Consider the following 70,314-nt stretch of genomic DNA (forward strand, 5'->3'; position numbering starts at 1 on the left):
GGAATGAGACCTCCCTGGTAGGGTGACCAGGAGCAGGAGGAGAAGGACAAATTGTCACAACCTGGGGCCAGTCGTTGGGATTTTGGGGCCAAGGGTTGAGCTTTGGCCGTCCCCATCTCTGTTGGGATGGGTGGGAGCAATGCGACACGCGATATGACTGATCAGCAAATCTCGAACTTTATTGGTAAGCACGCATCTTTATATCGGTGTTAATGGGGCTCATGCATATTGCAAAGGCGAGCTCACCATTGGTCAGTTACTCATCAGCCAACTGCGCCTCCTTCTGCATTTTTGCGGATATTTTGTTGAAACTTCTCTTCATATTCCTGCCAAAGATGCTCTCCCCTATCCTGCCGTTGCACCAAGGGAACAATGTCCTTGCCCGTCATTGGACACTGGCAGCTGGCTTCTGTACTTGTCCCCTTCAAGCTTAACCAGTGGCACTACGTCGACCTGACCTTTAACAGCCAACCAGCTGTCCTCAAAGCTCTCCACACTTCTCCCCTTTGTCCCGCAGGGCTCCGGGTGGCCGTGACCCTGCTGGAGTGCGGGAGGAACCTCCAGCCCCCCGGGGGGTCACTGCGCCTCCTCTGCCGAGGGTCTGGATCCAGTTTCAGCAGTTTTCCGAAGCAATGGATCCGCCAGAGACCTGGGCAGGAGCTGGAGTGGCTCGCGGGGATCAGCAGCCCTTCTGGTTCCAGCACCTACTACGCGCCATCAGTCAAGGGCCGGTTCATGATCTCCAGGGACAACGGGCAGAGCTCGGTGATGCTGACCATGAACAACCTCAAGGACGAGGATTCCGCCACGTATTTTTGTGCAAAAAGAGTGGTGCTGGTGGTGGTGCTGATGCTGCTTATATTGACCGTGCCAGTGGTGGCACTGCCCATGTCTGAACCCGTCCTGTCCCCAATCCGAGACCCTTGCCCCAAACCTCAGACCTTGACCCTTTGTCCAAATCTCCCTCATTTGCCCCAATGGTCAGCACTGACCCCAAAACCCTCCCCTGCTCCTTCCCCAGAACTCAACCATTGGCCCCAAACCTTCACCCCTGACCTCCAGTTCAGGCCTCGTCCAATCAGGGCCCGGGGAGCTGGGGGAGATTTGGGTGAAATGGGCCAAACTGGGAGAAATTGTGGAGTAGGGGCAGCAGGGGCAGAGTTTGGGGAGAAATGATCAAAATTTGAGAAGGTCTGGAACTTAGGGGAAGGATCCCTGGGGACTGGAGATATTTGTGACCAATAATGAGTGTGGGATCGCTGCCGGTGTCATCAATAAAAACATAATCAGTGCCCCAAAATTTATGACGTCTGGCACAGAAATAGGATCCAGAATCCTCGTCCTTGAGGTTGTTCATGGTCAGCGTCACCGAGCTCTGCCCGTTGTCCCTGGAGATCCTGAACCGGCCCTGCACCGATGGACTCTAGATGGTGTAGCCTCCATTGTAGGTGATGTGGGCGACCAACTGCAGCCCCTGCCTGGGTCTCTGGCGGATCCAGAACATGTCGTGATTGGCCAGAGTGAAACCAGAGCCGATGCAGAGCAATGTCAGGGACCCCCCGGGGGGCTGGAGGTCCCCAACGCACTCCAGCAGGGTCACGGCCACCTGGAGCCCTGCAGGACAAATGGGAGATGGGGATGAGGCCAAAGCTCAACCCTTGAACCAAATCCTGACTCTTGGCTCTAAATTGGGACCCTTGGAGTTCATCATCCTCCTCCCAGGTTGGTCCCGACCCTTTTCCAAACTGGCCACACCCACTTTGAGGCCTTCGACCAATCAGGTTTCTAGTCCCCATCTCCCCTTTTTCCCGCAGGGCTCCGGGCGGCCATGACCATGCTGGAGTGTGGGGGGGACCTCCAGGCTCACGGGGGGTCCCTGCAGCTCCTCTGCCGAGCGTCCGTTTTCGATTTTTGGAGTTTTGGAATGATCTGGATCTGCCAGAGACCCGGGCAGAGGCTGCAATGGGTTGCAGGGATCTACAGCACTGGTGGTTACACCGAGTACGCGCCGTCGGTCAAGGGCCGGTTCAGGATCTCCAGGGACAATGGGCAGAGATCGGTGACGCTGACCATGAACAACCTCAAGGACGAGGATTCCGGATCCTATTTCTGTGCCAAGGCTGCTGGTGCCAGTTGGGGTAATAATTTCACTGCTCTTGGCCTCAACCCCTTGACTGGGTCCCCTCCTGTCCCCAATTCCCAGACCCTTCCCCCAAATCTCAGTCCTTGACCCCATTCTTCACCCTTTGTGCCAGATCTCCCCCATTACCAACACCACCAACCATGAAGCAAAAACCCCCAAACTTGTTCTGCCCGTAATCCAACTAAGTTGGCAACAATACTCGCCCAATTCTTCCGGAAATCCCCACTTTGTGCCCCCAGCCACAGCCGCTGACATTAGTCGTGAACCTTTGTCCCCAAATTGGGACCCTGGGCCTCAAACCCTGACCTTCAGAGCAAAGTTTTGGGGCACAAACTGGAGATTTGGGGTCACAAGTTGTGGTTTGGGGTTAGCTGGTGAGAACTGGGGCCGAGGCAGAGTAAAGTTGGGTTGGTCAAGGGCTGGGTGTGGGCTGGGAGTCTGGGGAAAGGGTCTGGGCAACGGGGACAGGTGGGGACACAGAGATGGGGACACAACCAACATCATCACCCTAATTAGCAACAGCACCACCAGCACCAGTATCAGCAGATTTTCTGCAAAAATAGACGGCGGAATCCTCGTCCTTGAGGTTGTTCATCGTCAGCGTCACTAAGGGCTGCCTGTTGTCCCTGGAGATCCTGACCCGACCCTTGAAGGATGGACTGTAGTAGGTACTGCCACTGCTGCTGATCCCTGCGAGCCACTCCAGCCCCTGCCCGGGTCTCTGGCGAAACCAACTGAATCCAAAACTGCCGAAACTGAACCCGGACCCTCGGCAGAGGAGGCGCAGGGATCCCCCGGGGGGCTTGAGGTCCCCCCCGCACTCCAGCAGGGTCACGGCCGCCCCGAGCCCTGCGGGACAAAGGGGATATGGGGATGAGGCCAAAGCTCAACCCTTGATCCAAATCCTGACTCTTGGCCAAAAACTGGGGTCATTAGAGTTCAACATCCTCCTCCCAGGAGAATTCTACTCCTTTTTCTGGCTGGCCACACCCACTTGGGGGCCCTTGACCAATCAGGTTTCTCATTCCCATCTCCCCTTTGTCCCGCAGGGCTCCGGGCGGCCGCAACCCTGCTGGAGTGCAGGAGGGACCTCCAGCCCCCCGGGGGGTCCCTGACGTTGTTGTGCCGAGGGTCCGGGTTTGATGTCGGCAGTGTTGGGATGGGCTGGGTGTGCCAGAGACCCAGGCAGGGGCTGGAAACAGTCGCAGGCATTGACAGTGATGGATACACCTGGTACCCATCTGAGGTCAAGGGCCGGTTCACGATGTCCAGGGACAACAGACAGAGCTCGGTGACGCTGACCATGAACAACCTCAAGGACAAGGATTCCGCCACCTATTTCTGTGCCAAATGCGATTATAAAAATTGGGATGCTGCTGCTGATAGTTTTTGTCCTGTCCCCGTCCCCACGTCCTCCCCTTCCCCATTTCCCAGACCCTTCCCCAATCCCCAGCCCCTGACCGCATTCCAGTCCCCGTGTCCCAGCTCTGAGCTGGCTCTGCCCACATTCTCAGCTCTTGGCCACAAACCTCAGCTCTGGGCTCCACGTCTCAGCCTAGGTCTCCAAACCTGGGTGCAAATGGCCAAGATTTGGGGAAAATCGGCCAGATTTGGGTCAGTGGATGTCACCAATGGGGTCAAGGGTTGGAGGGAAGGAGCGGGGGAACGGGGTAGGGGGGCACAAAGGGATGGGGATGGGGTCCAACAGCAGCACCAGCAGCATAAGCACCCCAACCAGCAGAAGCACATTTGGCACAGGAATAGGATCCGGAATCCTCATCTTTGAGGTTGGTCATGGTCGGCGTCACCGAGCTCTGCCCGTTTTCGCTGGAGATCCTGAACCGACCCTTGAACGCAGACAGGTATCTGGTGTATCCATCGCTGTCAATGCCTGTGACAAATTCCAGCCCCTGCCCGGGTCTCTGGCGCACCCAGCCCATCCCAAATAGTCCAAAACTGAACCCGGCCCCTCGGCAGAGGAGGCGCAGGGACGCCACGGGGGGCTGGAGGTCCCCCCCGCCCTCCAGCAGGGTGACGGCCGCCCGGAGCCCATCCCCAAATCTTTACCAATTTCCCTCATAACTCCACTGGTTGGTCCCAAATCTCCATCAGATTTTTCTGGAATCCTGAGGTCCCTCCAACCCTACAAGTTAACTCAATATTCTCATTCATTAATTGCACACCTTGACTTGAGTGTTCCACATTGATTTCAAAACTAAACCAGCATTAACCATCCCCAACCCCGGCACATCCCAGCAAGGGCCTCGAGCTCCCTGCGGCTCCTGGCCCTGCTGCTCCTGCTACCCCTCCCAGGTGGTCCCGCCCCTTTTCCCCTTCTGAACCAATCAGGTTTCTGATCCCCATCTCCCCTTTGTCCCGCAGGGCTCCGGGCGGCCTTGACCCTGCTGGAGGGTGGGGGGGACCTCCAGCTCCCCGGGGGGTCCCTGCGCCTCCTCTGCCGAGGGTCCAGGTTTGATTTTGGGGATTTTGCCATGACCTGGGTTCGACAGAGACCCGGGCAGGGGCTGGAATTCGTTGCCTACATCAGCAACACTGGTGCTTACATTTACTACGCGCCATCGGACAAGGGCCGGTTCAGGATCTCCAGGGACAACGGGCAGAGCTCGGTGACGCTGACCATGAACAACCTCAAGGACGAGGATTCCGGATCCTATTTCTGTGCCAAATGTGCTTACAGTGGTTATAGTTATGGTGCTGCTGCTTTTATCGACAATTCTGGTAGTGGTCCCGCCCTCCACGATGGTCACCAGATGTCTCCACTCCCATTTATCCTTCCTCCAGAGCCCAGCCTTTCTCTTCAAATGCTCAATATTTTCCCCCAAAGTCCGCCCCTGCTACCCCAACTCTCGGCTTTCACCCAATTTTGCCCATTTCAATGAAATCTCTCCAAGTTCCCCTGGCCCTTGTGGGAGGAGGCCTGACCTGGAGCCCAGGCTTGAAAGTTTGGGGCCAATGGCTGAGTTCTGGGGCAGAAACTGGGGAGGGTTTGGGGTCAGTGCTGACCATTGGTGCAAATGGGGGAGATTTGAGACAAAGGATCAAGGGCTGGGTCAATAGGTGAGGTTTGGGGGAAGTGTCTAGGACTGGGGACAGGGGGGTTCAGACATGGGCGCTGCCACCAGCGACATGGTCAAAATAAGCAGCATCAGCACCACCCCCAGCACCACTGTCTTTGGCACAGAAATAGGATCCGGAATCCTCGTCCTTGAGGTTGTTCATGGTCAGCGTCACCGAGCTCTGCCCGTTATCCCTGGAGATCGTGAACCGGCCCTGCACCAATGGCACGTAGTAGGTGCTGGAACCAGAAGGGCTGCTGATCCCGGCGAGCCACTCCAGCCCCTGCCCGGGTCTCTGGCGGATCCATTGCATGGTGAAACTGCTGAAACTGAAACCAGACCCTCGGCAGAGGAGGCGCAGGGACCGCCCGGGGGGCTGGAGTTCCCCCCACACTCCAGCAGGGTCACGGCTGCCCGGAGCCCTGCGGGACAAAGGGGAGATGATGGAAATCAAAACTCTGATTGGTTAAGGGCTCCCAAGTGGGTGTGGCCTTCTCGACAATGGGGTAGGATCCTCCTGGGAGGATGATGAACGCTAAAGGTCCCAATTTGGGGTCAAGGGTCAGGATTTGGGTCAAGGGTTGAGCTTTGGCCTCATCCCCATCTCCCCTTTGTCCCGCAGGGCTCTGGGCGGCCGTGACCCTGCTGGAGTGCAGGGGGGACCTCCAGCCCCCCCGGGGGTCCCTGCGCCTCCTCTGCCGAGGGGCCGGGTTCAATTTTGGGAGTTTCACCATGTACTGGATCTGCCAGAGACCCGGGAAAGGGCTGGAGTGGCTCGCAGGAATATACAGTGATGGTTCGAGCACCTACTCCGCGCCGTCGGTCAAGGGCCGGTTCAGGATCTCCAGGGACAACAAGCAGAGCTCGGTGACGCTGACCATGAACAACCTCAACGACGAGGATTCCGGATCCTATTTCTGTGCCAAGGGTGCTGATAGTGGTTACCATAATCAGGCTGCTGCTTATCATTTGATCCTCTCCATGTCCCAATGTCCCCACCTGTCCCCGTTCCCCGGACCATTCCCCCAAATCCCAGCCTCTGACCCCATTCCTGTCCCCGTGTCCCAGCCCTGAACTGGTTCTGCCCCAAATCTCCCAAATTTTCCCCCAAATTCCCCACTCTTGGCCCCACCCCTTCGCCCTTGGTGCCAATTTTGGTGTCAAACCCTCAGGATTTCGTGCCCCCAGCGCGGGTTTGGGGCCAGGGCTGCAGATTTGGGGCTGCCCCAGAGGGATTTATCCCTGCCCGGGTGTCTCTGTCCCAATCCCCACTGGGACGGGGCTGTGGGGAACCCTCCGGAGCCATTTGGTTTCCCACCATCGCTCTCCTCACCGAGCTGTGGCCATGGGGAGGTGCCGGTGGCTCACGGCCCCGGCAGCACACACAGAACTCAATGGCGCAGCTCACCGTGAGAGGTTTGTGGCCAATCACACAAAGCAAAGGCAGATTGACACGGTGGGGCCGGATCTGGGACATCCTCGTCAGTTTTGCGGAATTTGGTTGGGACGTGGAGCCCAGACCAGAGGTTTGGGGCCAGGAGCTGAGATTGGGGCAGAGGCAGCTCAGAGCCGGGACGGGGGGACAGGAATGGCGTCAGGGGCTGGGGTTTCGGGAAGGGTCTGGGGAATGGGGAAGTGGGGGACACAGGGACGGGGATGGGGTCAATACCACAGGCATCATTAGCAGCAGCATTGTTATAATAAATGCTGGCACAGAAATAGGATCCGGAATCCTCGTCCTTGAGGTTGTTCATGGTCAGCGTCACCGATCTCTGCCCGTTGTCCCTGGAGATCGTGAACTGACCCCTGACTGATGGGATGTACCAGGAGCTGCCACCACTGCTGTAGATACTCGCAACCCACTCCAGCCCCTGCCCGGGTCTCTGGCGGATCCAGAACATGTTGTAACTCCCAAAACTGAACCCAGACCCTCGGCAGAGGAGGCGCAGGGACCCCCCGGGGGGCTGGAATTCCCCCCCGCACTCCAACAGGATCACAGCTGCTCCCCCATCTCCAAACCTCCGCCGGTTTTCACCAGACTCCCCTGGATTGCTCCCAAATCTACACCAGAGTTTTCCATAATCGAGGGTGCCTCAAACCCTACAATTAACCCCAGTCCACTCACTAATTACTTGGACAGCTCGTGAAACCTCTGCATTAATTGTCGAATTAACATCTTCGTAACAACCCACAAAACCCTCTGGGACCCCCAGCCCGGCATATCCTGGCCACGGCCTCGAGCTCCCTCCGGCTCCTGTCCCTGTTGGCCCTTCCAAGTGGGTCAAGGTCCCTTTATCCAGCTGGCCACACCATCTTCATGCCCACAGCCAATCAGGTTTCCCATCCCCATCTCCCCTTTGTCCCGCAGGGCTCCGAGCGGCCGTGACCCTGCTGGAGTGCGGGGGGAACTTCCAGGCCCCCGGGGGGTCCCTGCGCCTCCTCTGCCAAGGGTCCGGGTTTGATTTTGGGAATTTTGGGCTGGGATGGATGCGCCAGAGACGCAGGCAGGGGCTGGAATGGCTCGCAGGGATTGATAACGATGGAGACACCTACTACACGCCATCGGTCAAGGGCCGGTTCAGAATCTCCAGGGACAACAGGCAGAGCTCGGTGACGCTGACCATGAACAACCTCAAGGATGAGGATTCCGCCACCTATTTCTGTGCCAAATCTTCTGATGCTGGCGCTGCTCTTGGTGCTGTTATTGGTGTTAGTTTTGGTGTTTGGGGTTTCAGCCCCATGCCTGTCCCCAGCTGTCCCCAGACCCTTCCCGAAACACCCCTTAGCCACCCCTGACCCTTTGTCCCAGCCCCGCCCCCTTTGCCCCAACGCTGCCCATTGGTCCCAAACCCTCCCCTCGGTTTGCCCTCAAACTCAACTCTTGGCCCCAAATCTCCCCCTCGTGCCTTAAAAGTGCCAAATGGGTCGAGATTTGCCTTGAAATTGGGCAAATTTTGGCACCAACTCAGTTGGGTTTGGGGCAGAACCAGTCTGGGTTTTGCGTCTTTGGTCACCATGGGTGGAAATGGGGCAGATCTGGGACAAAGGGTCAGATGATGGGACTGGGGTGTGGGGGAAGGGTCTGGGGCTTTGATGACAGGTGAGGACACTGAGATGGCGATGGATGCACTAATGGGGAATTTACCAATAGCAGGAGGGCCCCAATTATCAGCATAAGCACGCTTGGCGCAGAAATAGGATCCGGAATCCTCGTCCTTGAGGTTGTTCATGGTCAGCATCACCGAGCTCTGCCCGTTGTCCCTGGAGATCGTGACCCGGCCCTTGACTGAATCCGCATAGCCGGTGCTGGAACCATCGTTCCTAATCCCCGCAACCCACTCCAGCCCCTGCCCGGGTCTCTGGCGGAACCAGTGCATGGCAAAACTGCCAAAACTGAACCCGGACCCTCAGCAGAGGAGGCGCAGGGACCCCCCGGGGGGCTGGAGGTGCCCCCCGCACTCCAGCAGGGTCACGGCCGCCTGGAGCCCTGCGGGACAGAGGGGAGATGGGGATGAGACCCCGGATCCGGGCGTGGGCTGGGCTGGGGATGACCAGATCCAAAAAGGGACCTGAACCCATCTGGGAGAGCCGGCAGTATCGGGAGGAGGGGAAAGTTCCACAATTTGGGGCCTACATCAGGACATGCATGCAAGAATCAACTTTTGGGTGGATTCGTTCCCTCATCCCCATCTTCCCTTTGTCCCGTAGGGTTCCGGGCGGCCGTGACCCTGCTGGAGTGCAGAGAGGAACTCCAGCCCCCCAGGGGGGTCCCTGACGTTGCTGTGCGGAGGGTCCGGGTTCGATGTCGGCAGCATCACCATGTTCTGGGTTCGCCAGAGACCCGGGCAAGCGCTGGAGTGGGTTGGGAGCATCAGAAAGGAGAGCTGGAGCTCCATGTACGCACCATAGTTCAAGGGCCGGTTCACAATCTCCAGGGACAACGGGCAGAGCTCGGTGACGCTGACCATGAACAACCTCAAGGACGAGGATTCTGGATCCTATTTCTGTGCCAAATCTGATGCTGCTGCTGGTGGTGGTTATAGTGTTGGTGCTATTGGCCAGCAATTGGGACGCGCCTCTCCCCGTTCCCCAGACCCTTCCCACCAAACCCTGACCCCACTCCTGCCCTTTGTCTCAAATTTGCCCTGCTCTGAACCCACATCTCAGCTCCTGGTCCCAAGTCTCAGCTCCTGGCCCCAAATCTCAGCTCCTGGCCCCAAATCAGGGCCAGTTTCACCCTGAGCTCCGCCTCGTCCCTCCAATCCTAACCATTGCCCCCAGACTTGTCCAGTTTCACCCCAAATCTCCCCTGCTGGCACTGAGTCAGAGCCACAGACCCAAATCTGCGCCGTTGGCCTCACATCAGGAATTTTGGGCAAAATTTGAATTCTTGATCCCTGATCTTAACTTTGAGCCCAAATCCAGGCATTTCGGGGACATTTGAGGAACGAGGGCACTGAGTGTGGCCCAGAGGGGACATTTGGGGCAGAGCCAGAGCAGGGCTGGGACAGAGGGTGAGGGATGGGGTCAGGGCCTGGGGATTGGGGGATGGGTCTAGGGAACTAGGAAAGGAGGGGACAGGACTGTGGCAGGGGGGGCCCAAACCAATGTAACCAGCGCCAACACCATATGCAGCATTAGCATAACCATAACTATCGTAATATTTCCCGCAGAAATAGGATCCGGAATCCTCGTCCTTGAGGTTGTTCATGGTCAGCGTCATCGAGCTCTGCCCGTTGTCCCTGGAGATCCTGAACCGGCCCTGCATCGATGACGCGTAGTCGGTGCTGCCACCACCATTACTGAAATCTGCAAAGTACTCCAGCCCCTGCCCGGGTCTCTGTCCATACCAGCCCATCACAAAACTGCCGAAACTGAACCCAGCCCCTTGGCAGAGGAGGCGCAGGGACCCCCCGGGGGCCTGGAGGTCCCCCCCACACTCCAGCAGGGTCACAGCAGCCCGGAGCCCTGCGGGACAAAGGGGAGATGGGGATCAGAAACCTGACTGGTTGAATGTCTCATACTGCATGTGACCAGCTGGAAAAAGGGACAGGACCCACCTGGGAGGAGGATGATGAACTCCAAGGTTCCCAGTTTGGGGTCTAGAGTCAGGATTTGGGTCAAGGATTGAGCTTTGGCCTCATCACCATCTCCCATTTGTCCCACAGGGCTCCGGGCGGCCGTGACCCTGCTGGAGTGCGGGGGGGACCTCCAGCCCCCCGGGGGATCCCTGCGCCTCCTCTGCCGAGGGTCCGGGTTCAGTTTTGGGAGTTTTGGAATGAACTGGATGCGCCAGAAACCCGGGTAGGGGCTGGAATACATCGCCAGTATCAGCAGCCGTGATTCCAGCACGCACTAAGCGCCGTCGGAGCAGGGTCGGTTCAGGATCTCCAGGGAAAACGGGCAGAGCTCGGTGACGCTGACCATGAACATCTTCAAGGACGAGGATTCCGGATCCTATTTCTGTGCCAAAAGTTGGGCTGGTTGTTGTGGTCCTGCTGCTGGTAAAGACATTGATTGGGATGATGTTGGTCATGGTTTTTTTTCTGAGTCCTTTTTTTTGAGCCTCCTAGTCCCCAAACCCAGACTCTTGCCTGGATTCTCAGCCCTTGACCCTTTGTCTCAAATCTCCCCCATTTGCCCCAATGGTCAGCACTGACCCCAAACCCTCCCCTGCTGCTGTCCCAAAACTCAACCATTGGCCCCAAACCTTCACCCCTGGGCTCCAGTTCAGCCCTCCTCCAATCAGGGCCCTGGAGCTGGGGGAGATTTGGGTGAAATGGGCAAAACTGGGAGAAAGTCGGAAACTGGGGCAGTAATGCCAGAGTTTGGGGGTAAATGGTGAACATCTGAGGAGAAGGTCTGGGATATTGGGAACGGATCTGCGGGGATTGGGGACATTTGGTGACCATCATGGCGGGTGGGATCATTGCTGGAACTGTCACTAAGAGGAGCACTATCATAAACGTAACTACTAACAGTAGAATGTTTGGCACAGAAATAGGATCCGGAATCCTCGTCCTTGAGGTTGTTCATGGTCAGCGTCACCGAGCTCTGCCCGTTGTCCCTGGAGATCCTGAACCGGCCCTTGACCGATGGCACATAGTATGTGCTGGAATCACGACTGCTGATACTGGCAATGTATTCCAGCCCCTGCCCGGGTCTCTGGCGCACCCAGTTCATTCCAAAACTCCCAAAACTGAAACCGGACCCTCGGCAGAGGAGGCGCAGGGACCCCCCGGGGGGCTGGAGTTCCCCCCCGCACTCCAGCAGGGTCACGGCCGCCCGGAGCCCTGCGGGACAAAGGGGAGATGGGGAGGAGGAGCTGGATTGGTTATGGAAAAAGTGGGCACCGCCATGCCAGAAAAAGGGTGTGGGATCCACCTGGGATGACTGCCGGGAGTTGCAGGAGGAGGATGATGAACTCCAAGGGTCCCAATTAGTGGCCAACATCAGGATCTGCATGGAAGAATTAATATTTGGGTTGATTTTTTTCCCCATCCCCATCTCCCCGTTGTCCCGCAGGGCTACAGGCGGCCGTGACCCTGCTGGAGTGCGGGGGGCACCTCCAGCCCCCCGGGGGGTCCCTGCGCCACCTCTGCCGTAGGTCCGGGTTCAATTTTTGCAGTTTTGGGATGGGCTGGCATCGCCAGAGGCCTGGACACGGGCTGGAAGCTGTCGCAAGTATCAGCAATGGTGGCAGCACCTACTACGCGCCTTTGGTGCAGGGCCGGTTCACAATCTCCAGGGACAACGGGCAGAGCTCGGTGACGCTGACCATGAACAACCTCAAGGACAATGATTCCGGATCCCTTTTCTGCGCCAAAAACGCCTATGATGGTTGGGTTTGGGAGGCTCATGCTGCTGGTTCGAATTTTGGTCCCGTCCCCATCATTGCATCCCCACCTTTCCCCGTTCCCCAGGTCCTTCCCTCCAACCCTTGCCCCAATTGTTGCCCCCCACAGACCCAAATCTGGCCTGTTTTTCCCCAATCTCGACCGTTTGCACCCATGTCTGGGGACCTTGGTTGAGACTTGGAGCCAAGAGCTGAGGATTGGTGACAAGAGCTGAGGTTTGGGGCAGAACCAGCTGAGTTTGGGGCCAATGGTAACAAGCTAACCCTGCTGAGATCTGGGGCACACAAGGCAGAGTTGAGGGGATTAACCTTGGAGAATTATTTCAAATTCTGACAGCCCGTTGGAAATGTGTGAGGTGAGACAATGATTGGGGAGATTGGGGAAAATGGTCAAGATTTGTGGCCAACACTAAAGATTTGGGGGTAGAATGTGGGGTTTCACAATGTTTGTGGGCACAGTATCGAGGAGGGGGCCACCACTGGCATCGTCATCATAACCAGCATCAATATTAGGACCACAGCCACTGCTGTAACATTTGGCAAAGAAATAGGATCCGGAATCCTCGTCCTTGAGGTTGTTCATGGTCAGCGTCACCGAGCTCTGCCCGTTGTCCCTGGAGATCGTGAACCGGCCCTTGACCGAATCCGCGTAGCCGGAGTTCGCACCATAGTTCCTGATCCACGCGAGCCATTCCAGCCACTGCCCGGGTCTCTGGCGCACCCAGTACATGTCGTAGCTCCCAAAACCGAACCCAGACGCTCGGCAGAGGAGGCGCAGGGACCCCCCGGGGGGCTAGAGGTCCCCCCCGCACTCCAGCAGGGTCACGGCTGCCCGGAGCCCTGCGGGACAAAGGGGAGATGGGCATGGAAAACCTGATTGGTCTAGGGCCTCAAAGCAGGTGTGGCCAGCTGGAAAAAGGGACTGGACTCACCGGGTGGCCCCGCCCCTTTTCCCCTTCTGAACCAATCAGGTTTCTCATCCCCATCTCCCCTTTGTCCCGCAGGGCCCCGAGCGGCCATGACCCTGCTGGGGTGCAGGGGGGACCTCCAGCCCCCCGGGGGGTCCCTGCGCCTCCTCTGCCGAGGGTCCGGGTTCAGTTTCGGCAGTTTTGGGATTCAGTTTCGGCAGTTTTGGGATTGGCTGGGTTCGACACAGACCCGGGTAGGCGCCTGAATTCATTGCTCGGATCAACGCTGATGGTGTCAACACCTTCTAAGTGCCATCGGTGCAGGGCCGGTCCACGATCTCCAGGGACAACGGGCAGAGCTCGGTGACGCTGACCATGAACAACCACAAGGACAAGGATTCCGGATCCTATTTCTGTGCCAAGCGTATTTCTGGTGGCAATGCTGATATTGCCAGTGCTTCTGGCCCTGTCCCCATCCCCGTGTCCTCAGCTGTCCCCAGACCTTTCCCCTCTGGTCACACATGGCCAGCGTCACCGAGCTCTGCCCGATGTCCCTGGCCGTGCTGACCCTGCCCTTGAAACATGGAACTTTCCAGGTGAGTCACCCCTTGCACCCATCTGCTTCTCTCAGCATGGAGCCCTTGGCTCGAGATCAATTTCAACAGTTTCATCTCCACAAAATTTCATGTGTTTTTAGGAAAAAAAAAAAGGGTTTTTTCTCCAGAACTCCCAGAGAGGATTCCAGCCCAGCCCCAAGGGGCAGCCCCAGACACCGCGGCCGCTGAGGGAGCTGTGAAGCCCCAGCTGGGAGCGAGCGAGGGAGGGAGGCAGGAGAAGACGCCGTGATTTTGGGGCTCCGCAGCCTCCCCCCACTTCCTCCCCGGCAGCTGCCGGGGCCCGGCTGGGGCAGGGAAAGGAAACAGAAAGTTCCTGGTTTTGGCCATTGTGAACATCTGTGTTTGGCAGAGGGCAGCTCAGCCTCTGGGCGCTGCGGCAGAGCGCCGGCTGCACAAAAAGCTTTGTGTGCAAATGGCCCTGGAGCGATCCCCGTTCCACACTGGGACGGAGGGGAACTGGGGGAGATTGGGGAGAAATGGGCAAATTTGGGGGGAAATTGGGAATTGGGGAAGTGATGGTGGGGTTTGGGGGAAAATATCTGAGATGTGAGAAAAAGAGCCAGGATTTTGGGGAAGGATCAGAGAATTCTGAGCTATTTAAGAAGAGAGAGGAGAGGGCTTGGGACCACAGCCACCATCAACACCATGAGCAGCACCACCACCACCACAACCACTGGTGTAACATTTGGCACAGAAATAAGCAGCGGAATCCTCGTCCTTGAGGTTGTTCATGGTCAGCGTCACCGAGCTCTGCCCGTTGTCCCTGGAGATTCTGAACCGGCCCTTGACTGACGGCGCGTAGGCGGTGCTGGAACCAGAAGGGCTGCTGATCCCCGCGACGAATTCCAGCCCCTGCCCGGGTCTCTGGCGGATCCAGTGCATATAAAAATCCCCAAAACTGAACCCGGACCCTCGGCAGAGGAGGCGCAGGGACCCCCCGGGGGGCTGGAGGTCCCCCCCGCACTCCAGCAGCGTCACGGCCGCCCAGAGCCCCGCGGGACAAAGGGGAGATGGGTATGAGAGACCTGATTGTGTCGTAGGATGGGGACCAGGACACCAACTGGTTCATCACATGTCTGGTTTAGTGAAGAAAGAATCAAACACTTATACAGCAAATAATAAGCTTATGAATATTCTGTAAGCCAAGCAATCTATTGGTTAAACTCTGCCATGAACTCTTCCTCATTCCTTAGGGGTTACATCTCTCTTTTCTTATGTCTCTTTCACTGTTTGTTATCCTACTACAGCTAGGCCCAAGGACACACTATCTCACAGGTGCAAGATTTGGAATTAGCCACGGCTTTGTACTTTTCCATTCTCTAGTCTGCTAAATTTCCCAACACCAAACCACAACTCCTGACCCCAAATCTCCCCTTTGTGCCGCATAACTTGGCTCTGAAGGTCGGGGTTTGAGGCCCAGGGTCCCGATTATGGGACAAAGGTTGAGGATTAGTGTCAGCAACTGTGGCTGGGAGCCCTAAGTGGGGATTTGGGGCAGAATTGGGTGAGTTTTGGGGCCAAAGCAGTTGGGTTTGGGGCACAATCACTTTGGGGGTTTTGGATCCATGGTTGGTGGTGTGGGAAATGGGGGAGATCTGGGACAAAGGGTCAGGAATGGGGTCACGGACTGAGATTTGGGGGAAGGGCCTGGGGATTGGGGACAGCAGGGGATCCAGTCAATGGCAAGAGGCCAAGAGCAGAGACATCATTACCCCACCTTGCACCAGCAGCTTTGGCACAGAAATAGGATCCGGAATCCTCTTCCTTGAGGTTGTTCATGGTCAGCGTCACCGAGCTCTGCCTGTTGTCCCTGTAGAAGGTGAACCGGCCCTTGATCGATGGCACGTACTCGGAGTAACCACCACTGCTGATTCCCGCGACCCACTCCAGCCCCTACCCGGGTCTCTGATGGATCCAGAACATTTCATAAACGCCAAAACTGAACCCAGACCCTCGGCAGAGAAGGCGCCGGGACCCCCCGGGGGACTAGAGGTCCCCCCCACACTCCAGTAGGGTCACGGCCTCTTCCCCATCCCCAAACCTTCACTGGTTTTTCCCCAAATTTCCTTTTGTCGGGCCCCAAATATCTAACAGAAATTTCCTGTATGGAAAAGTTCCCTAAACCCTGCAATTAGACCAAATCCATCCATTAATTAATTGGACAACTCTGCCGGACCTTTGCATCGCCCCATCCCCATCCCCCTTTTGTTCCGCAGGGCTCCGGGCGGCTGTGACCCTGCTGGAGTGCGAGGGGGACCTCCAGCCCCCCGGGGGGTCCCTTCGCCTCCTCTGCCGAGGGTCCGGATTCAGTTTTGGGAATTTTGACATGCACTGGATCTGCCAGAGCCCCGGGCAGGGGCTGGAGTTGCTCGCAGGCATCTACAGCAGTGGTTCCAGCACCGCCTACGCGCCGTCGGTCAAGGGCCGGTTCACGATCTCCAGGGACAATGGGCAGAGCTCGGTGACGTTGACCATTAACAACCTCAAGGACGAGGATTCCGCCACCTATTTCTGTGCCAAAGGTGTTCGTGCTGCTGCTGGTTCTAATACTGCGTATGCTATTGACTCCTTCCCCATGGCTGGGCCCCCTCCTGTCCCCGTTCCCCAGACCCTTCACCCAAACCCAAGCCCCTGACCCCTTTTCCTCACCCTTTGTCCCAGCCCTGCTCTGGCTCTGCCCAAAATGTCCCCTTTGGGCCACACTCAGTGCCCTCTTTCCTCAAATTACGTTTAATTTTTCAAAATTTGGGGCCAAAGTAAAGGTCAGGAGTCAAAATTCAAATTTTGGCCTGAAATTCCAGATGTGAGGCTAACGTGGCCAGATTTGGGTCGGTGGCTGGGACTCGGTCCCCGCAGGGGAGATTTGGGGTGAAACTGGACAAGTCTGGGGGCAGTGGTTGGGATTGGAGGGACGAGGCTGAGCTCAGGGTCAAACCGGAACTGATTTGGGTCAGGAGCTGAGATTTGAGGCCGGGAGCTGAGATATGGGGCAGGAGCTGAGATTTGGGGCAAGGAGCTGAGATTTGGGGCCAGGAGCTGAGATGTGGGGCCAGAGCAGGGCAAAGTTGAGACAAAGGGCAGGAGCAGGGTCAGGGTTTGGTGGGAAGGGTCTGGGGAACGGGGACAGGCGCGTCCCAATAGCCGGCCAAAAGCACCAACATTATAACCACCAACAGCAGCAGCAGCAGATTTGGCACAGAAATAGGATCCGGAATCCTCGTCTTTGAGGTCTTTCATGGTCAACGTCACCGAGCTCTGCCCGTTGTCCCTGGAGATTGTGAACTGATCCTGCACCGACGGCACGTACATGGAGCTCCAGTCCACCTTCCTGATGCTCCCAACCCACTCCAGCGCTTGCCCGGGTCTCTGGCAAACCCAGAACATGGTGATGCTGCCGATATCGAACCCGGACCCTCCGCACAGCAATGTCAGGGAAACCCCTGGGGGGCTGGAGATACCCCCCGCGCTCCAGCAGGGTCACGGCCACCCGGAGCCCTGCAGGACAAAGGGGAGATGGGGATGGGCCAAAGCTCAACCCTTGACCCAAATCCTGACTATTGGCCCTAAACTGGGACCCTTGGAGTTCATCATCCTCCTCCCAGGTGGGTCCCGCCACTTTTTGAAGCATGCCAGGCCAACTAGGGCACTCTTAACCAATCAAGTTTCTCATCCCATATCTCCCCTTTGTCCCGCGGGGCTCCGGGCAGTCATGACCCTGCAGGAGTGCGGGGGGGACCTCCAGCCCCCGGGGGGTCACTTACGTTGCTGTGCCGCGCATCTGGTTTCAATTTTGGGAGTTTTGGAATGATCTGGATCCGTCAGAGATCTGGGCAGACACTGGAATTCGTTGCTGGGATCAATCCTGATGGTGAAAACACCTTCTATGCACCATCGGTCAAGGGCCGCGTCACGATCTCCCGGGACAACGGGCAGAGCTCGGTGACCCTGACCATGAACAACCTCAAGGACAAGGATTCCGGATCCTATTTCTGTGCCAAGTGTATTTCTGGTGGCAATGCTGATTTTGCCGGTGCTTTTGGCCCTGTCCCCATCGCTGTGTCCTCAGCTGTCCCCAGACCTTTCCCCTGTGGTCACACATGGCCAACGTCACCGAGCTCAGCCCGCTGTCCCTGGCGGTGCTGACCCGGCCCTTGACCGATGGGACGTTCCAGGTGAGTCCACCCTTGCACCCATCTGCTTCTCTCAGCATGGAGCCCTTGGCTCGAGATCAATTTAAACAGTTTCATCTCCACAAAATTTCATGTGTTTTTGGTTAAAAAAGGGGGTTTATTCTCCAGAGCTCGCAGAGAGGATTCCAGCCCCAGCCCCAAGGAGCAGCCCCAGACACCGAGGCCGCTGAGGGAGAAGTGAAGCCCCAGGTGGGAGCGAGGGAGGGAGGGAGGAGAAGACGCCGTGATTTTGGGGCTCCACAGCCTCCCCCCACTTCCTCCCCGGCAGCTGCTGGGGCCCAGCCAGGGCAGGGAAGGAAACAGAAAGTTCCTGGTTTTGGTCATTGTGAACATCTGTGTTTGGCAGAGGGCAGCTCAGCCTCTGGTCGCTGCGGTAGAGGAGGTCTAAGGGTCCCAATTCGCGGCCAAGGTTCAGGATTTGGGTCAAGGGTTGAGCTTTGGCCCCATCCCCATCTCCCCTTTTTCCTGCAGGGCTCTGGGCGGCCGTGACCCTGCTAGAGTGCGGGGGGGACCTCCAGCCCCCCGGGGGGTCCCTGCGCTTCCTCTGACGAGGGTCCGGGATAAGTTTCGGAAGCTACGACATGTTCTGGTTGTGCCAGAGACCCGGGCAGGGGCTGCAGTGGGTTGCGAGTATCAGCTACAATGGTGGTTGGACTGGGTACACGCCATCGTTCAAGGGTCGGTTCACGATCTCCAGCGAAAATGGGCAGAGCTCAGTGACGCTGGCCATGAACAACCTCAAGGGCGAGGATTCCGGATCCTATTTCTGTGCCCAACGCACTGGTGCTGGTGCTGCTCCTTATGCTGCTGATTTTTGACATTTCGGCCCCATTCCTGTGTCCCCTCCCGTCCCCGTTCCCCAGACTCTTCCAAAAAACCCCAGCCCCTGACCCCATTCCTGTCCCCGTGTCCCAACCCTGCCCTGCTCTGGCCCCGAATCTCAGCTCCTGGCCCCAAATCTCAGCCCTTGGCCCCAAATCTCTGCTCCTGGCCCCAAATCTCAGCTCCTGGCCCCAAATCAGGGCTGGTTTCACCCTGAGCTCCGCCTCGTCCCTCCAATCCCAACCACTGCCCCCAGACTTGTCCAGTTTTACCCCAAATCTCCCCTGCGGACACAAAGTGACAGCCACCGACCCAAATCCGCGCCATTGGCCTCAGATCGGGAATTTTAGGCCACATTTGAATTCTTGATCCCTGATCTTAACTCTGGGCTCAAATCCTGACATTTCAGTGACATTTGAGGAATGAGGGCACTGAGTGTGGCCCAGAGGGGACATTTTGGGCAGAGCCAGAGCAGGGCTGGGACTGAGGGACAGGAGTGGGGTCAGGGGGAAGGGTCTGGGGCGCGGGGAGGCAGACAGGGACGCAGTGATTAGATCAGTTTGATCAAGACGAGCAGCAGCATTACAACAACCATCAGTACTGGTTTTGGCACAGAAATAGGATCCGGAATCCTCGTCCTTGAGGTTGTTCATGGTCAGCGTCACCGAGCTCTGCCCGTTGTCACTCGTCAATGTGAACCGGCCCTTGACCGAGTCCGCGTAAAAGATGCTGCCACTTCTTCTGCTGATCCCTGCCACCATTTCCAGACCCTGCCTGGGTCTCTGCCAGATCCACAGCATTGCAAATTTTTCGAAATCAAAGGCAGAGGTGCGGCAGAAGAGGCGCAGGGACCCCCCGGGGGGCTGGAGGTCCCCCCCGCACTCCAGCAGGGTCACGGCCGCCCAGAGCCCATCCCCAAACCTTCACCAATTTCTCTCATTACTGCCCTTGTTTTGCCCCAAAACCCCACCAGAGTTTTCCATATCTCAACATGCCTCAAACACTGCAATTAACCCCAATCCATTCTTTAATTACTTAGACACCTCATCCTGTCTAAAGTGCCACCTTTGCTGATCCTTGCCACCGAATCTGCATTGATTACGCAGTTAATACACTGTTTACGACCCCCAATTCTCCCCGGGATCCCAACCCGGGCACATCCCGGCCACAGCCTCGAGTTCCCTCCAGCTCCTGGCCCTGCTGCTCCTGCTGCCCCTCCCAGGTGGCCCCGCACCTTTTTCCTGGAAGTGACTCCCCTTTTCCCCTTCTGGACCAATCAGGTTTCCCATCCCCATCTCCCCTTTGTCCCGCAGGGCTCCGGGCGGCTGTGACCTTGCTGGAGTGCGGGGGGGACCTCCAGCCGCCAGGGGGGTCCCTGACGTTGCTGTGCCGAGGGTCCGGTTTCGATGTCGGCAGTGTTGGGATGGGCTGGGTGCGCCAGAGACCCGGGCAGGGACTGGAAACAGTCGCATGCCTTGACAGTGGTGGATACACCTGGTACCCATCCGAGGTCAAGGGCCGGATCACGATCTCCAGGCACAACGGGCAGAGCTCGGTGACGCTGACCATGAACAACCTCAAGGACGAGGATTCCGCCGTCTATTTCTGTGCCAACTGCGATTTCAAAAATTGGGATTCTGCTGCTGAGAGTTTTTGCCCTGTCCCTATCCGCACGTCCCCCCGTCCCCATTTCCCAGACCCATCCCCAATCTCCAGCCCCTGACCCCATTCCAGTCCCCTGTCCCAGCTCTAAACTGGTTCTTCCCCAAATCTCAGCTCCTGGCCCCAAACCTCAGCTCTGGGCTCCAAGGCTCAACCGAGGTCCCCAAACCGGAGTGCAAATGGTCGAGATTTGGGGAAAATCGGCAAAATTTTGTCTGTGGCTATGACACAGTTCCACCACTGAAATTTTGGGGCAGAGTGGGTCCAGTTATGCAAAAATGGTTGGGATTTGTGGGACGAGGGTGAGCTCAGGGTGAAACCGGCCCTGATTTGGGGCCAGGAGCTGAAATTTGGGGCCAGGAGCTGAGATTTGGGGTCAGAGCAGGGCAGGCTTGGGACAAAGGGTCAGGAGTGGGGTCAGGGGTTGGAGGGAAGGGTCTGGCGAACGGGGACAGGTGGGGACACAGCCATGGGAACAGGACCAACACCAGCCCTGTCACCATAACCAGCAGCAGGAGTAGCAGTATTAAAAGATTTCACACAGAAATAGGATACGGAATCCTCGTCCTTGAGGTTGTTCATGGTCATCGTCACCGAGCTCTGCCCGTTGTTCCTGGAGATCGTGAACCGGCCCTTGACCGAATCCGCATAGTAGGCGCTGCCACCTTTGCTGATCCTTGCCACCGATTCCAGCCCGTTCTCAGGAATCTGTCGAACCCAGCCCATCCTAAAACTGCCGAAACTGAACCCGGACCTTCGGCAGAGGAGGCGCAGGGACCCCCCGGGGGGCTGGATGTCCCCCCCGCACTCCAGCAGGCTCACGGCCGCCCGGAGCCCTGCGGGACAAAGGGGAGATGGGGCCAAAGCTCAACATTGACCCAAATCCTGATTCTTGGCCCAAAATTCTGACCCCTGGACCTTCTCATCCTTCTCCAAAGTGGGTCCCGACTCTTTTCCAACCGGCCAAACCCACTTTGAGGTCCTCAAGCAATCAGGTTTCCCATGCCTATCTCCCCTTTGTCCCGCAGGGCTCCGGGCAGCCGTGACTCTGCTGGAATGCGGGGGGACCTCCAGCCCCCCGGGGGGTCCCTGCGCCTCCTCTGCCGAGGGTCCGGGTTCAGTTTTGGCAGTTTCGAAATGGATTGGGTTCGACAGAGACCAGGACAGGGGCTGGAGTGGGTTGGAAGCATACACAGTGGTGGCAGCACCTACTGCGCACCATCGGTCAAGGGGCAGTTTTGGATCTCCAGGGACAAGGGGTAGAGCTCAGTGACGCTGACCAAGAACAACCTCACGGACGAGGATTCCGCCACCTATTTCTGTGCCAAAACCACTGTTACTGGAAATGTTGCTCGTGCTGATGCTCTTGACCCCGTCTCCTGTCCCCCCCTGTCCCCGTTCCCCAGACCCTTCCCCAATCCCCAGCCCCGGTCCCCATTCCTTTCCCCGGGCCCCAACCCTGCCCTGGCTCTGCCCCACATTCTCAGATCCTGGCCCCACACCTCAGCTCAGGGCCCACTCGGGACCATTTTGGCTCCTGAGCTCTCTTTGGCCATCCTGACCCTGCCCTTGACCAATGGAACGTTCCAGGTGACTCCACCCATGCACCCATCTTCTTCTCTCAGCATGGAACCCTCGACTTGAGATCAATTCCAACAATTTCCTCTCCCCTAACTTTCAAGAGTTATGGGGAAAAAAAAAAAGGGTTTTTTCTCCATAGCTCCCAGAGAGGATTCCAGCCCAGCCCCAAGGAGCAGCCCCAGACACCGCGGCCGCTGAGGGAGAAGTGAAGCCCCAGGTGGGAGCGTGAGGGGAAGCAAGGGAGGAGAAGACGCCGCAATTTTGGGGCTCCGCAGCCTCCCCCCACTTCCTCCCCGGCAGCTGCTGAGGCCCAGCCGGGGCAGGGAAGGAAACAGAAATTTCCTGGTTTTGGTCATTGTGAACATCTGTGTTTGGCAGAGGGCAGCTCAGCCTCGGGGCGCTGCGGCAGAGCGCCGGCTGCACAAAAAGCTTTGTGTGCAAATGGCCCTGGAACGATCCCCGTTCCGCACTGGGACGGAGGGGAATGGCCAGAAAGGGGAGAAATGAGGAAAAATTGGGAGAAATTTGGGAATTGCGGAAGTGATGGTGGAGTATGGGGGAAAATATTTGAGATTTGAGAAATAGAGCCAGGATTTTGGGGAAGGATCAGAGAATTCTGTGATACTTGGGAACACAGAAAAAAGGGCTTGGGACCACAACCACCATCAACACCTTAAGCATAAGCACCATTACCACAGCCACTGCTGCAACATTTGGCACAGAAATAGGATCCGGAATCCTCGTCCTTGAGGTTGTTCATGGTCAGCGTCACTGAGCTCTGCCCATTGTCCCTGGAGATTGTGAACCGGCCCTTGACCGATGGCACGTAGAAGTTGTTGGCACCATCACTGCTGATCCCTGTGAGCCATTCCAGCGCCTGCCCGGGTCTCTGGTGCATCCAGAACACGGAGAAACTCCCGAAATCGGACCTGGACCATCGGCAGAGGAGGCGCAGGGACCCCCCGGGGGACTGGAGGTCCCTCCCATACTCCAGAAGGGTCACGGCCGCCCGGAGCACTGCGGGGCAAAGGGGAGGTGATGGAAATGAAAAACCTGATCGCTTGAATGTCTCATAGTGCATGTGGTCTGCTGGAAAACGTGATGGGACCTGCTGGGAGGTAAATGATGAACTCCACGAGTCCCAGTTTGGGGCCAAGAGTCAGGATTTGGGTAAAGGGTTGAGCTTTGGCCTCATCCCCATCTCCCCTTTGTCCCGCAGGGCTCCGAGCGGCCGCGACCCTGCTGGAGTGCGGGGGGGACCTCCAGCCCACCGGGGCTATCCCTGCGCCTCCTCTGCCAAGGGTCCGGGTTCAGTTTCGGCAGTTTTCCCATGCAGTGGATCCGCCAGAGACCCGGGCAGGGCCTGGAGTGGCTCGCGGGGATCAGCAGTCCTTCTGGTTCCAGCACCTACTACGCGCCATCAGTCACGGGCCGGTTCAGGATCTCCAGGGACAACGGGCAGAGCTCGGTGACGCTGCCCATGAACAACCTCAACGACGAGGATTCCGCCACCTATTTCTCTGCAAAAGGCAGTGGTGCTGGTGGTGGTGGTGCTGCTGCTTATATTGACCGTGCCAGTGGTGGCACCACCCCTGTCTGAGCCCCCCTGCCCCAAATCCCAGACCCTTGTCCCGAACCTCAGCCCTTGACCCTTTGTCCCAAATCTCCCCCATTTGCCCCCATGGTCAGCACTGACCCAAAACCCTCCCCTGCTCCTGCCCCAACACTCAACCATTGGCCCCAAACCTTCACCTCTGGCCTCCAGTTCAGGCCTCCTCCAGTCAGGGCCCGGGAGCTAAGGGAGATTGGGGTGAAATGGGCAAAATTGTGGGAAATTCAAGAGTAGGGGTAGCAGGGGCAGAGTTTGGGGAGAAATGATCAAGATTTGAGAAGGGCTGGAACTTGGGGGAAGGATCGCTGGGGACTGGAGATATTTGTTACCCATAATGAGTGTGGGATCGCTGCCGGTGTCATCAATAAAACATAATCAGTGCCCCAATATTTACGACGTCTGGCACAGAAATAGGATCCGGAATCCTCGTCCTTGAGGTTGTTCATGGTCAGCGTCACCGAGCTCTGCCCGTTGTCCCTGGAGATCCTGAACCGGCCCTGCACCGATGGACTCTAGATGGTGTAGCCTCCATTGTAGGTGATGTGGGCGACAAACTCCAGCCCCTGCCCGGGTCTCTGGCGGATCCAGAACATGTCGTGATTGGCCAGAGTGAACCCAGAGCCGATGCAGAGCAACATCAGGGACCCCCCGGGGGGCTGGAGGTCCCCAACGCACTCCAGCAGGGTCACGGCCGCCCGGATCCCTGCGGGACAAAGGGGAGATGGGGATGGGGCGATGCAAAAGCCAGGTGGAGCTGTCGAATAATTAATGGGTTGACTGGGGCTAATTGCAGGGTTTAAGGTACTGTACAATAATGGAAACCTCTGTAGAATATTTGAGTCCAGACAAAGGGAATTTGGGGTAAAACTGGGGAAGGGTTGGTGATCGGGGAGTGGTCGTGACCCTGCTGGAGTCCGGGGAGGCCTCCAGTCCCCCGGGGGGTCCCTGCGCCTCCTCTGCCGAGGGTCCGGGTTCAGTTTCAGCAGTTTTGGGATGGGCTGGATGTGCCAGTGACCCGGGCAGGGGCTTTAGTGGATCGCGGCGACCTGGGGCAATGGTGCCACCTACTACGCACCATCAGTCAAAGACCATTTCAGGATCTTCAAGGACAACGGGCAGAGCTCGGTGACGCTGACCATGAACAACCTCAAGGACGAGGATTCCGGATCCTATTTCTGTGCCAAGGATGCTGATGGTTACGGTGCTGCTCCTAATGCGGGTTGGGGATGGGGCCATGGTCGGCACTCTCAATATAGCCGGCAGCATAAGCACCACCGCTGCCAGGAGATTTCCCGCAGAAAAAGGATCCGGAGGGGCCAGGAGCTGAGATTTGGGGCCAGGAGTTGACATTTGGGGCCAGAGCAGGGCATGGTTGGGACGCAGGGTCAAGAGTGGGGTCTGGGTTTGGAGGGAATGATCTGGGGCACAGAGAGAGGAACAGGGCCAAGAACAGCATCCCCAACATCAGCATCAGAAGCAGCACAACAACTGTAAACACCCTTGGCGCAAAAATAGGATCCGGAATCCTCGTCCTTGAGGTTGTTCATGGTCAGCGTCACTGAGCTCTGCCCGTTGTCCCTGGAGATCCTGAACTGACCTTTTACCGGTGGCGCGTAGGCAATGTTGCCCCCGTTGTTGCTGATCCCTGCCACGACTTCCAGCCCCTTCTCAGGTCTTTGACGCATCCAGCCCATGTTGAAATTCCCGAAATCAAACCCGGACCCTCGGCACAGCAATGTCAGGGACCCCCCGGGGGACTGGAGGTCCCCCCCGCACTCCAGCAGGGTCACGGCCACCCGGACAAAGGGGAGATGGGGATGAGAAACCTGATTGGTCGAGGGCCTAAAAGCAGGTGTGGCCAGCTGGAAGAAGGGGCAGGACCCACCTGGCTGGTGGATGATGAACTCCAAGTGTCCCAGTTTGGGGCCCAGAGTCAGGATTTCTGTCAAGGGTTGAGCTTTGGCCTCATCCCCATCTCCCCTTTGTCCCGCAGCGCTCCGGGCGGCCGTGACCCTGCTGGAGTGCGGGGGGGACCTCCAGCCCCCCGGGGGGTCCCTGCGCCTCCTCTGCCGAGGGTCCGGGTTCAATTTCAGCAATTTTGACATGTACTGGATCTGAAAGAGACCCGGGCAGGTGCTGGAATGGCTCGCTGGAATCTACAAAACTGGTTCCAGCACCTACTACGTGCCATCGGTCAAGGGTCGGTTCACGATCTCCAGGGACAATGGGCAGAACTCGGTGACGCTGACCATGAACAACCTCAAGGACGAGGATTCTGCCACCTATTTCTGTGCCAGATATTACAGCAGTAGTTGTGGTAATGGTGCTTATGCTTATGGTGTTGATGATGGTTGTGGTCCCAAGCCCTCTCCTCTCTCTCCCCAAATATCTCAAAATTTTCTGATCCTTCCCAAAAATCCTCTCACGCATTTCTCAAATCTTGACCATTTCCCTCAAATGCCACCATCACTTCCCCAATTCCCAATTTCCCTCTATTTTCCCCATTTCTCCCCAGTCTTTCCCTTCCCCTCCGTCCCAGTGCGGAACGAGGATCACTCCAGGGGCCTTTATACACAAAGCTTTTTGTGCAGCCGGCGCTCTGCCGCAGCGCCCAGAGGCTGAGCTGCCCTCTGCCAAACACAGATGTTCACCATGACCAAAACCAGGAATTTTCTGTTTCCTTTCCTGCCCCGGCTGGGCCCCAGCAGCTGCCGGGGAGGAAGTGGGGGGAGGCTGCGGAGCCCCAAAATCGCGGCAGCTTCTCCCCCCTCCCTCCCTCGCTCGCTCCCAGCTGGGGCTTCACTTCTCCCTCAGCGGCCTCCGTGTCTGGGGCTGCTCCTTGGGGCTGGGCTGGAATCCTCTCTGGGAGCTCTGGACATGGTGACGACTCTGGTGGTGGCCCCAAACCTCCATCCCTGGCTCCCGAAATGTCCCAAAATCCCCAAATCCTTTCCCAAATTCCAACCCTTGACCAATTCTTGACCTTCTCCCCCAGTGTCCACCATCATTGCCCCAACTTTCGACCTTATCCCAGTTTTTCCCATTTTACCCAAATCTCCCCCAGTTCCCGGGCCCTCATTGGAGGAGGCCTGAACTGGAGGCCAGGGGTGAAGGTTTGGGGCCAATGGTTGAGTGTTGGGGCAGGAGCAGGGGAGGGTTGGGGTCAGTGCTGACCACTGGGGTAAATGGGGGAGATTTCGGACAAAGGGTCAAGGTCTGAGGTTTGGGGGGGAAGAGTCTAGGTCTGGGGACAGGTGGGACTTGGAGGTTAGTGTGGATCCACAACTGGTGTCTTCATCAGAAGCAGCAGCACTCCAATCATTATCATAGCCAGATTTGGAGCAGAAATAGGATCCGGAATCCCCGTCCTTGAGGTTCTTCATGGTCAGCGTCACTGAGGTCTGCCCGTGTTTCCTGGAGATCCTGAACCGGCCCTGCACCGACGGCGCGTACGCGGTGTAGGAACCACTGCTCCAGATCGCTGCAACGTATTCCAGTCCCTGCCCGGGTTTCTGACGCAGCCAGAGCATGGAGAAACTCCCGAAACTGAACACAGACCCTCGGCAGAGGAGGCGCAGGGACCTTCCGGGGGGCTGGAGGTCCCCCCCGCACTCCAGCAGGGTCACAGCATCTGACTCCATGATTCAGAATGCTGAAATATTGCTCTATTAAATCTCTAATACATTACACTAATATTATATTTTATTACATAAATACTACTTTATATCTCAATATTACTATATTACATCTCATTAATAATATATTATATCTCTTCACACTATATTATATCACATTAATTCTATTTTATATCTCATTAATACTATACTATATCTCATTAATACTGCATTACATCTCATTAATGCTATATTATATCTCATTAATTCTATATAACATCTCATTATTATTATATTATATCTCATTAATGCTATATTATATCTCATTATTTCTCTATCATATCTCATTAATGCTATATTATATCTCTTCAATTCTCTATTATATCTCATTAATGCTATATTACACTTACACTAAAGAGATACTAAAAGAATTCCGTACAAAAGACCCTAAAATGTCCTGAAGAAACCCCGCGAGTGTCTGACACAGCCAGGTAACAGCTTGGAGCCCATTGGCCAAGGAAAAAAAACAATCTGCAGCAGAACCCAACTGGTAAATCCCTGGAGGGGAATAATCCCCCTGACACATTCCACACCTGCAGAAACAGCAGGAGCAGCGAAGAGAGATGGGAATTGTTTCATCTTCATCTTCTCTCTGTGCTTCTCCAGGAAAAAAAATGTGTGAGAAAGAGAGAGACAGAGAGAGAGAGGGAGAGAGAGGGAGAGAGAGGATGGTGTCTGACTCTGTGCAGGGAACGAGAATGGCACAGCCGGGACCCGTGCCAATCTCCCCTTTGTGCCGCAGGGCTCCGGGCGGCCGTAACCCTGCTGAAGTGCGGGGGGGAACTCCAGCCCCCCGGGGGGTCCCTTCGCCTCCTCTGCCGAGGGTCCGGGTTAAGTTTTGGGAGTTTTGGAATGAGCTGGGTCCGCCAGAGACCCGGGCAGGGGCTGGAGTGGCTTGCGGGTATCCACAGCATTGGCAGCGCCTACTACGCGCCGTCGGTCAAGGGCTGGTTCAGAATCTCCAGGGACAACGGGCAGAGCACGGTGACCCTGACCATGAACAACCTCAAGGACGAGGATTCCGGATCCTATTTCTGTGGCAGAAGTGTTTTTGGTACTGCTGGTTGGGGTGCTGCTGCAGGTATTGGTCACTCTCATGTTTCAGTTGCATTTGGCTGTGTTCCTGTTCCCTGGTCCCCACCTATCTCCATTCTCTGGACCCTCCCCCAAAACCCCAAGCCTGGACCCCATTCCTGTCCCCATGTCCCAATCTTGGAGTGGTTCGGCCTGAAATCCGCTCTCTGCACATTGCCACAAATTTGACTCAAAATTTAACACTTGGCTTGAAGTATCCACTTTTATAACAAGGTTTTGGGGCACAAAGAGCAGATTTGGGGTCTGGAGTTGTGCTTTGGGGTCAGCGGGTGAGAATTGGGGCCGGGGCAGAGCAAGGTTGGGATCAGCGGTCAAGGGCTGGGTGTCGGCTGGGGGTTTGGGGGAAGGGTCTGGGCAACGGGGAAAGGGGGGGACACGGGGATGGGGATGGGGATGGGGACAGCAAGGCCATCGTCAATAAGATGAGCACTTTCAGCCCAACCAGCACCAGCACTCTTGGCACAGAAATAGGTGGCGGAATCTTCGTCCTTGAGGTTGTTCATGGTCAGCGTCACCGAGATCTGCCCGTTGTCCCTGGAGATCCTGAACCGGCCCTTGACCGATGGATTGTAGTAGGTGGTGCCACCAGTGTTGTTGATGCCTGTGACATATTCCAAACCCTGACCGGGTTTCTGGGGGATCCAGAATATTCCATAACTCCCAAAACTGAACCCGGCCCCTCGGCAGAGGAGGCGCAGGGAACCCCCGAGGGGCTGGAGGTCCCCCCCGCACTCCAGCAGGGTCACGGCCGCCCGGAGCCCTGCGGGACAAAGGGGAGATGGGGATGAGGCCAAAGCTCAACATTGACCCAAATCCTGACTCTGGGCCCAAAATTGGGACCCTTGCAGTTCATCATCCTCCTCCCAGCTGGGTCCTACCTCTTATTCCAGCTGGCCACGCCCACTTTTAGCCCCTCGACCAATCAGGCTTCTCATCCCCATCTCCCCTTTGTCCCGCAGGGCTCTGGGCGGCCGTGACCCTGCTGGAGTGCGGGGGGGACCTCCAGCCACCCGGGGGGTCCCTGACGTTGCTGTGCCGCGCCTCTGGGTTCAGTTTTGGGAGTTATGGAATGTACTGGATCTGCCAGAGACCTGGGCAGACGCTGGAATACATCGCCAATATCAGCAGCAGTGGTGGCAGCACCGGCTATGCGCCGTCGGTCAAGGGCCAGTTCAGGATCTCCACGGACAACGGGCAGAACTCGATGACACTGACCATGAACAACCTCAAGGACGAGGATTCCGGATCCTATTTCTGCGCCAAACATGTTGGTAGTGGTTATGGTGATGGTGCTGCTGCTTATAATGATGATGGCCGTAGTGGTGGATCCATCCCCATTTCTGTGTCCTCACCTGTCGCCAAACCCAGACCGTTCCTTCACATTGCCCCCCAAACCTCAGCCCTTGACCCTTTTTCCCAAATCTCCCCCATTTGCCCCAATGGTCAGCAATGACCCCAAACCCTCCCCTGCTCCTGCCCCAAATCTCAACCATTGGCCCCAAACATTCACCCCTGGCCTCCTGTTCAGGCATGCTCAACTCAGGGCCCGGGGAGCTGGGGGAGATTTCGGTGAAATGGGCAAAATTGGGAAAACATCAGGAATTTGGGCAGCAATAGTGGAGACTGGGGAGTAAGGTCAAGAATGGGGTAAAGGGTTGGGAATTGCGAGAAGGATTTTGGGAAATTTTGGGAACTCGGGCTGCGGGCTTGGGGCGATGCTGAGGATTGTCACCATAAGCGACAGTACCCCCATTCCAACCACCATCACTGCATCTGGCACAGAAATAGGATCCGGAATCCTCGTCCTTGGGTTTGTTCATGGTCATCGTCACCGAGCTCTGCCCGTTGTCCCTGGAGATCGTGACCCAGCCTTTAACCGATGGCGTGTAGTAGGTGCTGCAATCGCTTTGGATCCCTCCGATGTGTTCCAGCCCCTGCCCGGGTCTCTGGCGGATCCAGCCCATCCCAAATTGTCCAAAATTGAACCCGGACCCTCGGCAGAGGAGGCGCAGGGATCCCCCGGGGGGCTGGAGGTCCCCCCTGCACTCCAGCAGGGTCACGGCCACCCGGAGCGCTGTGGGACAAAGGGCAGATGGGGATCAGGAACCTGATCGGCTGAGGACCTCAAAGTGGGTTTGGCCAGTTGGAAAAGAGTCGGGACCCACTTTGGAGAAGGATGAGAAGGTCCAGGGGTCAGAATTTGCGGCCAAGACTCAGGATTTGGGTCAATGTTGAGCTTTGGCCCCATCTCCCCTTTGTCCCGCAGGGCTCCGGGCGTCCGTGACCCTGCTGGAGTGCGGGGGGGACCTCCAGCCCCCCAGGGGTTCCCTGCGCCTCCTCTGCCGAAGGTCCGGGTTCAGTTTCAGCAGTTTTGCCATGCAATGGGCCCGACAGAGACCCGGGCAGGTGCTGGAATACGTCCCCTAAATCAGGAGCGATGGTTGCGGCACCTTGTAGGCGCCATCGGTCAAGGGCCGGTTCAGGATCTCCAGGGACAACGGGCAGAGCTCGGTGACGCTGACCATGAACAACCTCAAGGACGAGGATTCCGGATCCTATTTCTGTGCCAAAGCTGTTGGTGCTGCTTGGGCTGCTGCTGCTGCCTTTATTGAACGTGCCGGTGGTGGCAGCGCCCTTGTCTGAGCCCCTCTTGTCTCAAAATCTCAGAACCTTTACCCAAATCTCAGCCCTTGACCTCATCCTTACCCCTTGGCCCAGATCTCCCCCATTTCCACCAATGGTGACCAAAGACCCAAAACCCAAAAACTGGTTCTGCCCCAAACCCTCCTGCTTTGGCCCCAAAACTCGCCGGATTCTGCCCCAAATCCCTACTCTGGGCTCCCAGCCGCAGCCGCTGACCCAACCCTCACCCGCTGTCCCCAAATCTTGGCCCTTGGAGCACTTTTGGGGCACAAGGGGGAGATTTGGGTCCGAGAGTTGAGTTTGGGGCGAGACCCAGGGCAGGGTTTGGGGCCAATGGGCAGTGTTGGGGCAAATGGGGCGGGGTTGGGACAAAGGGTCAGGGGTGCGACAGGGGGGTTTGGGGAAGGGTCTGGGGACAGCTGGGGACAGGGACGGGGCTGAAACCCCAAACACCAACCCAACCACCGGGAGTGAAACCAATGGCATGGGCGGCATTCCAGCCACCATCGGAATCCTTGGCACAGAAAGAGGATCCGGAATCCTCGTCCTTGAAGTTGTTCATGGTCAGCGTCACCGAGCTCTGCCCGTTGTCCCAGGAGATCGTGACCCGACCCTGGACCGAATCTCCATAGTGGGTGGTGCCAGCAGAGCTGATCTGTGCTACGAACTCCAAACCCCGCCCAGGTCTCTGGCATATCCACCTCATTCCAAAACTGCCAAAACTTAACCCGGACTCTTGGCAGAGGAGGCGCAGGAACCCCCCGGGGGGCTGGATGTCCCCCCCGCACTCCAGCAGGGTCACGGCAGCCCGGAGCCCTGCGGGACAAAGGGGAGATGGGGATCAGAAACCTGATAAGTCCAGGAGGCGAAAAGGGGAGTGACTTCCAGGAAAAAGGGGCGGGACACACCTGGGAGGGCTGGATGGAGCAGCAGGGCCAGGACCTGCAAGGAGCTCGAGGCCGTGGCCGGGATGTGCCCAGGGGCTTTGGGGGTTGGGGTCCCGGGGGTTTGGGGGTTGTCAATAAGCTATTATTTTGAAATCAATGTTGAACACTCAGGAAAAGGTGTCCAATTATTAATGAGAATATTGAGTTTACTTGCAGGGTTTTAGGAACGTCAGGATACCCAAAAAAATCTGGTGGAGATTTGGGACAAAACCAGAGGAATTATGAGTGAAATTGGTGAGGATTTGGGGATGGGCTCTGGGCGGCCGTGACCCTGCTGGAGTGCGGGGGGGACCTCCAGCCCCCCGGGGGGTCCCTGCGCCTCCTCTGCTGAGAGTCTGGGTTCGATTTCGGGAATTTTTCCATGCAATGGGCCCGACAGAGACCCGGGCAGGGGCTGGAGTGGCTCGCGGGGATCAGGAACGATGGTGCTGACACTGGCTATGCGCCACCAGTCAGGGGCCGGGTGAGGATCTCCAGGGACAACGGGCAGAGCTCGGTGACGCTGACCATGAACAACCTCAAGGACAAGGATTCCGGATCCTATTTCTGTGCCAAATTTGCTGCTGCTAGCAATTGGGTCGATGCTGCTGCATATGCTGAAGACACCAGTTGTGGATCCAGCCCCGTCCCCATGTCTCCCCTGTCTCGGGTCCCCAGACCCTTCCCCCAAAACCCACCCATTGAGCCTTGGTCCCAAATCTCCCCCATTTGCACCAATGATCAGCACTGACCCCAACCCTCCCCTGCTCCTGCCCCAAAACTCAACCATTGGCCCCAAACCTTCACCCCTGGGCTCCAGGTCAGGCCTCTTCCATTCAGGGCCAGGGAGCTGGGGGAGATTGGGGTGAAATGGGCAAAACTGGGCAAAAGTCGAGAGTTGGGCAGCAGGGGCAGATTTTGGGGGAAAAGGGCTGAGATTTCAGGAGAAAGGCTGGGATTTTGGGGAAGGATCAGAGAATTCTGTGATACTTGGGAACACAGAAAAAAGGGCTTGGGACCACAACCAAGATCAACACCATAAGCATAAGCGCCATTACCACAGCCACTGCTGTAACATTTGGCACAGAAATAGGATCCGGAATCCTCATCCTTGAGGTTGTTCATGGTCAGCGTCAGCAAGCTCCGCCCGTTGTCCCTGGAGATCCTGAACCGGCCCTTGAATGATGGTGAATAGAAGGTGTTGGCACCATCACTGCTGATCCCTGCGAGCCATTCCAGCCCCTGCCCGGGTCTCTGGCGAACCCAGAACATGGAGAAACTGCCAAAATCAAACCCAGACCCTCGGCAGAGGAGGCGCAGGGACCCCCCGGGGGGCTGGAGGTCCCCCCCGCACTCCAGCAGGGTCACGGCAGCCCAGAGCCCCGCGGGACAAAGGGGAGATGGGGATGAGGCCAACGCTCAACCCTTGACCCAAATCCTTACTATCGGCCCCAAACTGGGACACTTGGAGTTCATCATCCTCCTCAAAGGTGGGTCTTCTCCCTTTGTCCAGTTGGGCCTGCCCACTAGGAGACTCTGGACCAATCAGGTTCCTCATGCCCATCTCCCCTTTGTCCCGCAGGGCTCCGGGTGGCCGTGACCCTGCTGGAGTGCGGGGGGGAGCTCCAACCCCCCGGGGCTATCCCTGCGCCTCCTCTGCCGAGGGGCCTGGTTTAGGTTTGGGGGTTTTGGCATGCAGTGGGTGCGCCAGAGACCCGGGCAGGGACTGGAATTGCTCGGGGGGATCACCAACACTGGTGGAAATATCGGCTACGTGCCATCGGTCAAGGGCCGGTTCACGATCTCCAGGGACAACGGGCAGAGCTCGGTGACACTGACCATGAACAACCTCAAGGACGAGGATTCCGGATCCTGTTTCTGTGCCAGGGCTTTTTGTGCTGATTGTTGGGCTGTTGCTAATCATGGTGACAATGCTGTTGATAGCGTCAAACTTCTAGATTTTGCTCCTTTCCTATCATTGGATCTCCAAATTTTCGATTTTCGTCCCAAACCTCACCTCTTTTCTCAGATCTTGACCCTTTGTCCCTATTTCCCTTAATGGTCAGCACTGACCCCAAACCCTCGCCTGTTTCTGCCCCAAAACTCAACCATTGTCCCCAAACCTTCACCCTGACCCTTTGTCCCAGCCTTGCCCCCTTTGCCCCAATGCTGCCCATTGGCCCCAAACCCTGCCCTGCGTCCGGCCCCCAACTCAACTCTTTGCCCCAAATGTCATCCTTGGCCCGTGAATGATCACCGAGGGCTGAGATTTGGGGTGAAATTGGGCAAATTTTGGCACCAACTCAGTTGGGTTTGGGGCAGAACCAGTCGGGGTTTGGGGTCTTTGGTCACCATGGGTGGAAATGGGGCAGACGTTGGACAAACGGTCAAGGGCGGAGATTTGGGAGAAGGACCTGGGGGTTGAGGACGGGAGGGGACACTGAAATGGGGCTGGATCCACCTCAGACCTCTTCATAATTAGCACCAGGATTGCAATTATCACCAGAAGATTGGGCACAGAAATAGGATCCGGAATCCTCGCCCTTGAGGTTGTTCATGGTCAGCGTCACCGAGCTCTGCCCGTTGTCCCTAGAGATCCTGAACCGGCCTTGGACTGATGGCGCGTGCTCGGTGTTGCCACCGCTGTGCATCGCTGCGAGCCACTCCAGCCCCTGCCCGGGTCTCTGGCCCGCCCATTGCAGGGCAACACTCCTGAAACTTAACCCGGACCCTCGGCGGAGGAGGCACAGGGACCCCCCGGGGGGCTGGAGGTCCCCCCCGCACTCCAGCAGGGTCACGGCCGCCCGGAGCCCTGCGGGACAAAGGGGAGATGGGGATGAGGCCAAAGCTCAACCCTTGACCCAAATCCTGACCCTTGGCACCAAACTGGGATCTTTAGAGTTCTTCATCCTCCTCCCAGGTTGATTCTACCCCTTTGTCCAGCTGCCCGCACCAACTTAGGGGCCCTTGACCAATCAGGTTTCTCATTTCCATCATCTCCCCATTTTCCCGCAAGGCTCCGGGCGGCCATGACGCTGCTGGAGTGCGGGCCGGACTTCCAGCCCCCCGGGGGGTTCCTGACATTTCTGTGCCAAGGGTCCGGGTTCGATTTTGGGAATTTTGGAATGCTCTGGGTGTGCCAGAGACCCGGGCAGGGGCTGGAATGGGTCTCCGGTATCAGGAACGATGGTGCTGACACCGCCTATGCGCTGTCGGTGCAGGGTCGTTTCAGGATCTCCAGGGACAGCGGGCAGAGCTTGGTGACGCTGACCATGAACAACCTCAAGGACGAGGATTCCGGATCCTATTTCTGTGCCAAATGTGCTGCCGCTTGGAATTGGGGCGATGCTGCTGCTTATTGTGACGATGCCAGTTGTGGATCCAGCCCCGTCCCCGAGTTCCCCCCAGTCCCCAACCCCAGACCCTTCCCCCAAACCTCACCCACTGACCCAGCCCTTGACCCTTTGTCCCCATTTTCACCAATGGTCAGCACTGACCCCAAACCCTCCCCTGCTCCTACCCCAAAACTCAACCATTGGCCCCAAACCTTCACCCCTGGCCTCAAGTTCAGGCCTTGCTCTTCAAGAGTTCCCATTTCTGCCCGTGCCAGCTCAGCCAATGAGGACCCAGGGAGAGGGGGGAGATTTGGCTGAAATGCCCAAAACTGGGGGAAAGTCGACAGTTGGTGCAGCTGGTGCAGACTTTGGGGGAAAATGGTGAAGATTTGAGGAGAAGATCTGTGATTTGGGGAAGGACTGTGGGGATTGCAGACATTTGGTGACCACCATGGGGGGTGGGACCACTGCCGGAATTGTCACTAAAGGCAGCAACACCACCACCAAAACTACTAGTAGCTAATTTAGCACAGAAATAGGATCCGGAATCGTCGTCCTTGAGATTGTTCAGGTCAGCTATTACAGTGACCTGATGAAGGTCTTCAGGGTGAGAGAAGTGGACGAGAATCTTGGTTCACGATCGGAAGGCTGGATTTATTGATATATGATATATAATACATTATAACTATACTAAAAGGAATAAAGAGAGAAGTTGCAGAAGCGGCTAAGCTAAGAATAGCATAGGAAAGAAGAAAATAACAAAGTTCTGTGTCCAGCAGAAAGCAAGGACAAACTCTCCCGTGAGTGGTCAGCAAATCGAAACACTCACGGAAGACCAATCACAGATGCTCCTATTACATTCCACCCCAGCAGATAATTATTGTTCACATTTTTCTTCTTGGGCCCCAGCTTCCCAGAAAAGACAAATCCTAAAAGAAAGGATCTTATGAAAAAATCTCTGTGACAGGTCAGGAAGGGGGTCAGGGGTTGGGGTTTGGGGGAAGGCTCTGGGAGATGGGGACGGGGGGGACAGGGGGCAGGTAATGCCATCTAAATGTTCAAAAGAAGCAGGATCATCAATCCAACCACCATAAGCACATTTGGCACAGAAATAGGGTCCGGAGTCCTCGTCCTTGAGGTTGTTCATGGTCAGCGTCACCGAGCTCTGCCTGTTGTCCCTGGCGATCATGACCCGGCCTTTGAACGCGGGTGGGTACCAGTTGTATCCATCACTGTCTATCGCTGTGACCCACTCCAGCCCCTGCCCGGGTCTCTGGCGAAACCATCTGAGCCCGAATTTCCCAAAATCGAACCCGGCCCCTCAGCAGCGGAGGCGCAGGGATCCCCTGGGGGGCTGGAGGTTCCCCCCGCACTCCAGCAGGGTCACGGCCGCCCGAAGCCCTGTGGGACGAAGGGGAGAAGGGGATGAGGCCAGAGCTCAACCCTTGACCCAAATCGTGACTATTGGCGCCAAATTGGGATCTTTAGAGTTCATCATCCTCCCAGGAGGATTCTACCCCATTGTCTAGCAGGCCACACCCATTTGGGGGCACTTGAACAATCAGAGTTTTGATCTCCATCATCTCCCCTTTGTCCCGCAAGGCTCCGGGCAGCCTTGACCCTGCTGGAGTGCGGAGGGGACCTCCAGCCCCCTGGGGGGTCCCTGCGCCTCCTCTGCCGAGGGGCCGGGTTCAGTTTTGGCAGTTTTGGCATGCACTGGATATGCCAGAGACCTGGGCAGGGGCTGGAATGGGTCGCGTGGATCGATAATACTGGTGGTTACACCTACTACGCGCCATCGGTCAAGGGCCGGTTCAGGATCTCCAGGGACAACGGGCAGAGCTCGGTGAGGCTGACCATGAACAACCTCAAGGACGAGGATTCCGGATCCTATTTCTGCGGGTAATCTGCTTATAACAATTGGGGTACTGGTGCTGGTGTGGATGGTTTTGGTCCGGACCCCGTGGCCGTGTCCCGACTGGCTCCTAAATCCAAGACCCTTCCCCAAAATCCAAACCCTGTTGCCCATTCCTGACTCTGTCCAAACCCTGGAGTGGTTCTTCCCCAAATTCTCCAATTCTTGCCACAAAGTTTACCCATATCTTGACCCTTGGTCTGAAATTGCCCTTTTAAATACAAAGTTTTGGGGCACAAAGAGGACGTTTGGGGTCAGGAGATGTGGTTTGGGGTTGGCGGGTGAGAATTGGGGCCGAGGCAGAGCAAGGTTGGGATCAATGGTCAAGGGCTGGGTGTGGGCTGGGGGCTTGGGGGAAGGGTCTGAGCAAAGGGGACAGGGGGGACACAGGGATGGGAGAGGGGACACCATGGGCATCGTCATTATGAGCAGCACTTTCAGGGTAATTATTAGCAGCACACTTGGCGCAGAAATAAACGGCGGAATCCTCGTCCTTGAGGTTGTTCATGGTCAGCGTCACTGAGCTCTGCCCGTTGTCCCTGGAGATCCTGAACCGGACCCTTGACCGATGGCGCGTAGCTGGTGCGGCCACCATTGCAGGTGATCCCTGTGACATATTCCAAACCCTGCCCGGGTCTCTGGTGGATCCAGTACCAGCCAAAATTCCCAAAATTGAACCCGGACCCTCGGCACAGCAACGTCAGGGACCCCCAGGGGGGCTGGAGGTCCCCCCCGCACTCTAGCAGGGTCACGGCCACCCGGAGCCCTGCGGGACAAAGGGCAGATGGGGATCAGGAACCTGATCGGCTGAGGACCTCAAAGTGGGTTTGGCCAGTTGGAAAAGAGTCGGGACCCACTTTGGAGAAGGATGAGAAGGTCCAGGGGTCAGAATTTGCGGCCAAGACTCAGGATTTGGGTCAATGTTGAGCTTTGGCCCCATCTCCCCTTTGTCCCGCAGGGCTCCGGGCAGCCGTGACCCTGCTGGAGTGCGGGGGGGACCTCCAGCCCCCCGGGGGCTCCCTGCGCCTCCTCTGCCGAGGGTCCGGGTTCAGTTTCGGGGATTTTGGGATGAGCTGGATCCGCCAGAGGACCAGGCAGGGGCTGGAATTTGTGGCGAGTTTCACCAGTGATGGCGCCACTCCCAAATACGCGCCATCAGTCAAGAGCTGGTTCAGGATCGCCAGGGAACACGGGCAGAGCTCAGTGATGCTGACTATGAACAACCTCAAGGAGGAGGATTCCGCCGTTTGTTCCTGTGTCAAACTTTGCAATGGTTACGCTGGCAATGCTATTGACGCTGGTTTTGGCATCAATCCTGATAGTGACCATGATGGTCAACAAATATTTCCAATCCCAGATATCCTTCCTGAAAATCCCAGCCGTGTTCCTAAAATCTTGACCATTTCCCCCAAACTCCACCATCACTTCCCCAATTCCCAATTTCCCCCAATTTTGTTCATTTCTCCCCAATCTGGCCCTTCCCTTCCGTCCCAGTGCGGAACGGGGATCACTCCAGGGCCCTTTGCACACAAAGCTTTTTGTGCCGCCGGCGCTCTGCCGCAGCGCCCCGAGGCTGAGCTGCCCTCTGCCAAACACAGATGTTCACCATGACCAAAACCAGGAACATTATGTTTCCTTTCCTTCCCCGGCCAGGCCCCGGCAGCTGCCGGGGAGGAAGTGGGGGGAGGCTGCGGAGCCCCAAAATCGCGGCGTCTTCTCCTCCCTACTTCCCTTTGTCCCTCCTGGGGCTTCACTTCTCCCTCAGCGGCCTCGATGTCTGGTGCTGCTCCTTGGGGCTCGGCTGGAATCCTCTCTGGGAGCTCTGAACATGGTGACGATGCTGGTGGTGGCCCCAAAACCCCATCCCTGGCTCCCCAAATGTCCCAAAATCCCCAAATCCTGCACCAAATCCCAACCCTTGACCCCATTCTTGACCTTCTCCCCGAATGTCCACCATCTTTGCCCCAACGCTGGACTTTCTCCCAGTTTTGCCCATTTTACCCAAATCTCCCCCAGCTCCCAGGCCCTGATTGGAGGACGCCTGAACTGGAGTCCAGGGCTGAGGGTTTGGGGCCAATGGTTGAGTTTTGGGGCAGGAGCAGTGGAGGGTTTGGGGTCAGTGCTGACCATTGGTGCAAATGGGGGAGATTTGGGACAAAGGGTCAAGGGCTGAGGTTTGGGGGATAATTTAAAGGAAGAGTCTCAGTTTGGGGAGAGGTGAGGACCCAGAGATGGGGATGGATGCACCACGGCCATCGTCACTCTAAGCAGCAGCACCACCATAACCACTAGTACCACGTTTGGCACAGAAATAAACGGCGGAATCCTCGTCCTTGAGGTTGTTCATGGTCAGCGTCACCAAACTCTGCCCGTTGTCCCTGGAGATCGTGACCCGGCCCTTGGCCGACGGCGCGTAGTCGGTGCTGCCACCACTGCTGCTGATACTGGCGATGTATTCCAGCCCCTGCCCGGGTCTCTGGCGCACCCAGTGCATGGAAAAACCCCCTGAAATTGAACCCGGACGCTCGGCAGAGGAGGCGCAGGGACCCCCCGGGGGGCTGGTGGTCTCCCCCGCACTCCAGCAGGGTCATGGCCGCCCGGAGCCCTGCAGGACAAAGGGGAGATGGACACGGGGCCTGGCTGTGGCATTCTCGTTCCCTGCACAGAGTCAGACACCACTGTCTCTCTTCCTCTCTCTCCCTCTCTCCCTCTCTCCCTCTCTCCCTCTCTCTCTCTCTCTCCCTCTCTCTCTGTCTGCCTCTCTCTCTCTCTGATTTTTTTTCCTGGAGCAGCACAGGGAGAAGATGAAGATGAAACGATTCCCATCTCTCATTGCTGCTCCTGCTTTTTCTGCGCATGTGGAATGTGTCGGGGGGATCGTTCCCCTCCAGGCATTTACCAGTTGGGTTCTGCTGATTGATTCTTATTTTTTTTTTAAATAATTGCTCACAGGTTTTCTATAGGATATTTTAGAGTCTTTTGTACTGAATTCTTTTATTATCTCTGTAGTGGAGTGGTAATATAGCACAAATGAGATATAATATATTATTAATGAGATATAATATAGTATTAAGGAGATATAGAATTAATGTAATATAGTATAGATTGAATACAGCAATTGAGCAGCATTCTGAGTCATGGGATCAGATGCCAATCAATCCTAGTTTCCAAAATAAACTGGGCGTAGCCAGATCTGGAGGTGGGCGGGACCCACCTGGGAAGGCCAGCAGGAGGAGTAGCTGGAGCATGGGGAGCTCCAAGGGTCCCAATTTGGGGCCAAGAGTCAGGATTTGGGTCAATGGCTGGGGATTTCCCTCACCCCCATCTCCCCTTTGTCCCGCAGGGCTCCGGGCGGCCGTGACCCTGTGGGAGTGCGGGGGGGAACTCCAGCCCCCCGGGGGGTCCCTGCGCCTCCTCTGCCGAGGGTCCGGGTTCAATTTTGGACAATTTGGGATGGGCTGGATGCGCCAGAGACCCAGGCAGGGGCTGGAATACGTCGCGAGTGTCAACAACAATGGAGGTTAACCGAGTACGCGCCATCAGTCCAGGGCCGGGTCACGATCTCCAGGGACAACGGGCAGACCTCGGTGACGCTGACCATGAACAACCTCAAGGACGAGGATTCCAGATCCTATTTCTGTGGGAAATCTGCTAATGCTGGTTGGCCTGCTGCTGCTACTCATATTGACCATGCCAGTTTTGGCTTCACCCTGTCTGAGCCCCAAGTCCCCAAACCCAGACCCTTGCCCCCAGACCTCAGCCCTTGACCCCTTGTCCCAAATCTCCCCCATTTGTGCCAATGGTCAGCACTGACCCCAAACCCTGCCCTGCTCCTGCCCCAGAACTCAACCATTGGCCCCAAACCTTCACCCCTGGGCTCCAGGTCAGGCCTCCTCCAATCAGGGCCTGGGACTTGGTAGAGATTAGGGAGAAATGGGCAAAATTGGAGGAAAGCGCAGGGTAGGGGCAACAATGGCAGAGTTTGGGGGAAAATGGTTGTGGTTTTAGAAGGGCTGAAACTTGGTGGAAGCATCACTGGGATTGGAGAAATTTCACGACCATCATGGTCACGACCAGAAGTGAAGGCAAAAACAGCAGCAGCATCACCACCAGCATAACCATTGTCACGTTTGGCTCAGAAATAGGATGCGGAATCCTCGTCCTTGAGGTTCTTCCTGGTCAGTGCCACCGAGCTCTGCCCGTTGTCCCTGGAGTTCGTGACCCGGCCCTTGACCCACGGCGTGTAGAAGGTGCTGGAACCACTGCCGCAGATCCCTGTGAGACACTCCAGCTCCTGCCCAGGTCTCTGACGGACCCATTGCATAGCAAAACTCCCAAAATAGAACCCGGACCCTCGGCAGAGGAGACGCAGGGAACCCCCGGGGGGCTGGAGGTCCCCCCCGCACTCCAGCAGGGTTACGGCCGCCCGGAGCCCTGCGGGGCTAAGGGGAGATGAGGATGAGGGGATGGATTGGCTGTGCGGTCAAAGTGGGTGCTGCCATTCCAGAAAAAGGGTGTGGGATCCACCTGGGATGACTGGCAGGAGTTGCAGGAGGAAGATGGTGAGGTCCAAGGGTCCCAAATTTTTTGCAACATCAGGGTCTGCATGCAAGAATCAACACTTGGGTGGATTTGTTCCCTCATCCCCATCTCCCCTTTGTCCCACAGGGCTCCGGGCGGCCGTGACCCTGCTGGAGGGGGGGGGGGGGGGACCTCCAGCCCCCTGGGGGCTCCCTGCGCCTCCTCTGCCGAGGGTCCGGGTTCAGTTTTGGCAGTTTTTCCATGCCATGGATCCGCCAGAGACCTGGGCAGGGGCTGGAGTGGGTCGCGGGTATCAGGAACGATGGTGCTTACACCGGCTCCACGCCATCCTTCAAGGGCCGGTTCAGTATCTCCAGGGACAACGGGCAGAGCTCGGTGATGCTGACCATGAACAACCTCAAGGACGCGGATTCGGGATCCTATTTCTGTGCCAAATCTGCTGCTGCTGGCAATTGGGGTGATCCTACTGCCTATGTTGAAGACACCAGTTGTGGATCCACCCCCGTCTCCATGTCCCCCCTGTCCCCAATCCCAGACCCTTGCCCCTCAAACCTCACTCATGGACCCTTTGTCCCAAATCTCCCCCATTGGCATCAATGGTCAGCACTGACCCCAAATCCTCCCCTGCTCCTGCCCAAAAACTCGACCATTGGCCCAAAACCTTCACCCCTGGCCTCCAGTTCAGGCCTCCTCCAATCAGGGCCCAGGGAGCTGGGGGAGATTTTGTTAGAATGGGAAAAACTGGGAGAAAGTCGGAAATTGGGGCAGTAATGCCAGAGTTTGGGGGTAAGTGGTGAGCATCTGAGGAGAAGGTCTGGGATATTGGGAAAGGATCTGCAGGGATCGGAGACATTTGGTGACCATCATGGTGGGTGGGACCATTGCCAGAACTGTCACTAAGAGCAGCACTATCATAACCGTAACTACTACCAGTACCACGTTTGGCACAGAAATAGGATCCGGAATCCTCGTCCTTGAGGTTGTTCATGGTCAGGGACATGGAGCTCTGCCCATTGTCCCTGGAGATCGTGACCCGGCCCTTGACCGACGGCGCTTAGTCGCTGTAAGCACCACTGCTGATACTCGCAATGTATTCCAGCGTCTTCCCAGATTTCTGTCGGATCCAGATCATTCCAAAATCCCCAAAATCGAACCCGGACCCTCGGCAGAGGAGGCGCAGGGACTCCCCAGGGGGCTGGAGGTCCCCCCCGCACTCCAGCAGGGTCACGGCCGCCCGGAGCCCTGCGGGACAAAGGGGAGATGGGGATGAGGCCCCGGATCCGGGCGTGGGCTGGGCAGGGGGTGACCAGATCCAAAAAGGGACCTCGATCAAACCTGGGAGGGGCAGCAGGATCAGGAGGAGGAGAAAGTTCCACAATTTGGGGTCAACATCAGGATCTGCATGCAGGAATCAACATTTGGGTTGATTTGTTCCCTCATCCCCATCTCCCCTTTGTCCCGCAGGGCTCCGGGCGGCCGTGACCCTGCTGGAGTTCGGGGGGGGAACTCCAGCCCCCCGGGGGGTCCCTGCGCCTCCTCTGCCGAGGGTCCGGGTTCAATTTTGGACAATTTGGGATGGGCTGGATGCGCCAGAGACCCAGGCAGGGGCTGGAATACGTCGCGAGTGTCAACAACAATGGAGGTTAACCGAGTACGCGCCATCAGTCCAGGGCCGGGTCACGATCTCCAGGGACAACGGGCAGACCTCGGTGACGCTGACCATGAACAACCTCAAGGACGAGGATTCCAGATCCTATTTCTGTGGGAAATCTGCTAATGCTGGTTGGCCTGCTGCTGCTACTCATATTGACCATGCCAGTTTTGGCTTCACCCTGTCTGAGCCCCAAGTCCCCAAACCCAGACCCTTGCCCCCAGACCTCAGCCCTTGACCCCTTGTCCCAAATCTCCCCCATTTGTGCCAATGGTCAGCACTGACCCCAAACCCTGCCCTGCTCCTGCCCCAGAACTCAACCATTGGCCCCAAACCTTCACCCCTGGGCTCCAGGTCAGGCCTCCTCCAATCAGGGCCTGGGACTTGGTAGAGATTAGGGAGAAATGGGCAAAATTGGAGGAAAGCGCAGGGTAGGGGCAACAATGGCAGAGTTTGGGGGAAAATGGTTGTGGTTTTAGAAGGGCTGAAACTTGGTGGAAGCATCACTGGGATTGGAGAAATTTCACGACCATCATGGTCACGACCAGAAGTGAAGGCAAAAACAGCAGCAGCATCACCACCAGCATAACCATTGTCACGTTTGGCTCAGAAATAGGATGCGGAATCCTCGTCCTTGAGGTTCTTCCTGGTCAGTGCCACCGAGCTCTGCCCGTTGTCCCTGGAGTTCGTGACCCGGCCCTTGACCCACGGCGTGTAGAAGGTGCTGGAACCACTGCCGCAGATCCCTGTGAGACACTCCAGCTCCTGCCCAGGTCTCTGACGGACCCATTGCATAGCAAAACTCCCAAAATAGAACCCGGACCCTCGGCAGAGGAGACGCAGGGAACCCCCGGGGGGCTGGAGGTCCCCCCCGCACTCCAGCAGAGTTACGGCCGCCCGGAGCCCTGCGGGGCTAAGGGGAGATGAGGATGAGGGGATGGATTGGCTGTGCGGTCAAAGTGGGTGCTGCCATTCCAGAAAAAGGGTGTGGGATCCACCTGGGATGACTGGCAGGAGTTGCAGGAGGAAGATGGTGAGGTCCAAGGGTCCCAAATTTTTTGCAACATCAGGGTCTGCATGCAAGAATCAACACTTGGGTGGATTTGTTCCCTCATCCCCATCTCCCCTTTGTCCCACAGGGCTCCGGGCGGCCGTGACCCTGCTGGAGGGGGGGGGGGGGGACCTCCAGCCCCCTGGGGGCTCCCTGCGCCTCCTCTGCCGAGGGTCCGGGTTCAGTTTTGGCAGTTTTTCCATGCCATGGATCCGCCAGAGACCTGGGCAGGGGCTGGAGTGGGTCGCGGGTATCAGGAACGATGGTGCTTACACCGGCTCCACGCCATCCTTCAAGGGCCGGTTCAGTATCTCCAGGGACAACGGGCAGAGCTCGGTGATGCTGACCATGAACAACCTCAAGGACGCGGATTCGGGATCCTATTTCTGTGCCAAATCTGCTGCTGCTGGCAATTGGGGTGATGCTACTGCCTATGTTGAAGACACCAGTTGTGGATCCACCCCCGTCTCCATGTCCCCCCTGTCCCCAATCCCAGACCCTTGCCCCTCAAACCTCACTCATGGACCCTTTGTCCCAAATCTCCCCCATTGGCATCAATGGTCAGCACTGACCCCAAATCCTCCCCTGCTCCTGCCCAAAAACTCGACCATTGGCCCAAAACCTTCACCCCTGGCCTCCAGTTCAGGCCTCCTCCAATCAGGGCCCAGGGAGCTGGGGGAGATTTTGTTAGAATGGGAAAAACTGGGAGAAAGTCGGAAATTGGGGCAGTAATGCCAGAGTTTGGGGGTAAGTGGTGAGCATCTGAGGAGAAGGTCTGGGATATTGGGAAAGGATCTGCAGGGATCGGAGACATTTGGTGACCATCATGGTGGGTGGGACCATTGCCAGAACTGTCACTAAGAGCAGCACTATCATAACCGTAACTACTACCAGTACCACGTTTGGCACAGAAATAGGATCCGGAATCCTCGTCCTTGAGGTTGTTCATGGTCAGGGACATGGAGCTCTGCCCATTGTCCCTGGAGATCGTGACCCGGCCCTTGACCGACGGCGCTTAGTCGCTGTAAGCACCACTGCTGATACTCGCAATGTATTCCAGCGTCTTCCCAGATTTCTGTCGGATCCAGATCATTCCAAAATCCCCAAAATCGAACCCGGACCCTCGGCAGAGGAGGCGCAGGGACTCCCCAGGGGGCTGGAGGTCCCCCCCGCACTCCAGCAGGGTCACGGCCGCCCGGAGCCCTGCGGGACAAAGGGGAGATGGGGATGAGGCCCCGGATCCGGGCGTGGGCTGGGCAGGGGGTGACCAGATCCAAAAAGGGACCTCGATCAAACCTGGGAGGGGCAGCAGGATCAGGAGGAGGAGAAAGTTCCACAATTTGGGGTCAACATCAGGATCTGCATGCAGGAATCAACATTTGGGTTGATTTGTTCCCTCATCCCCATCTCCCCTTTGTCCCGCAGGGCTCCGGGCGGCCGTGACCCTGCTGGAGTTCGGGGGGGGAACTCCAGCCCCCCGGGGGGTCCCTGCGCCTCCTCTGCCGAGGGTCCGGGTTCAATTTTGGACAATTTGGGATGGGCTGGATGCGCCAGAGACCCAGGCAGGGGCTGGAATACGTCGCGAGTGTCAACAACAATGGAGGTTAACCGAGTACGCGCCATCAGTCCAGGGCCGGGTCACGATCTCCAGGGACAACGGGCAGACCTCGGTGACGCTGACCATGAACAACCTCAAGGACGAGGATTCCAGATCCTATTTCTGTGGGAAATCTGCTAATGCTGGTTGGCCTGCTGCTGCTACTCATATTGACCATGCCAGTTTTGGCTTCACCCTGTCTGAGCCCCAAGTCCCCAAACCCAGACCCTTGCCCCCAGACCTCAGCCCTTGACCCCTTGTCCCAAATCTCCCCCATTTGTGCCAATGGTCAGCACTGACCCCAAACCCTGCCCTGCTCCTGCCCCAGAACTCAACCATTGGCCCCAAACCTTCACCCCTGGGCTCCAGGTCAGGCCTCCTCCAATCAGGGCCTGGGACTTGGTAGAGATTAGGGAGAAATGGGCAAAATTGGAGGAAAGCGCAGGGTAGGGGCAACAATGGCAGAGTTTGGGGGAAAATGGTTGTGGTTTTAGAAGGGCTGAAACTTGGTGGAAGCATCACTGGGATTGGAGAAATTTCACGACCATCATGGTCACGACCAGAAGTGAAGGCAAAAACAGCAGCAGCATCACCACCAGCATAACCATTGTCACGTTTGGCTCAGAAATAGGATGCGGAATCCTCGTCCTTGAGGTTCTTCCTGGTCAGTGCCACCGAGCTCTGCCCGTTGTCCCTGGAGTTCGTGACCCGGCCCTTGACCCACGGCGTGTAGAAGGTGCTGGAACCACTGCCGCAGATCCCTGTGAGACACTCCAGCTCCTGCCCAGGTCTCTGACGGACCCATTGCATAGCAAAACTCCCAAAATAGAACCCGGACCCTCGGCAGAGGAGACGCAGGGAACCCCCGGGGGGCTGGAGGTCCCCCCCGCACTCCAGCAGGGTTACGGCCGCCCGGAGCCCTGCGGGGCTAAGGGGAGATGAGGATGAGGGGATGGATTGGCTGTGCGGTCAAAGTGGGTGCTGCCATTCCAGAAAAAGGGTGTGGGATCCACCTGGGATGACTGGCAGGAGTTGCAGGAGGAAGATGGTGAGGTCCAAGGGTCCCAAATTTTTTGCAACATCAGGGTCTGCATGCAAGAATCAACACTTGGGTGGATTTGTTCCCTCATCCCCATCTCCCCTTTGTCCCACAGGGCTCCGGGCGGCCGTGACCCTGCTGGAGGGGGGGGGGGGGGACCTCCAGCCCCCTGGGGGCTCCCTGCGCCTCCTCTGCCGAGGGTCCGGGTTCAGTTTTGGCAGTTTTTCCATGCCATGGATCCGCCAGAGACCTGGGCAGGGGCTGGAGTGGGTCGCGGGTATCAGGAACGATGGTGCTTACACCGGCTCCACGCCATCCTTCAAGGGCCGGTTCAGTATCTCCAGGGACAACGGGCAGAGCTCGGTGATGCTGACCATGAACAACCTCAAGGACGCGGATTCGGGATCCTATTTCTGTGCCAAATCTGCTGCTGCTGGCAATTGGGGTGATGCTACTGCCTATGTTGAAGACACCAGTTGTGGATCCACCCCCGTCTCCATGTCCCCCCTGTCCCCAATCCCAGACCCTTGCCCCTCAAACCTCACTCATGGACCCTTTGTCCCAAATCTCCCCCATTGGCATCAATGGTCAGCACTGACCCCAAATCCTCCCCTGCTCCTGCCCAAAAACTCGACCATTGGCCCAAAACCTTCACCCCTGGCCTCCAGTTCAGGCCTCCTCCAATCAGGGCCCAGGGAGCTGGGGGAGATTTTGTTAGAATGGGAAAAACTGGGAGAAAGTCGGAAATTGGGGCAGTAATGCCAGAGTTTGGGGGTAAGTGGTGAGCATCTGAGGAGAAGGTCTGGGATATTGGGAAAGGATCTGCAGGGATCGGAGACATTTGGTGACCATCATGGTGGGTGGGACCATTGCCAGAACTGTCACTAAGAGCAGCACTATCATAACCGTAACTACTACCAGTACCACGTTTGGCACAGAAATAGGATCCGGAATCCTCGTCCTTGAGGTTGTTCATGGTCAGGGACATGGAGCTCTGCCCATTGTCCCTGGAGATCGTGACCCGGCCCTTGACCGACGGCGCTTAGTCGCTGTAAGCACCACTGCTGATACTCGCAATGTATTCCAGCGTCTTCCCAGATTTCTGTCGGATCCAGATCATTCCAAAATCCCCAAAATCGAACCCGGACCCTCGGCAGAGGAGGCGCAGGGACTCCCCAGGGGGCTGGAGGTCCCCCCCGCACTCCAGCAGGGTCACGGCCGCCCGGACCCCTGCGGGACAAAGGGGAGATGGGGATGAGGCCCCGGATCCGGGCGTGGGCTGGGCAGGGGGTGACCAGATCCAAAAAGGGACCTCGATCAAACCTGGGAGGGGCAGCAGGATCAGGAGGAGGAGAAAGTTCCACAATTTGGGGTCAACATCAGGATCTGCATGCAGGAATCAACATTTGGGTTGATTTGTTCCCTCATCCCCATCTCCCCTTTGTCCCGCAGGGCTCCGGGCGGCCGTGACCCTGCTGGAGTTCGGGGGGGGAACTCCAGCCCCCCGGGGGGTCCCTGCGCCTCCTCTGCCGAGGGTCCGGGTTCAATTTTGGACAATTTGGGATGGGCTGGATGCGCCAGAGACCCAGGCAGGGGCTGGAATACGTCGCGAGTGTCAACAACAATGGAGGTTAACCGAGTACGCGCCATCAGTCCAGGGCCGGGTCACGATCTCCAGGGACAACGGGCAGACCTCGGTGACGCTGACCATGAACAACCTCAAGGACGAGGATTCCAGATCCTATTTCTGTGGGAAATCTGCTAATGCTGGTTGGCCTGCTGCTGCTACTCATATTGACCATGCCAGTTTTGGCTTCACCCTGTCTGAGCCCCAAGTCCCCAAACCCAGACCCTTGCCCCCAGACCTCAGCCCTTGACCCCTTGTCCCAAATCTCCCCCATTTGTGCCAATGGTCAGCACTGACCCCAAACCCTGCCCTGCTCCTGCCCCAGAACTCAACCATTGGCCCCAAACCTTCACCCCTGGGCTCCAGGTCAGGCCTCCTCCAATCAGGGCCTGGGACTTGGTAGAGATTAGGGAGAAATGGGCAAAATTGGAGGAAAGCGCAGGGTAGGGGCAACAATGGCAGAGTTTGGGGGAAAATGGTTGTGGTTTTAGAAGGGCTGAAACTTGGTGGAAGCATCACTGGGATTGGAGAAATTTCACGACCATCATGGTCACGACCAGAAGTGAAGGCAAAAACAGCAGCAGCATCACCACCAGCATAACCATTGTCACGTTTGGCTCAGAAATAGGATGCGGAATCCTCGTCCTTGAGGTTCTTCCTGGTCAGTGCCACCGAGCTCTGCCCGTTGTCCCTGGAGTTCGTGACCCGGCCCTTGACCCACGGCGTGTAGAAGGTGCTGGAACCACTGCCGCAGATCCCTGTGAGACACTCCAGCTCCTGCCCAGGTCTCTGACGGACCCATTGCATAGCAAAACTCCCAAAATAGAACCCGGACCCTCGGCAGAGGAGACGCAGGGAACCCCCGGGGGGCTGGAGGTCCCCCCCGCACTCCAGCAGGGTTACGGCCGCCCGGAGCCCTGCGGGGCTAAGGGGAGATGAGGATGAGGGGATGGATTGGCTGTGCGGTCAAAGTGGGTGCTGCCATTCCAGAAAAAGGGTGTGGGATCCACCTGGGATGACTGGCAGGAGTTGCAGGAGGAAGATGGTGAGGTCCAAGGGTCCCAAATTTTTTGCAACATCAGGGTCTGCATGCAAGAATCAACACTTGGGTGGATTTGTTCCCTCATCCCCATCTCCCCTTTGTCCCACAGGGCTCCGGGCGGCCGTGACCCTGCTGGAGGGGGGGGGGGGGGGACCTCCAGCCCCCTGGGGGCTCCCTGCGCCTCCTCTGCCGAGGGTCCGGGTTCAGTTTTGGCAGTTTTTCCATGCCATGGATCCGCCAGAGACCTGGGCAGGGGCTGGAGTGGGTCGCGGGTATCAGGAACGATGGTGCTTACACCGGCTCCACGCCATCCTTCAAGGGCCGGTTCAGTATCTCCAGGGACAACGGGCAGAGCTCGGTGATGCTGACCATGAACAACCTCAAGGACGCGGATTCGGGATCCTATTTCTGTGCCAAATCTGCTGCTGCTGGCAATTGGGGTGATGCTACTGCCTATGTTGAAGACACCAGTTGTGGATCCACCCCCGTCTCCATGTCCCCCCTGTCCCCAATCCCAGACCCTTGCCCCTCAAACCTCACTCATGGACCCTTTGTCCCAAATCTCCCCCATTGGCATCAATGGTCAGCACTGACCCCAAATCCTCCCCTGCTCCTGCCCAAAAACTCGACCATTGGCCCAAAACCTTCACCCCTGGCCTCCAGTTCAGGCCTCCTCCAATCAGGGCCCAGGGAGCTGGGGGAGATTTTGTTAGAATGGGAAAAACTGGGAGAAAGTCGGAAATTGGGGCAGTAATGCCAGAGTTTGGGGGTAAGTGGTGAGCATCTGAGGAGAAGGTCTGGGATATTGGGAAAGGATCTGCAGGGATCGGAGACATTTGGTGACCATCATGGTGGGTGGGACCATTGCCAGAACTGTCACTAAGAGCAGCACTATCATAACCGTAACTACTACCAGTACCACGTTTGGCACAGAAATAGGATCCGGAATCCTCGTCCTTGAGGTTGTTCATGGTCAGGGACATGGAGCTCTGCCCATTGTCCCTGGAGATCGTGACCCGGCCCTTGACCGACGGCGCTTAGTCGCTGTAAGCACCACTGCTGATACTCGCAATGTATTCCAGCGTCTTCCCAGATTTCTGTCGGATCCAGATCATTCCAAAATCCCCAAAATCGAACCCGGACCCTCGGCAGAGGAGGCGCAGGGACTCCCCAGGGGGCTGGAGGTCCCCCCCGCACTCCAGCAGGGTCACGGCCGCCCGGAGCCCTGCGGGACAAAGGGGAGATGGGGATGAGGCCCCGGATCCGGGCGTGGGCTGGGCAGGGGGTGACCAGATCCAAAAAGGGACCTCGATCAAACCTGGGAGGGGCAGCAGGATCAGGAGGAGGAGAAAGTTCCACAATTTGGGGTCAACATCAGGATCTGCATGCAGGAATCAACATTTGGGTTGATTTGTTCCCTCATCCCCATCTCCCCTTTGTCCCGCAGGGCTCCGGGCGGCCGTGACCCTGCTGGAGTTCGGGGGGGGAACTCCAGCCCCCCGGGGGGTCCCTGCGCCTCCTCTGCCAAGGGTCCGGGTTCAGTTTCAGACAATTTGGGATGGGCTGGGTGCTCCAGAGACCCGGGCAGGGGCTGGAATACATTGCCAGTATCAGCAGCCGTGGCAGCACCTACTACCCGCCGTCGTTCAAGGGCCGGGTCACGATCTCCAGGGACAACGGGCAGAGCTCTGTGACGCTGACCATGAACAACCTCAAGGACGAGGATTCCGGATCCTATTTCTGCATGAAATCTTCTTGTACCGGTTGTTGGCCTACTGGTTCTTATAGTGACGGTACTGGCCATGGCCTGGAGCTCTGGTATTTGATCCGCACTCATCATTGTGTCCCCAAACTCTCGAGTTTTGCCCCAAAGCTTGGCCTTTGGTCCAGTTGTTGACTCCTTGTTGTCCTAGGGTGTCATTAGGCTGCTTGCATCCCGAGTGATTTTTCTTTTTATGCTGGATATTATGGTCTGTGACTTCAAGAATGGCTCTAAGAGAGAATATTTTACTTTGATTTGTTTTGTTTTTGTTTTCTTTTATTTTATTATCAGCTTTTCACTCCCCCAGCAGTCGGTGGCACACAGAGACGGGGCAGTACGCAGGGCATATTTTGCTCTTGCTTTTTGCTCCTGCTCTTTAGTTAGTTCAACCTGGCAATCAGAATTTTCCCTGGACTGTTTCTCCTTTCCCTTTTTTGGACCTGCTCTGGACTAGGACCTGGGAAACACCGAGAGTTTGCACCTTGTAGCTGCAGCAGCTGCCCCAGCACTGGAGGGACTGATAACAGAGCGACCAGCCCTGAGGGAGACTTTCTGAATTTGTCATCTTCTTCAGAGCAATGAAGGAGTGGCGTCATCTGGTGTTGTTTATTTTCTCTGCTGGGGGTTGCTGTGCCTGTGAAATAAACAGGTGCTTCCAACTCATTTCTGAAGAACCCCTCCCGAACCAGTTGGGAGGAGCAGGTGTGTGCTCCTGCCCCTGCTGGCCCTCCGAGGTGGGTCCCACACCTTTTTCTATATGGCCACGCCTGCTTTGAGGTCCTCGACCAATCAGGTTCCTCATCCCCATCTCCCCTTTGTCCCGCAGGGCTTCGGGCGGCCGTGACCCTGCTGGAGTGTGGGGGGGACCTCCAGCCCCCCGGGGGGTCCCTGAGCCTCATCTGCCGAGGGTCTGGGCTCAGTTTCGGCAGTGTTGCCATGCAACAGGTCCGCCAGAGACCCGGGCAGGGGCTGGAATGGGTCGGGAGCATCAGGAGAGATGGTTCCGGCACCAACCTTGCGCCAGCGTTCAACGACCACGTCAGGATCTCCAGGGACAACGGGCAGAGCTCGGTGATGCTGACCATGAACACCCTCACGGACGAGGATTCTGCCACCTATTTCTGTGCCAAAGAACCTGGCACTGGTGGTTGGAATGCTGCTGCTGGTTGTCCTTTCAGCTCCGTCCCTGTCCCCATTCCCCAGACCCTTCCCTCCAACCCCTGACCCGATTCCTGACCCTTTGTCTGAAGCCTGCCCTGCTCTGGCCCCAGATCTCAGCTCTGGCCCCAAATCAGGGCCGGTTTCACCCTTACCTCGGCCTCGTCCATGAAATACCAATCATCGTACCTAGACTGGACCCATTGTGTGCCAAAATCCCAGTGGTGGAACTGAGTCCTAGCCACGGACCTAATCTTGCCAATTTTCCCCAAATCTCGACCATTTCCACCCAGATTTGGGGACCTTGGTTGAGCCTTGGAGCCCAGAGCTGAGGTTTGGGGCCAGGAGCTGAGATTGGGGCAGAGCCAGCTCAGAGCTGGGACACGGGGACAGGAATGGATTCAGGGGCTGGGGATTGGGGGAAGGGGCTGGGGAACAGGGACGGGATGGGGACACAGCCATGGGAATGGGGTCAACATTATAAGCATTATTCCCCGAATAATTATCAGCAGATTTGGCACAGAAATAGGATCCGGAATCCTCGTCCTTGAGGTTGTTCATGGTCAGCGTCACCGAGCTCTGCCTGTTGTCCCTGGAGATCCTCACGCGCTCCTTGAATGACGCCCCCTACTGGGCGCTGGAACCGTCCCTGCTGATCCCCACGAGCCACTCCAGCCACTGCCCGAGTCTCTGACACATCCAGAACATTCCATTGCTCCTGAAATCAGACCCGGACCCTCGGCAGAGGAGGCGCAGGGACCCCCCCAGAGGGCTGGAGGTCCCCCCCGCACTCCAGCAGGGTCACGGCCGCCCGGAGCCCTGCGGGACAAAGGGGAGATGGGGATGAGGAACCTGATTGTTTCAGGGCCAAAAACTGGGAGGGGATTGCTTGATAAAGGATTGCGACACACCAGGGAGGAGGATGATGAACTCCAAGGGTCCCAGTTTGGGGCCAAGAGTTAGGATTTGGGTCAATGTTGAGCTTTGGCCTTATGCCCATCTCCCCTTTGTCCCGCAGGGCTCCGGGCGGCCATGACCCTGCTGGAGTGCGGGGGGGACCTCCAGCCCCCGGGGGGTCCCTGCGCCTCCTCTGCTGATGGTCCGGGTTCAGTTTTGGGAATTTTGTAATGGGCTGGGTCCGCCAGAGACCCGGGCAGGGGCTGGAATTCATCGCCAGCATCAACAGCGACGGTTCCAGCACCAGGTACACAGATTTGGTCCAGGGCCGGTTCATGATCTCCAGGGACAACGGGCAGAGCTCTGTGACGCTGACCATGAACAACCTCAAGGACGAGGATTCCGGATCCTATTTCTGTGCCAAATGTTTACAGCAGTGCTTGTGGTGCTAATATTGATGCTGGTTATGATGACGATGCCAGTGGTGGCCCCCTCCTCGATACTGTGCCCACAAACATCCCAAAACCCCACATTCTACCCCCAAATCTTTAGAGTTGGCCAGAAATCTTGACCATTTTCCCCAATTTCTCCAATCATTGTCTCACCTCACACATTTTCAAGGGGCTTTCAGAATTTGAAATAATTCTCAAAGGTTCATCCCTTCAACTCTGCCCTGTGTGCCCCGGATCTAAGCGGGGTTCACTTGTGACCATTGGCCCCAAACTCAGCTGGTTCTGCCCCAAATCTCGGCTCTTGTCACCAATCCTCAGCTCTTGGCTCCAAGTCTCAACCAAGGTCCCCAAACATGGCTGCAAATGGTCGAGATTGGGGAAAAACAGGCCAGATTTGGGTCTGTGGGGGGCAACAATGGGGTCAAGGGTTGGAGGGAAGGACCTGGGTAAAGGGGACAGGTGGCGATGCGGTGATGGTGACGGGACCAAAATTAGAACCAGCAGCATGAGCCTCCCAACCCCAACCATCATAGGCGCTTTTGTCACAGAAATAGGAACCGGAATCCTCGTCCTTGAGGTTGTTCATGGTCAGCGTCACAGAGCTCTGCCCGTTGTCCCTGGAGATCGTGACACGGCCCTGCACCAATGGCGCGTAGTAGGCGCTGCCACCATTGCTGATACTTGCGACTGCTTCCAGCCACTGTCCTGGCCTCTGGCGATGCCAGCCCATCCCAAAACTGCCAAAATTGAACCCGGACCCTCGTCAGAGGAGGCGCAGGGAGGCCCCGGGGGGCTGGAGGTCCACCCCGCACTCCAGCAGGGTCAGGGCTGCCCGGAGCCAGGCGGGACAAAGGGGAGATGGGGATGAGGAACCTGATTGGTTCAGGGCCTCAAAGTGGGCGTGGCAAGCTTTAAAAAGGGGCGGGACCCTCCTGGGAGGAGGATGATGAACTCCAAGGGTCCCAATTTGGGGCCAAGAGTCAGGATTACGGTCAATGTTGAGCTTTGGTCTCATCCCTATCTCCCCTTTGTTCCGCAGGGCTCTGGGCAGCCGTGACCCTGCTGGAGTGCGGGGGGGACCTCCAGCCCCCCAGGGGGTCCCTGCGCCTCCTCTGCCAAAGGTCTGGGTTTAATTTCGGACAGTTTGGGATGTACTGGTTTCGCCAGAGACCCGGGCAGGGCTTGGAATACATAGCCAGTATCAACAGCAATGGTGGCTCCACCAACTACGCGCCATCGGTCAAGGGCCGGTTCACGATCTCCAGGGAAAACGGGCAGAGCTCGGTGACGCTGACCATGAACAACCTTAAGGACGAGGATTCCACATCCTATTTCTGTGCCAAACGTGACAATGGTTTTGCTGGTGGTGGTGCCGCTGCTGTTTTTGCCTTGACTTCCGGCAGTGACCATGCAGGTCGTGAAATTTCTCCAGTCCCAGCGATGCTTCGCCCAAGTTTTAGCCCTTCTAAAGCCTCGACCATTTTCCCCCAGACTCTGCCATTGTTGCCCCAACTCTGTGCTTTCCTCCAATTTTGCCCATTTCTCCCTAATCTCTACCCATTCCCCAGCCCTGATTGGAGGAGGCCTGATCTGGAGCCCAGGGGTGCAGGTTTGGGGCCAATGGTTCAGATTTGGGGCAGGAGCAGGGGAGGGTTTGGGGTCAGTGCTGATCATTGGAGCAAATGGGGGAGATTTGGGACAAGGGGTCAAGGGCTGAGGTTTGGGGGGAGGATGTGATATAGGGGACAGGGGGCTCAGAGAGGGTGAAGCCAAAATTGGCATGGTCAATATGAGTAGCAGCAGCAGGCCAACCAGCATTAGCAGATTTCCCACAGAAATAGGATCCGGAATCATTGTCCTTGAGGTTGTTCATGGTCAGCATCACCGAGCTCTGCCCGTTGTCCCCGGAGATCGTGAAACGGCCGTTGACTGACGGCACGTATCTGGGAGTTGCGCCATCACTGGTGACACTTGCCACAAACTCCAACCCCTGCCCGGGTCTCTGGCGCATCCAGCCCATCCCAAAATTGCCGAAATGGAACACGGACCATCGGCAGAGGAGGCGCAGGGACCCCCCAGGGGGCTGGAGGTCCCCCCCGCACTCCAGCAGGGTCATGGCCACCCAGAGCCCTGCGGGACAAAGGGGAGATGGGTATGGGAAACCTGATTGGTAGAGGGACTTAAAGCTGGTGTGGCCATGTGGAAAATGGGGCAGGACCCACCTGGGAGGAGGATGATGAACTCCAAGGGTCCCAAGTTGGGACCAAGGGTCAGGATTTGGGTCAAGGGTTGAGCTTTGGGCTCATCCCCATCTCCCCTTTGTCCCGCAGGGCTCTGGGCAGCCGTGACCCTGCTGGAGTATGGGGGGGACCTCCAGCCCACCGGGGGGTCTCTGCGCCTCCTCTGCCGAGGGTCCGGGTTCAGCTTTGTCAGTTTTGGGCTGGGCTGGTTTCGACAGAGACCCGGGTAGAGGCTGGAAATCATCGCCAGCATCAACAGCGATGGTTCCAGGACCAGGTACGCGGATTCAGTCCAGGGCCGGTTCAGGATCTCCAGGGACAATGGGCAGAGCTCGGTGACGCTGACCATGAACAGCCTCAAGGACAAGGACTCTGGATCCTATTCCTGTGCCAAATATGCGATTTGGGCTGTTGCTGCAAGTCCTTTTGTCCCCATCCGCATTGCTCTTTCCCCACTTTTCCTCATTTTCCAGATTCTTTCCCCAAACCCCAACTCCTGACCCCATTCCTGTCCCTGTGTCCCAGCTCTGAAATGGTTCTGCCCCAAATCTCAGCTCCTGGCCCCTATTCTCAGCTCCTGGCCCCAAATCTCAGCTCCTGGCCCCTAATTTCAGCTTCTGGCCCCAGATCTCAGCTCCGGCCCCAAATCAGGGCCGGTTTCACCCTGAGCTCAGCCTCGGCCCTCCAATCCCAACCATTGCCACCAGACTTGTCCAGTTTCACCCCAAATCTCCCCTTCAAGCACTGAGTCACAGACCCAAGTCTGCGCTGTTGGCCTCACATCAGGAATTTTGGGCTAAAATTTGAATTCTTGATTCCTGATCTTAACTTTGGGCCCAAATCCAGGCATTTCGGGGATATTTGGAGAACGAGGGAACTGAGTGTGGCCCAGAGGGGACATTTAAGGCAGAGCCAGAGCAGGGCTGGGACAGAGAGTGAGAAATGGGATCAGGGGCTGGGGATTGGGGAAGGGTCTGGGGAACGGGGACAGGGGGGGATGCAGAGATGGGGACGGGGCCAATAGCATAACCAGGATTAACATTTCCAGAAGCAGTGGTTTTGGCACAGAAATAGGTGGGGAAACCTCGTCCTTGAGGTTGGTCATGGTCATCGTCACTGAGCTCTGCCCGTTGTCCCTGGAGATCGTGACCCGGCCCTTGAACGATGGCGCGTACCAGGTGCCACCTCTGCTGATGATACTTCTGACCCACTCCAGCCCCTTTCCAGGTCTCTGTCGAACCCATTCCATTTCTAAACTCCCGAAATCAAACCCGGACCCTCAGCACAGCAACGTCAGGGACCGCCCGGGGGGCTGGAGGTCCCCCCGCACTCCAGCAGGGTCACGGCCGCCCAGAGCCTTGCGGGACAAAGGGGGGATGGGGATGAGGCGATGCAAAAGTCAGGCAGAGGTGTCCAATTGATCAGTGGGTGGATTGGGACTAATTGCAGGGTTTAAGGCACTTTACCATTCAGGATACCTCTGTTGGATGTTTGGGGCCAGACAAAGGGAATTTGGGGGAAAAACTGCTGTGAAGGTTTGGGGATGGGGGAGCGGCGTGACCCTGCTGGAGTGCGAAGGGGACCCCCAGCCCCCCGGGAGGTCCCTGCGCCTCCTCTGCCGAGGGTCCGGGTTCGATTTTTTGAATTTTGGGATGCAGTGGGTGCGCCAGAAACCCGGGCAGGTGACGGAGTGGCTCAGGGGGATAAAGAACGATGGTTCCAGCACCGGCTATGCACCCTCAGTCAAGGGCCGGTTCAGGATCTCCAGGGACAACGGGCAGAGCTTGGTGACGCTGATCATGAACAACCTCAATGACGAGGATTCTGCCACCTATTTCTGTGCCAAATCTGTTAATGTTTGGTATGATCCTGCTGGTGCTGTGTATGGTTTTGACCGTGCCCCCCACCCCCATGTCCGCCCCCTGTCCCCGTTTCCCAGACCCTTCCCCCAAACCCCCAGCCCACACCCAGCCCTTGACCAATGATCCCAACCTTGCTCTGCCTCGGCCCCAGCTCTCACCCGCTGACCCCAAACCACAACTCCTGACCCCAAATCTCCACTTTGTGCCCCAAAACTTGATTCTGAAAGTGGATACTTCTGGTCAAGGGTAAAGATTTCGGTCAATTTTGTGGTCGAGAGTGGAGAATTCGGGGCAGAGCCAAGGCAGGGTAGGGAGATGGGGTCAGGAATGGGGTCAGGGCCAGAGTTTGGGAGAAGAGTCTGGGGAACTGGGACAGGTGGGGACACAGCCACAGGGATGGGGTTAATACCATCAGAAGCAGCACCCCAAGTATTATAGGCAAATTTCCCGCAGAAATAGGATCCGGAATCCTCGTCCTTGAGGTTGTTCATGGTCAGCATCACCGAGCTCTGCCCGTTGTGTCTGGAGATCGTGAACCGACCCTTGACCGATGGCGCCTAGTAAATGTTGGAAACATCACTCCTGATGTAGGCGACGAATTCCAGCCCCTATCCGGGTCTCTGTCGGACCCAGTTCATGGCAAAACAGCCAAAACTGAACCCGGACCCTCGGCAGAGGAGGCGCAGGGATCCCCCGGGGGGCTGGAGGTCTCCCCAACACTCCAGCAGGGTCACGGCCGCCCGGAGCCGTGCGGGACAAAGGGGAGATGGGGATGAGGCCAAAGCTCAACCCTTGACCCAAATTCTGACTCTGGGCCCCAAACTGGGATCTTTAGAGTTCTTTTGAATCCTCTTCCCAGGAGGATTCTACTCCTTTGTCCAGCTGGCCACACCCACTTGGAGGCCCTTGACATATCAGAGTTTTGATTTCTATCATCACCCCTTTGTCCCGCAGGGCTCCGGTCAGCCGTGACCCTGCTGGAGTGCGGGGGGGACCTCCAGCCCCCCGGGGGGTCCCTGCGCCTCCTCTGCCGAGGAGCCGGGTTCAGTTTTGGCAGTTTTGGGATGGGCTGGTGTCGACAGAGACCTGGACAGGGTTTGGAGTTCGTAGCACAGATCAACACTGTTGGCTCCACACACTATGGAGATTCAGTCAAGGGCCGGTTCACGATCTCCAGGGACAATGGGCAGAGCTCGGTGACGCTGACCATGAACAACCTCAAGGACGAGGATTCCGGATCCTATTTCTGTGCCAAGGATTCCTATGGTGGCTGGAATGCCGCCCATGCCATTGGTTTCACTCCCGATGGTTGGGTTGGTGTTTTGGGTCCTGTCCCCGTCCCTGTCCCCAGCTGTCCCCAGACCCTTCTCCAAACCCCCTGTCCCACCCCTGACCCTTTGCCCCAACCCCGCCGCCTTTGCCCAAACACTGCCCATTGGCCCCCAACCCTGCCCTGGGTCTGGCCCCAAATTAAACTCTCGGCCCCAAATCTCCCCCTGGACCCCCAAAAGTTCCCCAAGGGTTGAGATTTGGGGACAGTGGGTGAGGTTTGGGTCAGTGGCTGCTGGGAGCCCATAGTGGGGATTTGGGGCAGAATCGGGTGAGTTTTGGGGTCAAAGCAGGAGGGCTTGGGGCAGAACCAATTTGGGGGTTTTGGCTCAGTGCTTGGTGTTGGACTAGGGCATGGTTCTGGGCAAACTGTCCGAGGGTGAGGAGGAGAAGGCTGAGATTGGGGAAAATTGGTAAAAACTGGGGGGGAAGTGCAGAGCTGGGGCAGCAATGGCAGATTTTAGGTGAAAATGACGGAGATTTGGGGAAAAGGGCTGGGATTTGGGGAGGGGTCAGAGAATTCTGTGATACTTGGGCACAGAGAGGAGAGGGCTTGGGACCACAGCCACCAACACCATGATCACCAAAACCAGCAGAATCATAATCACAACTACTGCTGGATCATTTGGGGAAGAAATAGGATCCGGAATCCTCGTCCTTGAGGTTGTTCATGGTCAGCCTCACAGAGCTCTGCCCGTTTTCCCTGGAGATTGTAACCCGGCCCTGCACCGATGGCGCGTACCAGGTGCCGGAACTATCACTCCTGATGTAGGCGACGAATTCCAGCCCATGCTGGGGTCTCTATCGGACCCATTGCAAGGCAAAACTGCCGAAACTGAACCCGGACCCTCGGCAGAGGAGGCGCAGGGAACCCCCGGGGGGCTGGAGTTGCCCCCCCGCACTCCAGCAGGGTCACGGCCGCCCACAGCTCTGCGCGACAAAGGGGAGTTGGGGATAAGGCCAAAGCTAAACATTGACCAAAATCCTGACTCTGGGCCCCAAATTGGGACCCTTGGAGTTCATCATCCTCCTCCCAGGTGGGTCCCGTCCCTTTTTCCAGCTGGCCACGCTCATTATTAAGCTCCTGCTCCAATCAGGTTCCTCATCCCCATCTCCCCTTTGTCCCGCAGGCCTCCGGGCGGCCGTGACCCTGCTGGAGTGTGGGCGGGAACTCCAGCCCCCCGGGGGGTCCCTGCGCCTCCTCTGCCGAGGGTCCGGGTTCAGTTTTGGTGGTTTTGAGATGGATTGGGTTTGACAGAGACCCGGGCAGGGACGGGAGTGGGTTGGATGCATCAACAGTGGTGGCCGCACCTGGTACGTGCCATCGGTGCAGGGCCGGGTAACGATCTCCAGGGACAACGGGCAGAGCTCGGTGACGCTGACCATGACCAACCTCAAGGACGAGGTTTCCCCACCTATTTCTGTGCCAAAACCACTGTTACTGGAAATGTTGCTCGTGCTGATGCTTTTGACCCCGTCCCCTTAACCGATTCCCGCCCTGTCCCCTTTCCCCAGATCCTTCCCCAAATCCCAGCCCCTGACCCCATTCCTGTCTCCTTGCCCCAACCCTGCCCTGACTCTGCCCCACATTCTCAGCTCCTGGCCCCACAGCTCAGCTCGGGGCCCACTTGGGGCCCTTTTGGCTCCTGAGCTCTCCTTGGCCATTCTGACCCGGCCCTTGACCAATGGAACGTTCCAGGTGACTCCAAACTTGGACCCATCTGCTTCTCTCAGCATGGAGCCCTTGGCTCGAGATCAATTTGAAAAATTCAATTTCCCCAAAATTTCATGTGTTTTTGGTTAAGAAAGGGGGTTTTTTCTCCAGAGCTCGCGGAGAGGATTCCAGCCCAGCCCCAAGGAGCAGCCCCAGACACCGAGGCCGCTGAGGGAGCTGTGAAGTCCCAGGAGGGACAAAGGGAGGGAGGGAGGAGAAGACACCGCGATTTTTGGGCTCCGCAGCCTCCCCCCACTTCCTCCCCGGCAGCTGCCGGGGCCTGGCCGGGGCAGGAAAGGAAACAGAAAGTTCCTGGTTTTGGTCATTGTGAACATCTGTGTTTGGCAGAGGCCAGCTCAGCCTCGGGGCGCTGCGGCAGAGCGCCAGCTGCACAAAAAGCTTTGTGTGCAAAGGGGCCTGGAGCGATCCCCGTTCCAGACTGGGATGGAGGGGAAGGGCCAGACGGGGGAGAAATGGGGAAAACTGGGGGAAATTGGGAATTGGGGAAGTGATGGTGGAGTTTGGGGGAAATGGTCAAGATTTGATAAAAAGAGCCAGGATTTTGGGGAAGGATCTCTGCGATTCGGGGCATTTGGTGACCATCATGGTCACTACCAGAAGCGACATCATTACCAGCATCAATAGCATTACCAGCGGAATCATTGCAAAGTTTGACACAGAAATAAACGGCGGAATCCTCGTCCTTTAGGTTGTTTATTGTCAGCGTCACCGAGCTCTGCCCGTTGTCCCTGGAGATTGTGAACCGGTCCTTGAATGATGGCGAGTATCTGGGAGTGGCGCCATCACTGGTGACACTCGCCACAAATTCCAGCCCCTGCCCGAGTCTCTGGCGCATCCAGCCCATCCCAAATTTCCCAAAATCAAACCCGGACCCTCGGCAGAGGAGGTGCAGGGACCCCCCGGGGAGATGGAGGTGCCCTCGCACTCCAGCAGGGTCACGGCCACCCAGAGCCCTGCGGGACAGAGGGGAGATGGGGATGAGGAACCTGATTGGCTGTGGGCATAACGTGGGTGTGGCCAACTGGAGAAAGGGACCTTGACCCGCTTGGGAGGGCCAACAGGGCCAGGAGCCGGAGGGAGCTCGAGAACGTGACCAGGATGTGCCGGGGAGGGGGTCCCGGAGGGTTTTGGGGGTGGTTACGAAGATGTTAATTCGGCAATTAATGCAGAGGTTTCAGGACAAGCTGTCCAAGTAATAATGAGCGGACCGGGGTTAATGGTAGGGTTTGAGGCACCCTCGATTATGGAAAACTCTGGTGTAGATTTGGGAGCAAACCAGGGGAGTCTGGTGAAAACCAGTGAAGGTTTGGAGATGGGGGAACGGCGTGACCCTGCTGGAGTGCGGGGGGGACCTCCAGCCCCCTGGGGGGTCCCTGCGCCTCCTCTGCAGAGGGTCTGGGTTCGATTTTGGGAAATTTGCAATGCTCTGGATCCGCCAGAGACCCGGAAAGGGACTGGAGTGGCTTGCGGGGATCAGTGACAACGGTGGCAGCACCAACTACGTGCCATCGGTCAAGGGCCGGGTCATGATCTCCAGGGACAACGGGCAGAGCTCGGTGATGCTGACCATGAACAACCTCAAGGACGAGGATTCCGGATCCTATTTCTGTGCCAAACGCCCTGGTGCTGGTGCTGCTCCTTATGCTGCTGATGTTTGATGTTTCGGCCCCATCTTCGTGTCCCACCTGCCCCCAGTCCCAGACTCTTCTCCCAAACCCAACCCCTGACCCCACTCCTGTCCCCATGTCCCAACCTTGCCCTGCTCTGGCCCCGAATCTCAGCTCTTGGCCCCAAATCTCTGCTCCTGGCCCCAAATCTCAGCTCCTGGCCCCAAATCAGGGCCGGTTTCACCCTGAGATCAGCCTCGGCCCTCCAATCCCAACCACTGCCCCCAGACTTGTCCAGTTTCACCCCAAATCTCCCCTGCGGGCACCGAGTCACAGCCACCGACCCAAATCTGGCCCTCTTGGACTCACATCTGGAATTTTGGGTGAAAATTTGAATTCTTGACCCCACAGCTCAGCCTTGGGCCCAAATCAAGATATTTTGGTGACATTTGGAGAACGAGGGCGCTGAATGTGGCCCAGCAGGGAAATTTGGGGCAGAGCCAGAGCAGGGCTGGGGCAGAGGGTCAGTATTGCAGTGACTTGATTGTGGAGGATTTTATTAAGAGTTGGTTAGCTGAGAAAGGCCATACTGACATAATGCCACTGGTTAAGCTGAAAGAGGGAGGTCAGCAGTCTCTGATTCAGTGACTGCTGACAGGCAAGAATGCCGGATGGCCTTGCTGCAACATGAGGAAAGGGAGGTGAGATTAGTCCTGAATATCTGCAGAATGTAACAGAAGAATAAGCACAAGAATGTAGAAGTAGGTGTAGTTGCTGATATGTAACTAACCAATCCTGAGCTCAACTTTTGCAATATGTATGAAGCTTATTAAGAACTATATTTAACCCACCGTATTCGATCAATAAATTGGACTTGGATGAACCAACTGGTGTCTGGGTCTCCTTCCTCCGTCAAATGGTGGAGAATGCGGGCAAAGGCAGCACTCTGAACGTTCGCTCTCTTGGATTATAAATTCGCCACGGTCGAGGAAGTTGGGTGAGAGTCCTTGCAGCCGGGACGGTGCCGGATTTTAAAAGCACCCTTGAGGATTACAAAAGGTATCTCAAGTCTCTACGTGTCGCCGAGAGCCTGGAAGGCTGCAACAGCGCGCGCTGATATATAGGTATGGATAGGCAAGCGACATACGATTCCTTCTCCTCATATTTAGAAAGACGAGGAGTAAAAGGGATAGATTTAAAAAAGGAATTACCAGGGTTATTAGCTTATGGTTATTCTAAAGCAATTTTTGCCAATTCATATACAGTTCATGAGATAGTAGAGTGGAAAAAGTTTGGGGATATCCTGTGGGATACAGTGTTAGATGATGATAAGTCAGCAAAGAAATTTGGCAAGTTATGGCGGGTGGTATATAATACGTTACTTCAGCAGGTCTCTGAGAGAAAGGCAGCAGAAAGGGCGACAGAAGCTCATAAGAGGAATATAGGGTATGGTCGTGAGGATGATCCCTTAACACCTCTTTGCATTCTCCTCCTGAGGAATTGGATCTTTTTGGAAGTGCAAATGCCAGTATGCCTAACACTACAGCTGGAGGATAGTTTAGTTTCAAACCCTTGGATGTTCAAAATTTAAATCAACCTAAAGACACATGGGCCACCTTAGATTCATCCCTGAATTTGAGTGAATTCTCTCCACAGCATTACAGTCAATGTAACGGCACAAACATCATGGCACCAATGAAATTACCTACAGGAATATTTCTAATTTGTGGAGACAGGGCATGGAATGGTGTACCAGCTAAGCCACAGGGTGGACCCTGTTATTTGGGAAAATTGTCCTTGTTTCACCCTAATGTATCCTTGCTAATGCAGCTCAGTCAAACATCAAACAGGAAAAGGCGTAGCATACATGACTTGGACTGCAGCCAGATAAGAGATCCAAAGTTTTGGGGTACATTCAGACAAGTAGTAGTTTCAACTATCTTACCAGGAAGATCTACCAATAAGGCTATGAATTTATCAAAACAATTAAGGTGCTGGACAAGAAATGAGCTGAACCAGACATCCCAAATTCTGGATATGATGACTGCAGATGTGCAAAGTGTTAACCATACTGTTTTACAAAATAGAGCTGCTGTAGACTTTTTGCTCTTAGCACAAGGGCATGGATGTGAAGAATTTGAGGGAATGTGTTGCATGAATTTGTCTGATCATTCGGTGTCCATTCACACTAAGATAAAAGAATTGCAACAAGGACTTCACAATCTCAAGGAAGAAGAAGGTTTAGGAATTGACAAATGGCTTAAAAACTTAGGACTTGGGCCATGGCTAAGGAACCTTGTGATCTATGCTATAGGACTACTGGGTGTAGTTTTACTGTTTTTGCTTATTTTGCCTTGTATCTTTACTTGTATTCAAAACATGGTTAGTCGTATGATAGCAAAAATGCAGACTAGTCTTCTTGCTCAAGAAGAAAACGGGGGAAATGTGGAGGATTTTATTAAGAGTTGGTTAGCTGAGAAAGGCCATACTGACATAATGCCACTGGTTAAGCTGAAAGAGGGAGGTCAGCAGTCTCTGATTCAGTGACTGCTGACAGGCAAGAATGCCGGATGGCCTTGCTGCAACATGAGGAAAGGGAGGTGAGATTAGTCCTGAATATCTGCAGAATGTAACAGAAGAATAAGCACAAGAATGTAGAAGTAGGTGTAGTTGCTGATATGTAACTAACCAATCCTGAGCTCAACTTTTGCAATATGTATGAAGCTTATTAAGAACTATATTTAACCCGCCGTATTCGATCAATAAATTGGACTTGGATGAACCAACTGGTGTCTGGGTCTCCTTCCTCCGACACTTGATGAAGGTTCCTCAGGGTGAGAGAGATGGACAAGAATCTTGGTTCATGATCAGAAGGCTGGATTGAATAATATATGATATATAATACATTATGATTATAATAAAAGGAGTAGAGAGACAAGTTGCAGAAGCTGCTAAGGTAAGAATAGCATAGGAAAGAACAAAATAACAAAGTTCTGTGTCCAGCAGAAAGCAAGGACAAACTCTGCCGTGAGTGGTCAGCACATCCAAACACTCACAGAGGACCAATCACAGATGCACCTGTTACATTCCACACCAGCAGATAATTATTGTTTACATTTTTATTCTGAGGCCCCAGCTTCCTAAAAAAGACAAATCCTAAAAGAAAGGATTTTAAGAAAGAAAGTCTGTGACACGTCAGGAATGGGGTCAGGGGTTGGAGTTTGGGGGAAGGCTCTGGGGAATTGGAACAGGTGGGGACAGGGGGCAGGCAATGCCATCTAAAGGTTCAACAGCAGCAGGACCATCAATCCAACCACCATAAGCACATTTGGCACAGAAATAGGATCCGGAATCCTGGTCCTTGAAGTTGTTCATGGTCAGCGTCACCGAGCTCTGCCCGTTGTCCCTGGAAATCGCGACCCGGCTCCCCAATGACAGCGCATAGTAGGTTCCACCGTGGCTGTCGATGGCGGCCACCCACTGCAGCCCCTGCCCGGGGCTCTGGCGGATCCAGTGCAGATCAGAACGACCGAAACAGAACCCGGCCCCTCGGCAGAGGAGGCGCAGGGACCCACCAGGGAGATGGGGAGGAGGCCAAAGCTCTACATTGACCCAAATCCTGACCCGTGGCCCCAAATTGGGACCCGTGGAGTTCATCATCCTCCTCCCAGGTGGGTCCCAATCGTTTATCAAGCTTGCCCCTCCCAGTTTTTGGCCCTGGACAAATCAGGTTCCTCATCCCCATCTCCCCTTTGTCCCGCATGGCTCCGGGTGGCCGTGACCCTGCTGGAGTGCAGGGGGAACTCCAGCCCCCCGGGGGGTCCTTGCACCTCCTCTGCCGAGGGTCCGGGTTCAGTTTTGGCAGTTTCACAATATTCTGTATCCGCCAGAGACCTGGGCAGGGCCTGGAGTGGGTGGCAGCGATCTGGAGCAATGGCGGCACCATGTACGCCTCATCAGTCAAGGGCCGGTTCAGGATCTCCAGGGACAACGGGAAGAGCTCGGTGACGCTGACTATTAACAGCCTCAAGGACGAGGATTCCGGATCCTATTTCTGTGCCAAATGTGTGGATGCTGGTTGCTATGATGGTGCTGCTGGTGCTGAATGTTTTGACCCCATCCCCGTGTTCCCCTCCCTGTCCCCGTTCCCCAGACCCTTCCTCCAAACCCCCATCCCACACCCAGACCTTGGCCATTGATCCCAAACTTGCTCTGCCTCGGCCCCAGTTCTCACCCGCTGACCCCAAACCACAAATCCTGACCCCAAATGTCCTCTTTGTGCCCCAAAACTTTGCTCTGAAGGTCGGGGTTTGGGGCCCAGGGTTCTGATTTGGGGACAAATGTTGAGGATTCGTGTCAGCAGCTGCTTCTGCTGGGAGCCCAAAGTGGGGATTTGGGGCAGTATTGGGTGATTTTTGGTGGTAAATTATTTGGGTTTGTGGCAGAACCAGCCAGGGGTTTTGGCTGCATGGTTGGCGTTGGTGGAAATGGGGGAGATCTGGGACAAAGGGTCAGGAATGGGGTCAAGGGCTGAGATTTGGGGCATGGGTCTGGGGATTGGGGACAGGAGAGGACACTGAGATGGCGGCTTTGATCCACCATGGGTGTCATCTCAATTAGCACCAGGACCCAAATAACCAGCATAAGACGTTTGGCGCAGAAATAGGATCCGGAATCCTCGTCCTTGAGGTTGTTCATGGCCCGCGTCACCGAGCTCTGCCCGTTGTCCCTGGAGATCGTGACCCGGCCCTTGACCGATGGCGCGTAGCCGGTGACGCCACCATCGTTCCTGATCCATGCGATGTATTCCTTGCTGTCCTCATCCCCGTCCCCTTGTCCCCCCCCATCCCTGTTCCCCAGACCCTTCCCCCAGACCCCCAGCCCACACCCAGCCCTTGATCGTTGATCCCAACCTTGCTCTACCTCGGCCCCAGCTCTCACCCGCTGACCCCAAACCACAACTCCTGACCCCAAATCTCCTCTTTGTGCCCCAAAACTTCATTCTGAAAGTGGATACTTCTGGTCAAGTGTTAAGATTTCGGTCAACTTTGTGGCCAAGAGTGGAGAATATGGGGCAGAGCCAGGGCTGGGTTGGGAGATGGGGTCAGAAATGGGGTCAGGGGCAGAGTTTGGCAGAAGGGTCTGGGGAAGCGGGACAGGTGGGGACACAGCCATGGGAAAGGGGTCAAAACCATTAACAGCAGCTAGAGCATATTTTCCTTCTGGAGCTTTGCCACAGAAATAGGATCCGGAATCCTCGTCCTTGAGGTTGTTCATGGTCAGCATCACCGAGCTCTGCCCGTTGTCCCTGGAGATCCTGACCCAGCCCTTGACTGTATCCCCGTAGTAGGTGTCTCCATCGTAGTCAATCTGCGCAACCCCTTCCAGCCCCTGCCCAGGCCTCTGGCGAATCCAAATAAAACTTGTTTGTCCAAAATCGAACCCGGACCCTCGGCAGAGGAGGCGCAGGGACCCCCCGGGGGGCTGGAGGTTCCCCCCCGGACTCCAGCAGGGTCACGGCTGCCCGGAGCCCTGCGGGACAAAGGGGAGATGGGGATGAGAAACCTGATTGGTCCAGAAGGGGAAAAGGGGCATGACTTTCAAGAAAAAGGGGCGGGACCACCTGGGAGGGGCAGCAATAGCAGCAGGGCCTGTAGCCAGAGGGAGCTCGAGGCCGTGGCCGTGATGTGCCGGGGTTGGGGTCCCGGGGGATTTTTGGGGTCATGAGCTATTAATTGTGCAATCAGTGGAGAAGGATCAGAAGGAGGTTCCCAATTAACTAAGGAGTTGGGTCGGGGTTAATTGCACGATTTGAGGAAAGTTATGATGCAGAAAACCTCTGGTAGAGATTGGGGAAAAAACAACCAGAGTTTGACAAAAACCGGCGAAGGTTTGGGGATGGGGGAGCGGCCGTGACCCTGCTGGAGTGCGGGTGGGACCTCCAGCCCCCCGGGGGGTCCCTGCACCTCCTCTGCCGAGGGTCCGGGTGCATTTTTGGCAGTTCTGACTTTGAATGGATCCGCCAGAGACCCGGGCAGGGGATGCAATAGGTCGTGGGGATCACCAACAATGCTGGTTGGACCGGCTACGCGCCATCGGTCAAGGGCTGGGTCACGATCTCCAGGGACAACGGGCAGAGCTCGGTGACGCTGACCATGAAGAACCTCAAGGACGAGAATTCCGGATCCTATTTCTGTGCCAAACCTGATGATGGTGATGGTGGTGGTGGTGGTTTCATTGACAATGCCCATGCTGTCCCCATCTCCGTGTCCCCCCCTGCCCCCGTTCCCCAGACCCTTCCCCCAGACCCCCAGCCCACATCCAGCCCTTGACCATTGATCCCAACCTTGCTCTGACTCTGCCCCAATTCTCACCCGCTGACCCCAAGCCACAACTCCTGACCTCAAATCTCCACATTGTGCCCCAAAACTTGATTCTGAAAGTGGATACTTTTGGTCAAGGGTTAAGATTTCAGTCAACTTTGTGGTTGAGAGTGGAGAATATGGGGCAAGCCAGGGCAGGGTAGGGAGATGGGGTCAGGAATGGGGTCAGGGCCAGAGTTTGGCAGAAGGGTCTGGGGAACTGGGACAGGTGGGGACAGAGCCATGGGGATGGGATCAATACAATCAGCAGCAGCACCCCATGTATTATAGACAGATATCCCGCAGAAATAGGATCCGGAATCCTCGTCCTTGAGGCTGTTCATGGTCAGTGTTACCGAGCTCTGCCCGTTGTCCCTGGAGATCCTGAACCGGCCCATGAACGATGGCGCATAGTAAATGTTGGAACCATCACTCCTGATGTAGACGACCCATTCCAGCCCCTACCCAGGTCTCTGTCGGACCCATTGCATGGCGAAGCTGCCAAAACTGAACCCGGACCCTCGGCAGAGGAGGCGCAGGGACCCCCCGTGGGGCTGGAGGTCCCCCCCGCACTCCAGCAGGGTCACGGCTGCCCGGAGCCCTGCGGGACAAAGGGGAGATGGGGATGAGGGAACGAATCCACCCAAATTTTGATTCCTCCATGCAGATGCTGATGTTGGCCCCAAATTGGGACCCTTGGACCTCACCATCCTCCTCCTGCAACTCCTGCCAGTCATCCCAGGTGGATCCCACACCCTTCTTCTGAAATGGCAGCGCCCAGTTTTACTGCACAACCAATGGGTCTCATCATCCCTATCTCCCCTTTGTCCCGCAGGGCTCCAGGCGGCCGTGATCCTACTGGAATGCGGGGGGAACCTCCAGCCCCCCGGGGTTCCCTGCGCCTCCTCTGCCGAGGGTCCGGGTTCGATTTTGGCAGTTTTGGGATGGGCTGGATGCGCCACAGACCCAGGCAGGGGCTGGAGGACATTGCAGATATCAGTAATGGTGGCAGCACCTGGTACGCGCCGTCAGTAAAGGGCCGGTTCACGATCTGCAGGGACAACGGGCAGAGCTCGGTGACGCTGACCATGAACAACCTCAAGGATGAGGATTCCGCCATTTATTCCTGCAGGAAATCTTACAATACTTGTGGTCCTGGTGCTGCTGCTCATGGGGACCTGCGAAGTCCTTGTCTCACCCTCATCACTGCATCCCCACCTGTCCCCGTTCCCCAGACCCTTCCCCAGCTCCCAGCCCCTGACCCAGCCCATGACCATTTCCCCATTTCCCTTTCCCCTCTCCGGC

General features: G+C 56.6%; 2 pseudogenes and 3 gene segments (V, D, J or C); 2 read left to right on the top strand and 3 right to left on the bottom strand.

The window, feature by feature from the left end:
- Nucleotides 1-12,620: 12,620 nt before the first annotated feature.
- LOC128946196 (immunoglobulin heavy variable 3-48-like) lies at nucleotides 12,621-12,908 on the bottom strand (annotated as a pseudogene).
- Nucleotides 12,909-15,822: 2,914 nt separating this feature from the next.
- LOC128946155 (immunoglobulin heavy variable 3-64D-like) lies at nucleotides 15,823-16,236 on the top strand (the record flags this gene model as incomplete). The annotated part of the segment is given in 1 exon segment: nucleotides 15,823-16,236. A coding segment is annotated over 1 exon segment (414 nt), but the record flags the coding sequence as incomplete, so codon positions are not given.
- Nucleotides 16,237-16,551: 315 nt separating this feature from the next.
- Nucleotides 16,552-21,103, bottom strand: LOC128946156 (Ig heavy chain V region 914-like; the record flags this gene model as incomplete). The annotated part of the segment is given in 4 exon segments: nucleotides 16,552-16,578; nucleotides 16,851-16,967; nucleotides 19,279-19,395; nucleotides 20,816-21,103. Coding segments are annotated over 4 exon segments (549 nt in total), but the record flags the coding sequence as incomplete, so codon positions are not given.
- Nucleotides 21,104-29,222: 8,119 nt separating this feature from the next.
- LOC128946157 (Ig heavy chain V region 914-like) lies at nucleotides 29,223-30,356 on the top strand (the record flags this gene model as incomplete). The annotated part of the segment is given in 2 exon segments: nucleotides 29,223-29,508; nucleotides 30,292-30,356. Coding segments are annotated over 2 exon segments (351 nt in total), but the record flags the coding sequence as incomplete, so codon positions are not given.
- Nucleotides 30,357-39,319: 8,963 nt separating this feature from the next.
- On the bottom strand, nucleotides 39,320-39,647 carry LOC128946158 (immunoglobulin heavy variable 3-64D-like; annotated as a pseudogene).
- Between the last annotated feature and the right edge of the window lie 30,667 nt (nucleotides 39,648-70,314).

This window comes from Melozone crissalis, unplaced genomic scaffold (assembly GCF_028551555.1).
Source record: "Melozone crissalis strain CALT ecotype California unplaced genomic scaffold, PUWL_Pcris_2 ptg000077l_1, whole genome shotgun sequence".
Classification (NCBI taxonomy): domain Eukaryota; kingdom Metazoa; phylum Chordata; class Aves; order Passeriformes; family Passerellidae; genus Melozone; species Melozone crissalis.